This window comes from Leucopleurus acutus, assembly GCF_964270905.1.
Source record: "Leucopleurus acutus genome assembly, chromosome: 1".
Taxonomy (NCBI): Eukaryota; Metazoa; Chordata; class Mammalia; order Artiodactyla; family Delphinidae; genus Leucopleurus; species Leucopleurus acutus.
Window position 1 is genome coordinate 103,408,739 of NC_139142.1, and position 72,089 is coordinate 103,480,827.

Here is a 72,089-nt window from a genome sequence, read left to right on the forward strand (position 1 = left end):
TAGCCAAGTTTACATTCCGTGTAGTAGTGATATCTTATGATGTTTCTTTTTCTGTGTGACTTATTTCACTTAGAATCATCGTACCTGAATCCACTCATTATGCTGCTACGGGCCTGATGACATAGATTTCATTGCTGAGTGATATTGCATTGTACGTAAGTACCACAACTTCTTTATCCATTTTTCGCTTTTGTGATATTGAACTTGTACCGTAAACAAGATTCTTGTAAACAGAGCCGTCCCAAACTTTGGGGTGGCTGTGTCTCTTTGATTTTAATTGCCCTAAGCTATAGGACCATAAGTGGAAGTGCCCTAGGCTCTGTTCCTTAGTTTTTTAGATGTTTCATGAAACACCATACACTTCTCCAGAGTGGCTGTTGGCAATTTACATCCTGCCCATCAGCATAACAAGGCTCCCAGTTCTTCATGGCCTGTCCTGCCTTTCTGGATTTTACACTTTTTTCATATGTCCCTTTTGACCGGGGGGCAGTGAGACTTCATTGTAGTGCAGATTTCCTTTGCAAGCTTGCTTGGTTGGCCAAAAAGTGCGTATGCGTTTTTTCCTGAATATATTCAGGAAAAAACGCATACACCCTTTTTGGCCAAGTGCATCATTGTGGACGTTCTGCCTCTTTTCCTATGCTTTACATGCAATTCCCGTCTACCTCCTGAAATCGGTTTCCTGCAATTATGCCCCGCTTTCAAGTCCTCTTGGCAGCCTTACTTCAATATATTTTTGGACGATAGCTGTCATTTATAACTCTGCAGGTTTGTGAATTACAGTGCCCCTGAGCTCCTTTCTTCAACTCGCTTTCTTGTGAGCTGGCCGCAACACCGCAGGATTGCTTCAGGCCCTAGTGTAGTTCCGGCACGGCACGCTGAGCCTTTGGTTAATTCCTCTTCCTGGTGGGAAATGAGAGTTAAATTTGCCCGTCCAGACACCTCCAGCTAGTCTCTCTTTCGTTCTCCCTATTCCTGTTCATTTTCCACAGAAATTGCAAACTGGGCCAAACAGGAGGTTAAAGGCACTGACTCTCCAAGTGGGGAGAGTGTTAGTAAAGCATCTGGAATGTTGCACTCGAGTACCAGGGGACGAAAACGAGACACATTTGAACACGTTTCCCGATCACACGGTGGATCATACTCTGGGTTCCACATGCATGTTTTAGCTGAAGGAAGAATCCCTTAAACCTGGAGAGTTGAGACCCATGGAATGGGTACCATGCAATATGACTTCATAGGGTCTGCATTTGCTCACCGAACCTCACCAATCCTATCACTGCTGCGTTTATGTCGCTGTACACACGCTTGATTCTCTTTCGGAGACATATAAATCGGTAGGTTTTTAGATTATTTCTAGTCAGGTATATTCTTAGGCGTTTAATATGGGGTGTTGAGTCCACTTCGTTGAGCAAGGAGTAGCTCTTGTCTATTACATATTTGGCTTATGGAACGGTATCTGTGCTAATTTCAATCTCTGGTTTCATGCAGCACCCCAACTCACCTTTCCCCTTAAGCAAGCATAAGTTGGTTTTCTACATTTGAGACCCTGTTCTGTTTTGAAATTCAGTTCCTGTGTAGCCAAGTTTACATTCCGTGTAGTAGTGATATCTTATGATGTTTCTTTTTCTGTGTGATTTATTTCACTTAGAATCATCGTACCTGAATCCACTCATTATGCTGCTACGGGCCTGATGACATAGATTTCATTGCTGAGTGATATTGCATTGTACGTAAGTACCACAACTTCTTTATCCATTTTTCGCTTTCTGTGATATTGAACTTGTACCATAAACGAGGTTCTTGTAAACAGAGCCGTCCCAAACTTTGGGGTGGCTGTGTCTTTTTGATTTTAATTTCCCTAAGCTATAGGACCATAAGTGGAAGTGCCCTAGGGTCTGTTGCTTTGTTTTTTAGATGTTTCAGGAAACACCATACACTTCTCCAGAGTGGCTGTTGGCAATTTACATCCCGCCCATCAGCATAAAAAGGCTCCCAGTTCTCCATGGCCTGTCCTGCCTTTCTGGATTTTACACATTTTTCAGATGCCCCTTTTGACTGGGCAGCAGTGAGACTTCATTGTAGTGCAGATTTCCTTTGCAAGCTTTCTTGGTTGGCCAAAAAGTGCGTATGCGTTTTTTCCTGAATATATTCAAGAAAGAACACATATGCCCTTTTTGGCCAAGTGCATCATTGTGGACGTTCTGCCTCTTTTCCTATGCTTTACATGCAATTCCCGTCTACCTCCTGAAATCGGTTTCCTGCAATTCTGCCCCGCTTTCAAGTCCTCTTGGCAGCCTTACTTCAAAATATTTTTGGACGATAGCTGTCATTTATAACTCTGCAGGTTTGTGAATTACAGTGCCCCTGAGCTCCTTTCTTCAACTCGCTTTCTTGTGAGCTGGCCGCAACACCGCAGGATTGCTTCAGGCCCTAGTGTGGTTCCGGCACGGCATGCTGAGCCTTTGGTTAATTCCTCTTTCTGGTGGGAAATGAGAGTTAAATTTGCCCGTCCAGACACCTCCAGCTAGTTTCTCATTGGTTCTCCCTATTCCTGTACATTTTCCGCAGAAATTGCAAACTGGGCCATACAGGAGGTTAAAGGCACTGACTCTCCAAGTGGGGAGACTGTTAGTAAAGCGTCTGGAGTGTTGCACCCGAGTACCAGGGGACGAAAACTGAGACACATTTGAACACGTTTCCTGATAACACGTTGGATCATACTCTGTGTTCCACATGCATGTTTTAGCTGAAGGAAGAATCCCTTAAACTTGGAGAGTTGAGACCCATGGAATGGGTACCATGCAATATGACTTCAAAGGGTCTGCATTTGCTCACTGAACCTCACCAATCCTATAACTGCTGCGTTTATGCCGCTGTACACACGCTTGATTCTCTTTCGGAGACATATAAATCCGTAGTTTATAAGATTATTTCTAGTCAGGTGTATTTTTAAGCGTTTAATATGGGGTGTTGAGTCCACTTTGTTGAGCAAGGAGTAGCTCTTGTCTATTACATATTCGGCTTATGGAACGGTATCTGTGCTAATTTCAATCTCTGGTTTTATGCAGCACCCCAACTCACCTTTCCCCTTAAGCAAGCATAAGTTGGTTTTCTACATTTGAGACCCTGTTCTGTTTTGTAATTCAGTTCCTGTGTAGCCAAGTTTACATTCCGTGTCATAGTGATATCTTATGATGTTTCTTTTTCTGTGTGACTTATTTCACTTAGACTCATCATACCTGCATCCACTCATTATGCTGCTAGGGGTCTGATGACATAGATTTCATTGCTGAGTGATATTGCATTGTACGTAAGTACCACAACTTCTTTATCCATTTTTTGCTTTCTGTGATATTGAACTTGTACTGTAAACGAGGTTCTGTAAACAGAGCCGTCCCAAACTTTGGGGTGGCTGTGTCTTTTTGATTTTAATTTCCCTAAGCTCTAGGACCATAAGTGGAAGTGCCCTAGGCTCTGTTGGTTTGTTTTTTGGATGTTTCAGGAAACACCATACACTTCTCCAGAGTGGCTGTTGGCAATTTACATCCCGCCCATCAGCATAATAAGGCTCCCAGTTCTCCATGGCCTGTCCTGCCTTTCTGGATTTTACACTTTTTTCAGATGGCCCTTTTGACCGGGGGGCAGTGAGACTTCATTGTAGTGCAGATTTCCTTTGCAAGCTTGCTTGGTAGGCCAAGAAGTGCGTATGCGTTTTTTCCTGAATATATTCAGGAAAAAACGCATACGCCCTTTTTGGCCAAGTGCATCATTGTGGACGTTCTGCCTCTTTTCCTATGCTTTACATGCAATTCCTGTCTACCTCCTGAAATCGGTTTCCTGCAATTCTGCCCCGCTTTCAACTCCTCTTGGCAGCCTTACTTCAATATATTTTTGGAAGATAGCTGTCATTTATAACTCTGCAGGTTTGTGAATTACAGTGCCCCTGAGCTCCTTTCTTCAACTCGCTTTCTTGTGAGCTGGCCGCAACACCGCAGGATTGCTTCAGGCCCTAGTTTGGTTCCGGCACGGCATGCTGAGCCTTTGGTTAATTCCTCTTCCTGGTGGGAAATGAGAGTTAAATTTGCCCGTCCAGACACCTCCACCTAGTCTCTCATTGGTTCTCCCTATTCCTGTTCATTTTCCACAGAAATTGCAAACTGGGCCAAACAGGAGGTTAAAGGCACTGACTCTCCAAGTGGGGAGAGTGTTAGTAAAGCGTCTGGAATGTTGCAACTGAGTAGCAGGGGACGAAAACTGAGACACATTTGAACACGTTTTCCGATCACACGGTGGATCTTACTCTGGGTTCCACATGCATGTTTTAGCTGAAGGAAGAATCCCTTAAACATGGAGAGTTGAGACCCATGGAATGGGTACCATGCAATATGACTTCAAAGGGTCTGCATTTGCTCACCAAACCTCACCAATCCTATCACTGCTGCGTTTATGCCGCTGTACACACGCTTGATTCTCTTTCGGAGACATATAAATCCATAGGTTTTAGGATTCTTACTAGTCATATATATTGTTAGGCGTTTAATATGGGGTGTTGAGTCCACTTCGTTGAGCAAGTAGTAGCTCTTGTCTATTACATATTTGGCTTATGGCACGGTATCTGTGCTTATTTCAATATCTTGTTGTATGCAGCACCCCAACTCACATTTCGCCTTAAGCAAGCATAAGTTGGTTTTCTACATTTGACACCCTGTTCTGTTTAGTAATTCAGTTCCTGTGTAGCCAAGTTTACATTCCGTGTAGTAGTGATATCTTATGATGTTTCTTTTTCTGTGTGACTTATTTCACTTAGAATCATCGTACCTGAATCCACTCATTATGCTGCTACGGGCCTGATGACATAGATTTCATTGCTGAGTGATATTGCATTGTACGTAAGTACCACAACTTCTTTATCCATTTTTCGCTTTCTGTGATATTGAACTTGTACCGTAAACGAATTTCTTGTAAACAGAGCCGTCCCAAACTTTGGGGTGGCTGTGTCTTTTTGATTTTAATTTCCCTAAGTATAGGACCATAAGTGGAAGTGCCCTAGGCTCTGTTGCTTTGTTTTTTAGATGTTTCAGGAAACACCATACACTTCTCCAGAGTGGCTGTTGGCAATTTACATCCCGCCCTTCAGCATAACAAGGCTCCCAATTCTCCATGTCCTGTCTTGCCTTTCTGGATTTTACACTTTTTTCAGATGGCCCTTTTGACCGGGGGGCAGTGAGACTTCATTGTAGTGCAGATTTCCTTTGCAAGCTTGCTTGGTTGGCCAAAAAGGGCGTATGCGTTTTTTCCTGAATATATTCAGGAAAAAACGCATACGCCCTTTTTGGCCAAGTGCATCATTGTGGACGTTCTGCCTCTTTTCCTATGCTTTACATGCAATTCCAGTCTACCTCCTGAAATCGGTTTCCTGCAATTCTGCCCCGCTTTCAACTCCTCTTGGCAGCCTTACTTCAATATATTTTTGTAAGATAGCTGTCATTTATAACTCTGCAGGTTTGTGAATTACAGGGCCCCGAGCTCCTTTCTTCAACTCGCTTTCTTGTGAGCTGGCCGCAACAGCGCAGTATTGCTTCAGGCCTTAGTGTGCTTCTGGCATGGCACGCTGAGCCTTTGGATACTTCGTCTTCCTGGTGGGAAATGAGAGTTAAATTTGCCCGTCCAGACACCTCCAGCTAGTCTCTCATTGGTTCTCCCTATTCCTGTTCATCTTACGCAGAAATTGCAAACTGGGCCAAACAGGATGTTAAAGACACTGACTCTCCAAGTGGGGAGAGTGTTAGTAAAGCGTCTTGAATGTTGCACCCGAGTACCAGGGGACGAAAACTGAGACACATTTGAACACGTTTCCCGATCACACGGTGGATCGTACTCTGGGTTCCACATGCATGTTTTAGCTGAAGGAAGAATCCCTTAAACCTGGAGAGTTGAGACCCATGGAATGGGTACCATGCAATATGACTTCAAAGGGTCTGCATTTGCTCACCGAACCTCACCACTCCTATCACTGCTGCGTTTATGCCGCTGTACACACGCTTGACTCTCTTTCGGAGACATATAAATCCATAGGTTTTAAGATTCTTACTAGTCAGGTATATTCTTAGGCGTTTAATATGGGGTGTTGAGTCCACTTCGTTGAGCAAGGAGTAGCTCTTGTCTATTACATATTTGGCTTATGGAGCGGTATCTGTGCTAATTTCAATCTCTGCTTTTATGCAGCACCCCAACTCACCTTTCCACTTAAGCAAGCATAAGTTGGTTTTCTACTTTGAGACCCTGTTCTGTTTTGTAATTCAGTTCCTGTGTAGCCAAGTTTACATTCCGTGTATTAGTGATACCTTATTATGTTTCTTTTTCTGTGTGACTTATTTCACTTAGAATCATCGTACCTGAATCCACTCATTATGCTGGTACGGGCCTGATGACATAGATTTCATTGCTGAGTGATATTGCATTGTACGTAAGTACCACAACTTCTTTATCCATTTTTCGCTTTCTGTTATATTGAACTTGTACATTAAACGAGGTTCTTGTAAACAGAGCCGTCCCAAGCTTTGGGGTGGCTGTGCCTTTTTGATTTTAATTTCCCTAAGCTATAGGACCATAAGTGGAAGTGCCCTGGGCTCTGTTGCTTTGTTTTTTGAATGTTTCAGGAAACACCATACACTTCTCCAGAGTGGCTGTTGGCAATTTACATCCCACCCATCAGAATAACAAGGCTCCCAGTTCTCCATGGCCTGTCCTGCCTTTCTGGATTTTACAGTTTTTTCAGATAGCCTTTTGACCGGGGAGCAGTGAGACTTCATTGTAGTGCAGGTATCCTTTGCAAGCTTGCTTGGTTGGCCAAAAAGGGCGTATGCGTTTTTTCCTGAATATATTCAGGAAAAAACGCATACGCCCTTTTTGGCCAAGTGCATCATTGTGGACGTTCTGCCTCTTTTCCTATGCTTTACATGCAATTCCAGTCTACCTCCTGAAATCGGTTTCCTGCAATTCTGCCCCGCTTTCAACTCCTCTTGGCAGCATTACTTCAATATATTTTTGGAAGATAGCTGTCATTTATCTCTGCAGGTTTGTGAATTACAGTGCCCCTGAGCTCCTTTCTTCAGCTCGCTTTCTTGTGAGCTGGCCGCAACACCGCAGGATTGCTTCAGGCCCTAGTGTGCTTCCGGCATGGCATGCTGAGCCTTTGGTTAATTCTTCTTCTTGGTGGGAAATGAGAGTTAAATTTGCCCGTCCAGACACCTCCAGCTAGTTTCTCATTGGTTCTCCCTATTCCTGTTCATTTTCCACAGAAATTGCAAACTGGGCCAAACAGGAGGTTAAAGGCACTGACTCTCCAAGTGGGGAGAGTGTTAGTAAAGCGTCTGGAATGTTGCATCCGAGTACCAGGGGACGAAAACTGAGACACATTTGAACACGTTTCCCAATCACACGGTGGATCATAATCTGTGTTCCACATGCATGTTTTAGCTGAAGGAAGAATCCCTTAAACCTGGAGAGTTGAGACCCATGGAATGGGTACCATTCAATATGACTTCAAAGGGTCTGCATTTGCTCACTGAACCTCACCAATCCTATCACTGCTGCGTTTATGCCGCTGTACACACGCTTGATTCTCTTTCGGAGACATATAAATCCATAGGTTTTAAGATTCTTACTAGTCAGGTATATTCTTAGGCGTTTAATATGGGGTGTTGAGTCCACTTCGTTGAGCAAGGAGTAGCTCTTGTCTATTACATATTTGGCTTATGGAACGGTATCTGTGCTAATTTCAATCTCTGGTTTCATGCAGCACCCCAACTCACCTTTCCTCTTAAGCAAGCGTAAGTTGGTTTTCTACATTTGAGACCCTGTTCTGTTTTGTAATTCAGTTCTTGTGTAGCCAAGTTTACCTTCCGTGTAGTAGTGATATCTTATGGTGTTTCTTTTTCTGTGTGACTTATTTCACTTAGAATCATCATACCTGAATCCACTCATTATGCTGCTACGGGCCTGATGACATAGATTTCATTGCTGAGTGATATTGCATTGTACGTAAGTACCACAACTACTTTATCCATTTTTCGCTTTCTGTGATATTGAACTTGTACCGTAAACGAGGTTCTTGTAAACAGAGCCGTCCCAAACTTTGGGGTGGCTGTGTCTTTTTGATTTTAATTTCCCTAAGCTATAGAACCATAAGTGGAAGTGCCCTAGGCTCTGTTGCTTTGTTTTATACATGTTTCAGGAAACACCATACACTTCTCCAGAGTGGCTGTTGGCAATTTACATCCCGCCCATCAGCATAACAGGGCTCCCAGTTCTCCATGGCCTGTCCTGCCTTTCTGGATTTTACACTTTTTTCAGATGGCCCTTTTGACCGGGGGGCAGTGAGACTTCATTGTAGTGCAGATATCCTCTGCAAGCTTGCTTGGTTGGCCAAAAAGGGCGTATGCGTTTTTTCCTGAATATATTCAGGAAAAAACGCATACGCACTTTTTGGCCAAGTGCATCATTGTGGACGTTCTGCCTCTTTTGCTATGCTTTACATGCAATTCCAGTGTACCTCCTGAAATCGATTTCCTGCAATTCTGCCCCGCTTTCAAGTCCTCTTGGCAGTCATTATTCAATATATTTTTGGACGATAGCTGTCATTTATAACTCTGCAGGTTTGTGAATTACAGTGCCCCTGAGCTCCTTTCTTCAACTCGCTTTCTTGTGAGCTGGCCGCAACACCGCAGGATTGCTTCAGGCCCTAGTGTGGTTCCGGAACGGCACGCTGAGCCTTTGGTTAATTCCTCTTCCTGGTGGGAAATGAGCGTTAAATTTGCCCGTCCAGACACCTCCAGCTAGTCTCTCATTGGTTCTCCCTATTCCTGTGCATCTTACGCAGAAATTGCAAACTGGGCCAAATAGAAAGTTTAAGGCACTGACTCTCCACGTGGCAGAGTGTTAATAAAGCGTCTGGAATGTTGCACCCGAGTACCAGGAGACGAAAAGTGAGACACATTTCAAAACGTTTCCCGATCACACGTTGGATCATACTCTGGGTTCCACATGCATATTTTAGCTGAAGGAAGAATCTCTTAAACCTGGAGAGTTGAGACCCATGGAATTGGTACCATGCAATATGACTTCAAAGGGTCTGCATTTGCTCACCGAACCTCACCAATCCTATCACTGCTGCGTTTATGCCGCTGTACACATGCTTGATTGTCTTTCGGAGACATATAAATCCGTAGGTTTTAAGATTATTTCTAGTCAGGTATATTCTTAGGCGTTTAATATGGGGTGTTGAGTCCACTTCGTTGATCAAGGAGTAGCTCTTGTCTATTACATATTTGGCTTATGGCACGGTGTCTGTGCTAATTTCAATCTCTGGTTTCATGCAGCACCCCAACTAACCTTTCCCTTTAAGCAAGCATAAGTAGGTTTTCTACATTTGAGACCCTGTTCTGTTTTGTAATTCAGTTCCTGTGTAGCCAAGTTTACATTGCGTGTATTAGTGATATCGTATGATGTTTCTTTTTCTGTGTGACTTATTTCACTTAGAATCATCGTACCTGAATCCACTCATTATGCTACTATGGGCCTGATGACATAGATTTCATTGCTGAGTGATATTGCATTGTTCGTAAGGACCACAACTTCTTTATCCATTTTTCGCTTTTGTGCTATTGAACTTGTACCGTAAAGAGATTCTTGTAAACAGAGCAGTCCCAAATTTTGGGGTGGCTGTGTCTTTTTGATTTTAATTTCCCTAAGCTATAGGACCATAAGTGGAAGTGCCCTAGGCTCTGTTGCTTGTTTTTTAGATGTTTCAGGAAACACCATACACTTCTCCAGAGTGGCTGTTGGCAATTTACATCCCGCCCATCAGCATAACAAGGCTCCCAGTTCTCCATGCCCTGTCCTGCCTTTCTGGATTTTACACTTTTTTCAGATGGCCCTTTTGACTGGGCGGCAGTGAGACTTCATTGTAGTGCAGATTTCCTTTGCAAGCTTGCTTGGTTTGCCAAAAAGGGCGTATGCGTTTTTTCCTGAATATATTCAGGAAAAAACGCACACGCCCTTTTTGGCCAAGTGCATCGTTGTGGACGTTCTGCGTCTTTTCCTATGCTTTACATGCAATTCCAGTCTACCTCCTGAAATCGATTTCGTGCAATTCTGCACCGCTTTCAAGTCCTCTTGGCAGCCTTACTTCAATATATTTTTGGACGATAGCTGTCATTTATAACTCTGCAGGTTTGTGAATTACAGTGCCCCTGAGCTCCTTTCTTCAACTCGCTTTCTTGTGAGATGGCCGCAACACCGCAGGATTGCTTCAGGCCCTTGTGTGCTTCTGGCATGGCATGCTGAGCCTTTGGTTAATTCTTCTTCTTGGTGGGAAATGAGAGTTAAATTTGCCCGTCCAGACACCTCCACCTAGTCTCTCATTGGTTCTCCCTATTCCTGTTCATTTTCCACAGAAATTGCAAACTGGGCCAAACAGGAGGTTAAAGGCACTGACTCTCCAAGTGGGGAGAGTGTTAGTAAAGCGTCTGGAATGTTGCAACTGAGTAGCAGGGGACGAAAACTGAGACACATTTGAACACGTTTTCCGATCACACGGTGGATCTTACTCTGGGTTCCACATGCATGTTTTAGCTGAAGGAAGAATCCCTTAAACATGGAGAGTTGAGACCCATGGAATGGGTACCATGCAATATGACTTCAAAGGGTCTGCATTTGCTCACCAAACCTCACCAATCCTATCACTGCTGCGTTTATGCCGCTGTACACACGCTTGATTCTCTTTCGGAGACATATAAATCCATAGGTTTTAGGATTCTTACTAGTCATATATATTGTTAGGCGTTTAATATGGGGTGTTGAGTCCACCTCGTTGAGCAAGGAGTAGCTCTTGTCTATTACATATTTGGCTTATGGCACGGTATCTGTGCTTATTTCAATATCTTGTTGTATGCAGCACCCCAACTCACCTTTCGCCTTAAGCAAGCATAAGTTGGTTTTCTACATTTGACACCCTGTTCTGTTTAGTAATTCAGTTCCTGTGTAGCCAAGTTTACATTCCGTGTAGTAGTGATATCTTATGATGTTTCTTTTTCTGTGTGACTTATTTCACTTAGAATCATCGTACCTGAATCCACTCATTATGCTGCTACGGGCCTGATGACATAGATTTCATTGCTGAGTGATATTGCATTGTACGTAAGTACCACAACTTCTTTATCCATTTTTCGCTTTCTGTGATATTGAACTTGTACCGTAAACGAATTTCTTGTAAACAGAGCCGTCCCAAACTTTGGGGTGGCTGTGTCTTTTTGATTTTAATTTCCCTAAGTATAGGACCATAAGTGGAAGTGCCCTAGGCTCTGTTGCTTTGTTTTTTAGATGTTTCAGGAAACAGCATACACTTCTCCAGAGTGGCTGTTGGCAATTTACATCCCGCCCTTCAGCATAACAAGGCTCCCAATTCTCCATGTCCTGTCTTGCCTTTCTGGATTTTACACTTTTTTCAGATGGCCCTTTTGACCGGGGGGCAGTGAGACTTCATTGTAGTGCAGATTTCCTTTGCAAGCTTGCTTGGTTGGCCAAAAAGGGCGTATGCGTTTTTTCCTGAATATATTCAGGAAAAAACGCATACGCCCTTTTTGGCCAAGTGCATCATTGTGGACGTTCTGCCTCTTTTCCTATGCTTTACATGCAATTCCAGTCTACCTCCTGAAATCGGTTTCCTGCAATTCTGCCCCGCTTTCAACTCCTCTTGGCAGCCTTACTTCAATATATTTTTGTAAGATAGCTGTCATTTATAACTCTGCAGGTTTGTGAATTACAGGGCCCCTGAGCTCCTTTCTTCAACTCGCTTTCTTGTGAGCTGGCCGCAACACCGCAGTATTGCTTCAGGCCTTAGTGTGCTTCTGGCATGGCACGCTGAGCCTTTGGATACTTCGTCTTCCTGGTGGGAAATGAGAGTTAAATTTGCCCGTCCAGACACCTCCAGCTAGTCTCTCATTGGTTCTCCCTATTCCTGTTCATCTTACGCAGAAATTGCAAACTGGGCCAAACAGGATGTTAAAGACACTGACTCTCCAAGTGGGGAGAGTGTTAGTAAAGCGTCTTGAATGTTGCACCCGAGTACCAGGGGACGAAAACTGAGAGACATTTGAACACGTTTCCCGATCACACGGTGGATCGTACTCTGGGTTCCACATGCATGTTTTAGCTGAAGGAAGAATCCCTTAAACCTGGAGAGTTGAGACCCATGGAATGGGTACCATGCAATATGACTTCAAAGGGTCTGCATTTGCTCACCGAACCTCACCACTCCTATCACTGCTGCGTTTATGCCGCTGTACACACGCCTGACTCTCTTTCGGAGACATATAAATCCATAGGTTTTAAGATTCTTACTAGTCAGGTATATTCTTAGGCGTTTAATATGGGGTGTTGAGTCCACTTCGTTGAGCAAGGAGTAGCTCTTGTCTATTACATATTTGGCTTATGGAGCGGTATCTGTGCTAATTTCAATCTCTGCTTTTATGTAGCACCCCAACTCACCTTTCCACTTAAGCAAGCATAAGTTGGTTTTCTACTTTGAGACCCTGTTCTGTTTTGTAATTCAGTTCCTGTGTAGCCAAGTTTACATTCCGTGTATTAGTGATACCTTATTATGTTTCTTTTTCTGTGTGACTTATTTCACTTAGAATCATCGTACCTGAATCCACTCATTATGCTGGTACGGGCCTGATGACATAGATTTCATTGCTGAGTGATATTGCATTGTACGTAAGTACCACAACTTCTTTATCCATTTTTCGCTTTCTGTTATATTGAACTTGTACATTAAACGAGGTTCTTGTAAACAGAGCCGTCCCAAGCTTTGGGGTGGCTGTGCCTTTTTGATTTTAATTTCCCTAAGCTATAGGACCATAAGTGGAAGTGCCCTGGGCTCTGTTGCTTTGTTTTTTGAATGTTTCAGGAAACACCATACACTTCTCCAGAGTGGCTGTTGGCAATTTACATCCCACCCATCAGAATAACAAGGCTCCCAGTTCTCCATGGCCTGTCCTGCCTTTCTGGATTTTACAGTTTTTTCAGATAGCCTTTTGACCGGGGAGCAGTGAGACTTCATTGTAGTGCAGGTATCCTTTGCAAGCTTGCTTGGTTGGCCAAAAAGGGCGTATGCGTTTTTTCCTGAATATATTCAGGAAAAAACGCATACGCCCTTTTTGGCCAAGTGCATCATTGTGGACGTTCTGCCTCTTTTCCTATGCTTTACATGCAATTCCAGTCTACCTCCTGAAATCGGTTTCCTGCAATTCTGCCCCGCTTTCAACTCCTCTTGGCAGCATTACTTCAATATATTTTTGGAAGATAGCTGTCATTTATCTCTGCAGGTTTGTGAATTACAGTGCCCCTGAGCTCCTTTCTTCAGCTCGCTTTCTTGTGAGCTGGCCGCAACACCGCAGGATTGCTTCAGGCCCTATTGTGCTTCCGGCATGGCATGCTGAGCCTTTGGTTAATTCTTCTTCTTGGTGGGAAATGAGAGTTAAATTTGCCCGTCCAGACACCTCCAGCTAGTTTCTCATTGGTTCTCCCTATTCCTGTTCATTTTCCACAGAAATTGCAAACTGGGCCAAACAGGAGGTTAAAGGCACTGACTCTCCAAGTGGGGAGAGTGTTAGTAAAGCATCTGGAATGTTGCATCCGAGTACCAGGGGACGAAAACTGAGACACATTTGAACACGTTTCCCAATCACACGGTGGATCATAATCTGTGTTCCACATGCATATTTTAGCTGAAGGAAGAATCCCTTAAACCTGGAGAGTTGAGAACCATGGAATGGGTACCATTCAATATGACTTCAAAGGGTCTGCATTTGCTCACTGAACCTCACCAATCCTATCACTGCTGCGTTTATGCCGCTGTACACACGCTTGATTCTCTTTCGGAGACATATAAATCCATAGGTTTTAAGATTCTTACTAGTCAGGTATATTCTTAGGCGTTTAATATGGGGTGTTGAGTCCACTTCGTTGAGCAAGGAGTAGCTCTTGTCTATTACATATTTGGCTTATGGAACGGTATCTGTGCTAATTTCAATCTCTGGTTTCATGCAGCACCCCAACTCACCTTTCCTCTTAAGCAAGCGTAAGTTGGTTTTCTACATTTGAGACCCTGTTCTGTTTTGAAATTCAGTTCTTGTGTAGCCAAGTTTACCTTCCGTGTAGTAGTGATACCTTATGATGTTTCTTTTTCTGTGTGACTTATTTCACTTAGAATCATCGTACCTACATCCACTCATTATGCTGATATGGGCCTGATGACATAGATTTCATTGCTGAGTGATATTGCATTGTACGTAAGTACCACAACTTCTTTATCCATTTTTCGCTTTCTGTGATATTGATCTTGTACCGTAAACGAGGTTCTTGTAAACAGAGCCAGCCCAAACTTTGGGGTGGCTGTGTCTTTTTGATTTTAATATTCCTAAGCTATAGGACCATAAGTGGAAGTGCCCTAGGCTCTGTTGCTTGCTTTTTAGATGTTTCAGGAAACACCATACACTTCTCCAGAGTGGCTGTTGGCAATTTACATCCCGCCCAGCAGCATAACAAGGCTCCTAGTTCTCCATGGCCTGTCCTGCCTTTCTGGATTTTACACTTTTTTCAGATGGCCCTTTTGACCGGGGGGCAGTGAGACTTCATTGTAGTGCAGATTTCCTTTGCAAGCTTGCTTGGTTGGCCAAAAAGGGCGTATGCGTTTTTTCCTGAATATATTCAGGAAAAAACGCATACGCCCTTTTTGGCCAAGTGCATCATTGTGGACGTTCTGCCTCTTTTCCTATGCTTTACATGCAATTCCCGTCTACCTCCTGAAATCGGTTTCCTGCAATTCTGCCCCGCTTTGAAGTCCTCTTGGCAGCCTTACTTCAATATATTTTTGGACGATAGCTGTCATTTATAACTCTGCAGGTTTGTGAATTACAGTGCCCCTGAGCTCCTTTCTTCAACTCGCTTTCTTGTGAGCTGGCTGCAACACCGCAGGATTGCTTCAGGCCCTAGTGTGGTTCCGGCACGGCACGCTGAGCCTTTGGTTAATTCCTCTTCCTGGTGGGAAATGAGAGTTAAATTTGCCCGTCCAGACACCTCCAGCTAGTCTCTCTTTGGTTCTCCCTATTCCTGTTCATTTTCCACAGAAATTGCAAACTGGGCCAAACAGGAGGTTAAAGGCACTGACTCTCCAAGTGGGGAGAGTGTTAGTAAAGCGTCTTGAATGTTGCACCCGAGTACCAGGGGACGAAAACTGAGACACATTTGAACACGTTTCCCGATCACACGGTGGATCATACTCTGGGTTCCACATGCATGTTTTAGCTGAAGGAAGAATCCCTTAAACCTGGAGAGTTGAGACCCATGGAATGGGTACCATACAATATGACTTCAAAGGGTCTGCATTTGCTCACCGAACTTCACCAATCCTATCACTGCTGCGTTTATGCCGCCGTACACACGCTGGATTCTCTTTCGGAGACATATAAATCGGTAGGTTTTAATATTCTTACTAGTCAGGTATATTCTTAGGCGTTTAATATGGGGTGTTGAGTCCACTTCGTTGAGCAAGGAGTAGCTCTTGTCTATTACATATTTGGCTTATGGAACGGTATCTGTGCTAATTTCAATCTCTGGTTTCATGCAGCACCCCAACTCACCTTTCCTCTTAAGCAAGCATAAGTTGGTTTTCTACATTTGAGACCCTGTTCTGTTTTGTAATTCAGTTCCTGTGTAGCCAAGTTTACATTACGTGTAGTAGTGATATCTTATGATGTTTCTTTTTCTGTGTGACTTATTTCACTTACAATCATCGTACCTTAATCCACTCATTATGCTGTTACGGGCCTGATTACATAGATTTCATTGCTGAGTGATATTGCATTGTACGTAAGTACCACAACTTCTTTATCCATTTTTCGCTTTCTCTGATATTGAACTTGTACTGTAAACAAAGTTCTTGTAAACAGAGCTGTCCCTAACTTTGGGGTGGCTGTGTCTTTTTGATTTTAATTTCCCTAAGCTATAGGACCATAAGTGGAAGTGCCCTAGGCTCTGTTGCTTTGTTTTTTAGATGTTTCAGGAAACACCATACACTTCTCCAGAGTGGCTGTTGGCAATTTACATCCCGCCCATCAGCATAACAAGGCTCCCAATTCTCCATGTCCTGTCTTGCCTTTCTGGATTTTACACTTTTTTCAGATGGCCCTTTTGACCGGGGGGCAGTGAGACTTCATTGTAGTGCAGATTTCCTTTGCAAGCTTGCTTGGTTGGCCAAAAAGGGCGTATGCGTTTTTTCCTGAATATATTCAGGAAAAAACGCATACGCCCTTTTTGGCCAAGTGCATCATTGTGGACGTTCTGCCTCTTTTCCTATGCTTTACATGCAATTCCCGTCTACCTCCGGAAATCGGTTTCCTGCAATTCTGCCCCGCTTTCAAGTCCTCTTGGCAGCCTTACTTCAATATATTTTTGGACAATAGCTGTCATTTATAACTCTGCAGTTTTGTGAATTACAGTGCCCCTGAGCTCCTTTCTTCAACTCGCTTTCTTGTGAGCTGGCCGCAACACCGCAGGATTGCTTCAGGCCCTAGTGTGGTTCCGGCACGGCATGCTGAACCTTTGTTTAATTCCTCTTCCTGGTGGGAAATGAGAGTTAAATTTGCCCGTCCAGACACCTCCAGCTAGTCTCTCATTGGTTCTCCTTATTCCTGTACATTTTCCGCAGAAATTGCAAACTGGGCCAAACAGGAGTTTAAAGGCACTGACTCTCCAAGTGGGGAGAGTGTTAGTAAACCGTCTTGAATGTTGCACCCGAGTACCAGGGGACGAAAACTGAGACACATTTGAACACGTTTCCCGATCACACGGTGGATCATACTCTGGGTTCCACATGCATGTTTTAGCTGAAGGAAGAATCCCTTAAACCTGGAGAGTTGAGACCCATGGAATGGGTACCATGCAATATGACTTCAAAGGGTCTGCATTTGCTCACCGAACCTCACCAATCCTATCACTGCTGCGTTTATGCCGCCGTACACACGCTTGATTCTCTTTCGGAGACATATAAACCCACAGGTTTTAAGATTCTTACTAGTCAGGTGTATTCTTAGGCGTTTAATATGGGGTGTTGAGTACACTTCGTTTAGCAAGGAGTAGCTCTTGTCTATTACATTTTTGGCTTATGGCACGGTATCTGTGCTAATTTCAATCTCTGGTTTCATGCAGCACCCCAACTCACCTTTCCCCTTAAGCAAGCATAAGTTGGTTTTCTACATTTGAGACCCTGTTCTGTTTTGTAATTCAGTTCCTGTGTAGCCAAGTTTACATTCCGTGTAGTAGTGATATCTTATGATGTTTCTTTTTCTGTGTGACTTATTTCACTTAGAATCATCGTACCTGAATCCACTCATTATGCTGCGACGGGCCTGATGACATAGATTTCATTGCTGAGTGATATTGCATTGTACGTAAGTACCACAACTTCTTTATCCATTTTTCGCTTTCTGTGATATTGAACTTGTACCGTAAACGAGGTTCTTGTAAACAGAGCCGTCCCAAACTTTGGGGTGGCTGTGTCTTTTTGATTTTAATTTCCCTAAGCTATAGGACCATAGGTGGAAGTGCCCTAGGCTCTGTTGCTTTGTTTTTTAGATGTTTCAGGAAACACCATACACTTCTCCAGAGTGGCTGTTGGCAATTTACATCCCACCCATCAGCATAACAAAGCTCCCAGTTCTCCATGGCCTGTCCTGCCTTTCTGGATTTTACACTTTTTTCAGATGGCCCTTTTGACCGGGGGGCAGTGAGACTTCTTTGTAGTGCAGATTTCCTTTGCAAGCTTGCTTGGTTGGCCAAAAAGGGCGTATGCGTTTTTTCCTGAATATATTCAGGAAAAAACGCATACGCCCTTTTTGGCCAAGTGCATCATTGTGGACGTTCTGCCTCTTTTCCTATGCTTTACATGCAATTCCCGTCTACCTCCTGAAATCGGTTTCCTGCAATTCTGCCCCGCTTTCAAGTCCTCTTGGCGGCCTTACTTCAATATATTTTTGGACGATAGCTGTCATTTATAACTCTGCATGTTTGTGAATTACAGTGCCCCTGAGCTCCTTTCTTCAACTCGCTTTCTTGTGAGCTGGCCGCAACACCACAGGATTGCTTCAGGCCCTAGTGTGGTTCCGGCACGGCACGCTGAACCTTTGGTTAATTCCTCTTCCTGGTGGGAAATGAGAGTTAAATTTGCCCGTCCAGACACCTCCAGCTAGTCTCTCATTGGTTCTCCCTATTCCTGTACATTTTCCACAGAAATTGCAAACTGGGCCAAATAGGAGTTTAAAGGCACTGACTCTCCAAGTTGGGAGAGTGTTAGTAAAGCGTCTTGAATGTTGCACCCGAGTACCAGGGGACGAAAACTGAGACACATTTGAACACGTTTCCCGATCACACGGTGGATCATACTCTGGGTTCCACATGCATGTTTTAGCTGAAGGAAGAATCCCTTAAACCTGGAGAGTTGAGACCCATGGAATGGGTACCATGCAATATGACTTCAAAGGGTCTGCATTTGCTCACCGAACCTCACCAATCCTATCACTGCTGCGTTTATGCCGCCGTACACACGCTTGATTCTCTTTCGGAGACATATAAATCCATAGGTTTTAAGATTCTTACAAGTCAGGTGTATTCTTAGGCGTTTAATATGGGGTGTTGAGTACACTTCGTTTAGCAAGGAGTAGCTCTTGTCTATTACATATTTGGCTTATGGCACGGTATCTGTGCTAATTTCAATCTCTGGTTTCATGCAGCACCCCAACTCACCTTTCCCCTTAAGCAAGCATAAGTTGGTTTTCTACATTTGAGACCCTGTTCTGTTTTGTAATTCAGTTCCTGTGTAGCCAAGTTTACATTCCGTGTAGTAGTGATATCTTATGATGTTTCTTTTTCTGTGTGACTTATTTCACTTAGAATCATCGTACCTGCATCCACTCATTATGCTGCGACGGGCCTGATGACATAGATTTCATTGCTGAGTGATATTGCATTGTACGTAAGTACCACAACTTCTTTATCCATTTTTCGCTTTCTGTGATATTGAACTTGTACCGTAAACGAGGTTCTTGTAAACAGAGCTGTCCCAAAATTTGGGGTGGCTGTGTCTTTTTGATTTTAATTTCCCTAAGCTATAGGACCATAAGTGGAAGTGCCCTAGGCTCTGTTGCTTTGTTTTTTAGATGTTTCAGGAAACACCATACACTTCTCCAGAGTGGCTGTTGGCAATTTACATCCCACCCATCAGCATAACAAAGCTCCCAGTTCTCCATGGCCTGTCCTGCCTTTCTGGATTTTACACTTTTTTCAGATGGCCCTTTTGACCGGGGGGCAGTGAGCCTTCATTGTAGTGCAGATTTCCTTTGCAAGCTTGCTTGGTTGGCCAAAAAGGGCGTATGCGTTTTTTCCTGAATATATTCAGGAAAAAACGCATACGCCCTTTTTGGCCAAGTGCATCATTGTGGACGTTCTGCCTCTTTTCCTATGCTTTACATGCAATTCCCGTCTACCTCCTGAAATCGGTTTCCTGCAATTCTGCCCCGCTTTCAAGTCCTCTTGGCGGCCTTACTTCAATATATTTTTGGACGATAGCTGTCATTTATAACTCTGCATGTTTGTGAATTACAGTGCCCCTGAGCTCCTTTCTTCAACTCGCTTTCTTGTGAGCTGGCCGCAACACCGCAGGATTGCTTCAGGCCCTAGTGTGGTTCCGGCATGGCACGCTGAGCCTTTGGTTAATTCCTCTTCCTGGTGGGAAATGAGAGTTAAATTTGCCCGTCCAGACACCCCCAGCTAGTCTCTCATTGGTTCTCCCTATTCCTGTACATTTTCCGCAGAAATTGCAAACTGGGCCAAACAGGAGGTTAAAGGCACTGACTCTCCAAGTGGGGAGAGTGTTAGTAAAGCGTCTGCAGTTTGCACCCGAGTACCAGGGGACGAAAACTGAGACACATTTGAACACGTTTCCCGATCACACGGTGGATCATACTCTGGGTTCCACATGCATGTTTTAGCTGAAGGAAGAATCCCTTAAACCTGGAGAGTTGAGACCCATGGAATGGGTACCATGCAATATGACTTCAAAGGGTCTGCATTTGCTCACCGAACCTCACCAATCCTATCACTGCTGCGTTTATGCCGCTGTACACACGCTTGATTGTCTTTCGGAGACATATAAATCCGTAGGTTTTAAGATTATTTCTAGTCAGGTATATTCTTAGGCGTTTAATATCGGGTGTTGAGTCCACTTCGTTGAGCAAGGAGTAGCTCTTGTCTATTACATATTTGGCTTATGGAACGGTATCTGTGCTAATTTCAATCTCTGGTTTCATGCAGCACCCCAACTCACCTTTCCCCTTAAGCAAGCATAAGTTGGTTTTCTACATTTGAGACCCTGTTCTGTTTTGAAATTCAGTTCCTGTGTAGCCAAGTTTACATTCCGTGTAGTAGTGATATCTTATGATGTTTCTTTTTCTGTGTGACTTATTTCACTTACAATCATCGTACCTTAATCCACTCATTATGCTGCTACGGGCCTGATGACATAGATTTCATTGCTGAGTGATATTGCGTTGTACGTAAGTACCACAACTTCTTTATCCATTTTTCGCTTTCTGTGATATTGAACTTGTACCGTAAACAAGGTTCTTGTAAACAGAGCAGTCCCAAACTTTGGGGTGGCTGTGTCTTTTTGATTTGAATTTCCCTAAGCTATAGGACCATAAGTGGAAGTGCCCTAGGCTCTGTTGCTTTGTTTTTTAGATGTTTCAGGAAACAGCATACACTTCTCCAGAGTGGCTGTTGGCAATTTACATCCCGCCCATCAGCATAACAAGGCTCCCAATTCTCCATGTCCTGTCTTGCCTTTCTGGATTTTACACTTTTTTCAGATGGCCCTTTTGACCGGGGGGCAGTGAGACTTCATTGTAGTGCAGATTTCCTTTGCAAGCTTGCTTGGTTGGCCAAAAAGGGCGTATGCGTTTTTTCCTGAATATATTCAGGAAAAAACGCATACGCCCTTTTTGGCCAAGTGCATCATTGTGGACGTTCTGCCTCTTTTCCTATGCTTTACATGCAATTCCCGTCTACCTCCTGAAATCGGTTTCCTGCAATTCTGCCCCGCTTTCAAGTCCTCTTGGCAGCCTTACTTCAATATATTTTTGGACGATAGCTGTCATTTATAACTCTGCAGGTTTGTGAATTACAGTGCCCCTGAGCTCCTTTCTTCAACTCGCTTTCTTGTGAGCTGGCCGCAACACCGCAGGATTGCTTCAGGCCCTAGTGTGGTTCCGGCACGGCACGCTGAACCTTTGGTTAATTCCTCTTCCTGGTGGGAAATGAGAGTTAAATTTGCCCGTCCAGACACCTGCAGCTAGTCTCTCATTGGTTCTCCCTATTCCTGTACATTTTCCGCAGAAATTGCAAACTGGGCCAAATAGGAGTTTAAAGGCACTGACTCTCCAAGTTGGGAGAGTGTTAGTAAAGCGTCTTGAATGTTGCACCCGAGTACCAGGGGACGAAAACTGAGACACATTTGAACACGTTTCCCGATCACACGGTGGATCATACTCTGGGTTCCACATGCATGTTTTAGCTGAAGGAAGAATCCCTTAAACCTGGAGAGTTGAGACCCATGGAATGGGTACCATGCAATATGACTTCAAAGGGTCTGCATTTGCTCACCGAACCTCACCAATCCTATCACTGCTGCGTTTATGCAGCCGTACACACGCTTGATTCTCTTTCGGAGACATATAAATCCATAGGTTTTAAGATTCTTACAAGTCAGGTGTATTCTTAGGCGTTTAATATGGGGTGTTGAGTACACTTCGTTTAGCAAGGAGTAGCTCTTGTCTATTACATATTTGGCTTATGGCACGGTATCTGTGCTAATTTCAATCTCTGGTTTCATGCAGCACCCCAACTCACCTTTCCCCTTAAGCAAGCATAAGTTGGTTTTCTACATTTGAGACCCTGTTCTGTTTTGTAATTCAGTTCCTGTGTAGCCAAGTTTACATTCCGTGTAGTAGTGATATCTTATGATGTTTCTTTTTCTGTGTGACTTATTTCACTTAGAATCATCGTACCTGCATCCACTCATTATGCTGCGACGGGCCTGATGACATAGATTTCATTGCTGAGTGATATTGCATTGTACGTAAGTACCACAACTTCTTTATCCATTTTTTGCTTTCTGTGATATTGAACTTGTACCGTAAACGAGGTTCTTGTAAACAGAGCTGTCCCAAAATTTGGGGTGGCTGTGTCTTTTTGATTTTAATTTCCCTAAGCTATAGGACCATAAGTGGAAGTGCCCTAGGCTCTGTTGCTTTGTTTTTTAGATGTTTCAGGAAACACCATACACGTCCCCAGAGTGGCTGTTGGCAGTTTACATCCCGCCCATTAGCATAATAAAGCTCCCAGTTCTCCATGGCCTGTCCTGCCTTTCTGGATGTTACACTTTTTTCAGATGGCCCTATTGACTGGGGGGCAGTGAGCCTTCATTGTAGTGCAGATTTCCTTTGCAAGCTTGCTTGGTTGGCCAAAAAGGGCGTATGCGTTTTTTCCTGAATATATTCAGGAAAAAACGCATACGCCCTTTTTGGCCAAGTGCATCATTGTGGACGTTCTGCCTCTTTTCCTATGCTTTACATGCAATTCCCGTCTACCTCCTGAAATCGGTTTCCTGCAATTCTGCCCCGCTTTCAAGTCCTCTTGGCAGCCTTACTTCAATATATTTTTGGACGATAGCTGTCATTTATAACTCTGCATGTTTGTGAATTACAGTGCCCCTGAGCTCCTTTCTTCAACTCGCTTTCTTGTGAGCTGGCCGCAACACCGCAGGATTGCTTCAGGCCCTAGTGTGGTTCCGGCACGGCACGCTGAGCCTTTGGTTAATTCCTCTTCCTGGTGGGAAATGATAGTTAAATTTGCCCGTCCAGACACCCCCAGCTAGTCTCTCATTGGTTCTCCCTATTCCTGTACATTTTCCACAGAAATTGCAAACTGGGCCAAACAGGAGGTTAAAGGCACTGACTCTCCAAGTGGGGAGAGTGTTAGTAAAGCGTCTTGAATGTTGCACCCGAGTACCAGGGGACGAAAACTGAGACACATTTGAACACGTTTCCCAATCACACGGTGGATCATACTCTGGGTTCCACATGCATGTTTTAGCTGAAGGAAGAATCCCTTAAACCTGGAGAGTTGAGACCCATGGAATGGGTACCATGCAATATGACTTCAAAGGGTCTGCATTTGCTCACCGAACCTCACCAATCCTATCACTGCTGCGTTTATGCCACTGTACACACGCTTGATTGTCTTTCGGAGACATATAAATCCGTAGGTTTTAAGATTATTTCTAGTCAGGTATATTCTTAGGCGTTTAATGTGGGGTGTTGAGTCCACTTCGTTGAGCAAGGAGTAGCTCTTGTCTATTACATATTTGGCTTATGGAACGGTATCTGTGCTAATTTCAATCTCTGGTTTCATGCAGCACCCCAACTCACCTTTCCCCTTAAGCTAGCGTAAGTTGGTTTTCTACATTTGAGACCCTGTTCTGTTTTGTAATTCAGTTCCTGTGTAGCCAAGTTTACATTCCGTGTAGTAGTGATATCTTATGATGTTTCTTTTTCTGTGTGACTTATTTCACTTACAATCATCGTACCTTAATCCACTCATTATGCTGCTACGGGCCTGATGACATAGATTTCATTGCTGAGTGATATTGCATTGTACGTAAGTACCACAACTTCTTTATCCATTTTTCGCTTTCTGTGATATTGAACTTGTACCGTAAACAAGGTTCTTGTAAACAGAGCCGTCCCAAACTTTGGGGTGGCTGTGTCTTTTTGATTTTAATTTCCCTAAGCTATAGGACCATAAGTGGAAGTGCCCTAGGCTCTGTTGCTTTGTTTTTTAGATGTTTCAGGAAACAGCATACACTTCTCCAGAGTGGCTGTTGGCAATTTACATCCCGCCCATCAGCATAACAAGGCTCCCAATTCTCCATGTCCTGTCTTGCCTTTCTGGATTTTACACTTTTTTCAGATGGCCCTTTTGACCGGGGGGCAGTGAGACTTCATTGTAGTGCAGATTTCCTTTGCAAGCTTGCTTGGTTGGCCAAAAAGGGCGTATGCGTTTTTTCCTGAATATATTCAGGAAAAAACGCATACGCCCTTTTTGGCCAAGTGCATCATTGTGGACGTTCTGCCTCTTTTCCTATGCTTTACATGCAATTCCCGTCTACCTCCTGAAATCGGTTTCCTGCAATTCTGCCCCGCTTTCAAGTCCTCTTGGCAGCCTTACTTCAATATATTTTTGGACGATAGCTGTCATTTATAACTCTGCAGGTTTGTGAATTACAGTGCCCCTGAGCTCCTTTCTTCAACTCGCTTTCTTGTGAGCTGGCCGCAACACCGCAGGATTGCTTCAGGCCCTAGTGTGGTTCCGGCACGGCACGCTGAGCCTTTGGTTAATTCCTCTTCCTGGTGGGAAATGAGAGTTAAATTTGCCCGTCCAGACACCCCCAGCTAGTCTCTTTGGTTCTCCCTATCCCTGTACATTTTCCACAGAAATTGCAAACTGGGCCAAACAGGAGGTTAAAGGCACTGACTCTCCAAGTGGGGAGAGTGTTAGTAACGCATCTGGAGTTTGCACCCGAGTACCAGGGGACGAAAACTGAGACACATTTGAACACGTTTCCCGATCACACGGTGGATCATACTCTGGGTTCCACATGCATGTTTTATCTGAAGGAAGAATCCCTTAAACCTGGAGAGTTGAGACCCATGGAATGGGTACCATGCAATATGACTTCAAAGGGTCTGCATTTGCTCACCGAACCTCACCAATCCTATCACTGCTGCGTTTATGCCACTGTACACACGCTTGATTGTCTTTCGGAGACATATAAATCCGTAGGTTTTAAGATTATTTCTAGTCAGGTATATTCTTAGGCGTTTAATATGGGGTGTTGAGTCCACTTCGTTGAGCAAGGAGTAGCTCTTGTCTATTACATATTTGGCTTATGGAACGGTATCTGTGCTAATTTCAATCTCTGGTTTCATGCAGCACCCCAACTCATCTTTCCTCTTAAGCAAGCATAAGTTGGTTTTCTACATTTGAGACCCTGTTCTGTTTTGTAATTCAGTTCCTGTGTAGCCAAGTTTACATTACGTGTAGTAGTGATATCTTATGATGTTTCTTTTTCTGTGTGACTTATTTCACTTACAATCATCGTACCTTAATCCACTCATTATGCTGTTATGGGCCTGATTACATAGATTTCATTGCTGAGTGATATTGCATTGTACGTAAGTACCACAACTTCTTTATCCATTTTTCGCTTTCTGTGATATTGAACTTGTACTGTAAACAAGGTTCTTGTAAACAGAGCCCTCCCTAACTTTGGGGTGGCTGTGTCTTTTTGATTTTAATTTCCCTAAGCTATAGGACCATAAGTGGAAGTGCCCTAGGCTCTGTTGCTTTGTTTTTTAGATGTTTCAGGAAACACCATACACTTCTCCAGAGTGGCTGTTGGCAATTTACATCCCGCCCATCAGCATAACAAGGCTCCCAATTCTCCATGTCCTGTCTTGCCTTTCTGGATTTTACACTTTTTTCAGATGGCCCTTTTGACTGGGGGGCAGTGAGACTTCATTGTAGTGCAGATTTCCTTTGCAAGCTTGCTTGGTTGGCCAAAAAGGGCGTATGCGTTTTTTCCTGAATATATTCAGGAAAAAACGCATACGCCCTTTTTGGCCAAGTGCATCATTGTGGACGTTCTGCCTCTTTTCCTATGCTTTACATGCAATTCCCGTCTACCTCCTGAAATCGGTTTCCTGCAATTCTGCCCCGCTTTCAAGTCCTCTTGGCAGCCTTACTTCAATATATTTTTGGACGATAGCTGTCATTTATAACTCTGCAGGTTTGTGAATTACAGTGCCCCTGAGCTCCTTTCTTCAACTCGCTTTCTTGTGAGCTGGCCGCAACACCGCAGGATTGCTTCAGGCCCTAGTGTGGTTCCGGCACGGCACGCTGAGCCTTTGGTTAATTCCTCTTCCTGGTGGGAAATGAGAGTTAAATTTGCCCGTCCAGACACCCCCAGCTAGTCTCTTTGGTTCTCCCTATTCCTGTACATTTTCCACAGAAATTGCAAACTGGGCCAAACAGGAGGTTAAAGGCACTGACTCTCCAAGTGGGGAGAGTGTTAGTAAAGCATCTGGAGTTTGCACCCGAGTACCAGGGGACGAAAACTGAGACACATTTGAACACGTTTCCCGATCACACGGTGGATCATACTCTGGGTTCCACATGCATGTTTTAGCTGAAGGAAGAATCCCTTAAACCTGGAGAGTTGAGACCCATGGAATGGGTACCATGCAATATGACTTCAAAGGGTCTGCATTTGCTCACCGAACCTCACCAATCCTATCACTGCTGCGTTTATGCCACTGTACACACGCTTGATTGTCTTTCGGAGACATATAAATCCGTAGGTTTTAAGATTATTTCTAGTCAGGTATATTCTTAGGCGTTTAATATGGGGTGTTGAGTCCACTTCGTTGAGCAAGGAGTAGCTCTTGTCTATTACATATTTGGCTTATGGAACGGTATCTGTGCTAATTTCAATCCCTGGTTTCATGCAGCACCCCAACTCACCTTTCCTCTTAAGCAAGCATAAGTTGGTTTTCTACATTTGAGACCCTGTTCTGTTTTGTAATTCAGTTCCTGTGTAGCCAAGTTTACATTCCGTGTAGTAGTGATATCTTATGATGTTTCTTTTTCTGTGTGACTTATTTCACTTAGACTCATCATACCTGCATCCACTCATTATGCTGCTACGGGCCTGATGACATACATTTCATTGCTGAGTGATATTGCATTGTACGTAAGTACCACAACTTCTTTATCCATTTTTTGCTTTCTGTGATATTGAACTTGTCTGTAAACGAGGTTCTGTAAACAGAGCCGTCCCAAACTTTGGGGTGACCGTGTCTTTTTGATTTTAATTTCCCTAAGCTATAGGACCATAAGTGGAAGTGCCCTAGGCTCTGTTGCTTTGTTTTTTAGATGTTTCAGGAAACACCATACACTTCTCCAGAGTGGCTGTTGGCAATTTACATCCCGCCCATCAGCATAACAAGGCTCCCAGTTCTCCATGGCCTGTCCTGCCTTTCTGGATTTTACACTTTTTTCAGATGGCCCTTTTGACCCGGGGACAGTGAGACTTCATTGTAGTGCAGATATCCTTTGCAAGCTTGCTTGGTTGGCCAAAAAGTGCGTATGCGTTTTTTCCTGAATATATTCAGGAAAAAACGCATACGCACTTTTTGGCCAAGTGCATCATTGTGGACGTTCTGCCTCTTTTCCTATGCTTTACATGCAATTCCAGTCTACCTCCTGAAATCGGTTTCCTGCAATTCTGCCCCACTTTCAAGTCCTCTTGGCAGCCTTACTTCAATATATTTTTGGACGACAGCTGTCATTTATAACTGTGCAGGTTTGTGAATTACAGTGCCCCTGAGCTCCTTTCTTCAACTCACTTTCTTGTGAGCTGGCCGCAACACCGCAGGATTGCTTCAGGCCCTAGTGTATTTCCGGCACGGCACGCTGAGCCTTTGGTTAATTCCTCTTCCTGGTGGGAAATGAGAGTTAAATTTGCCCGTCCAGACACCTCCAGCTAGTCTCTCTTTCGTTCTCCCTATTCCTGTTCATTTTCCACAGAAATTGCAAACTGGTCCAAACAGGAGGTTAAAGGCACTGACTCTCCAAGTGGGGAGAGTGTTAGTAAAGCATCTGGAATGTTGCACTCGAGTACCAGGGGACGAAAACGAGACACATTTGAACACGTTTCCCGATCACACGGTGGATCATACTCTGGGTTCCACATGCATGTTTTAGCTGAAGGAAGAATCCCTTAAACCTGGAGAGTTGAGACCCATGGAATGGGACCATGCAATATGACTTCAAAGGGTCTGCATTTGCTCACCGAACCTCACCAATCCTATCACTGCTGCGTTTATGCCGCTGTACACACGCTTGATTCTCTTTTGGAGACATATAAATCCGTAGGTTTTAAGATTATTTCTAGTCAGGTATATTCTTAGGCGTTTAATATGGGGTGTTGAGTCCACTTCGTTCAGCAAGGAGTAGCTCTTGTCTATTGCAAATTTGGCTTATGGAACGGTATATGTGCTAATTTTAATCTCTGGTTTCATGCAGCACCCCAACTCACCTTTCCCCTTAAGCAAGCATAAGTTGGTTTTCTACATTTGAGACCCTGTTCTGTTTTGTAATTCAGATCCTGTGTAGCCAAGTTTACATTCCGTGTAGTAGTGATATCTTATGATGTTTCTTTTTCTGTGTGACTTATTTCACTTAGAATCATCGTACCTGAATCCACTCATTATGCTGCTACGGGCCTGATGACATAGATTTCATTGCTGAGTGATATTGCATTGTACGTAAGTACCACAACTTCTTTATCCATTTTTCGCTTTTGTGATATTGAACTTGTACCGTAAACAAGATTCTTGTAAACAGAGCCGTCCCAAACTTTGGGGTGGCTGTGTCTCTTTGATTTTAATTGCCCTAAGCTATAGGACCATAAGTGGAAGTGCCCTAGGCTCTAATGCTTAGTTTTTTAGATGTTTCATGAAACACCATACACTTCTCCAGAGTGGCTGTTGGCAATTTACATCCTGCCCATCAGCATAACAAGGCTCCCAGTTCCTCATGGCCTGTCCTGCCTTTCTGGATTTTACACTTTTTTCATATGTCCCTTTTGACCGGGGGGCAGTGAGACTTCATTGTAGTGCAGATTTCCTTTGCAAGCTTGCTTGGTTGGCCAAAAAGTGCGTATGCGTTTTTTCCTGAATATATTCAGGAAAAAACGCATACACCCTTTTTGGCCAAGTGCATCATTGTGGACGTTCTGCCTCTTTTCCTATGCTTTACATGCAATTCCCGTCTACCTCCTGAAATCGGTTTCCTGCAATTCTGCCCTGCTTTCAAGTCCTCTTGGCAGCCTTACTTCAATATATTTTTGGACGATAGCTGTCATTTATAACTCTGCAGGTTTGTGAATTACAGTGCCCCTGAGCTCCTTTCTTCAACTCGCTTTCTTGTGAGCTGGCCGCAACACCGCAGGATTGCTTCAGGCCCTAGTGTAGTTCCGGCACGGCACGCTGAGCCTTTGGTTAATTCCTCTTCCTGGTGGGAAATGAGAGTTAAATTTGCCCGTCCAGACACCTCCAGCTAGTCTCTCTTTCGTTCTCCCTATTCCTGTTCATTTTCTACAGAAATTGCAAACTGGGCCAAACAGGAGGTTAAAGGCACTGACTCTCCAAGTGGGGAGAGTGTTAGTAAAGCATCTGGAATGTTGCACTCGAGTACCAGGGGACGAAAACGAGACACATTTGAACACGTTTCCCGATCACACGGTGGATCATACTCTGGGTTCCACATGCATGTTTTAGCTGAAGGAAGAATCCCTTAAACCTGGAGAGTTGAGACCCATGGAATGGGTACCATGCAATATGACTTCATAGGGTCTGCATTTGCTCACCGAACCTCACCAATCCTATCACTGCTGCGTTTATGTCGCTGTACACACGCTTGATTCTCTTTCGGAGACATATAAATCGGTAGGTTTTTAGATTATTTCTAGTCAGGTATATTCTTAGGCGTTTAATATGGGGTGTTGAGTCCACTTCGTTGAGCAAGGAGTAGCTCTTGTCTATTACATATTTGGCTTATGGAACGGTATCTGTGCTAATTTCAATCTCTGGTTTCATGCAGCACCCCAACTCACCTTTCCCCTTAAGCAAGCATAAGTTGGTTTTCTACATTTGAGACCCTGTTCTGTTTTGTAATTCAGATCCTGTGTAGCCAAGTTTACATTCCGTGTAGTAGTGATATCTTATGATGTTTCTTTTTCTGTGTGACTTATTTCACTTAGAGTCATCGTACCTGAATCCACTCATTATGCTGCTACGGGCCTGATGACATAGATTTCATTGCTGAGTGATATTCCATTGTACGTAATTACCACAACTTCTTTATCCATTTTTCGCTTTCTGTGATATTGAACTTGTACCATAAACGAGGTTCTTGTAAACAGAGCCGTCCCAAACTTTGGGGTGGCTGTGTCTTTTTGATTTTAATTTCCCTAAGCTATAGGACCATAAGTGGAAGTGCCCTAGGGTCTGTTGCTTTGTTTTTTAGATGTTTCAGGAAACACCATACACTTCTCCAGAGTGGCTGTTGGCAATTTACATCCCGCCCATCAGCATAAAAAGGCTCCCAGTTCTCCATGGCCTGTCCTGCCTTTCTGGATTTTACACATTTTTCAGATGCCCCTTTTGACTGGGCGGCAGTGAGACTTCATTGTAGTGCAGATTTCCTTTGCAAGCTTTCTTGGTTGGCCAAAAAGTGCGTATGCGTTTTTTCCTGAATATATTCAGGAAAAAACGCATACGCCCTTTTAGGCCAAGTGCATCGTTGTGGACGTTCTGCCTCTTTTCCTATGCTTTACATGCAATTCCAGTCTACCTCCTGAAATCGGTTTCGTGCAATTCTGCACCACTTTCAAGTCCTCTTGGCAGCCTTACTTCAATATATTTTTGGACGATAGCTGTCATTTATAACTCTGCAGGTTTGTGAATTACAGTGCCCCTGAGCTCCTTTCTTCAACTCGCTTTCTTGTGAGCTGGCCGCAACACCGCAGGATTGCTTCAGGCCCTAGTGTGGTTCCGGCATGGCACGCTGAGCCTTTGGTTAATTCCTCTTCCTGGTGGGAAATGAGAGTTAAATTTGCCCGTCCAGACACCTCCAGCTAGTTTATCATTGGTTCTCCCTATTCCTGTACATTTTCCGCAGAAATTGCAAACTGGGCCATACAGGAGGTTAAAGGCACTGACTCTCCAAGTGGAGAGAGTGTTAGTAAAGCGTCTGGAGTGTTGCACCCGAGTACCAGGGGACGAAAACTGAGACACATTTGAACACGTTTCCTGATCACACGGTGGATCATATTCTGTGTTCCACATGCATGTATTAGCTGAAGGAAGAATCCCTTAAACTTGGAGAGTTGAGACCCATGGAATGGGTACCATGCAATATGACTTCAAAGGGTCTGCATTTGCTCACCGAACCTCACCAATCCTATCACTGCTGCGTTTATGCCGCTGTACACACGCTTGATTCTATTTCGGAGACATATAAATCCGTAGGTTTTAATATTCTTACTAGTCAGGTATATTCTTAGGCGTTTAATATGGGGTGTTGAGTCCACTTCGTTGAGCAAGGAGTAGCTCTTGTCTATTACATATTTGGCTTATGGAACGGTATCTGTGCTAATTTCAATCTCTGGTTTCATGCAGCACCCCAACTCACCTTTCCCCTCAAGCAAGCATAAGTTGGTTTTCTACATTTGAGACCCTGTTCTGTTTTGTAATTCAGTTCCTGTGTAGCCAAATTTACATTCCGTGTAGTACTGATACCTTATGATGTTTCTTTTTCTGTGTGACTTATTTCACTTAGAATCATCATACCTGAATCCACTCATTATGCTTCTACGGGCCTGATGACATAGATTTCATTGCTGAGTGATATTGCATTGTACGTAAGTACCACAACTTCTGTATCCATTTTTCGCTTTCTGTGATATTGAACTTGTACCGTAAACGAGGTTCTTGTAAACAGAGCCGTCCCAAACTTTGGGGAGGCTGTGTCTTTTTGATTTTAATTTCCCTAAGCTATAGGACCATAAGTGGAAGTGCCCTAGGGTCTGTTGCTTTGTTTTTTAGATGTTTCAGGAAACACCATACACTTCTCCAGAGTGGCTGTTGGCAATTTACATCCCGCCCATCAGCATAACAAGGCTCCCAGTTCTCCATGGCCTGTCCTGCCTTTCTGGATATTACACTTTTTTCAGATGGCCCTTTTGACCGGGGGGCAGTGAGACTTCATTGTAGTGTAGATTTCCTTTGCAAGCCTGCTTGGTTGGCCAAAAAGGGCGTATGCGTTTTTTCCTGAATATATTCAAGAAAGAACACATATGCCCTTTTTGGCCAAGTGCATCATTGTGGACGTTCTGCCTCTTTTCCTATGCTTTACATGCAATTCCCGTCTACCTCCTGAAATCGGTTTCCTGCAATTCTGCCCCGCTTTCAAGTCCTCTTGGCAGCCTTACTTCAAAATATTTTTGGACGATAGCTGTCATTTATAAATCTGCAGGTTTGTGAATTACAGTGCCCCTGAGCTCCTTTCTTCAACTCGCTTTCTTGTGAGCTGGCCGCAACACCGCAGGATTGCTTCAGGCCCTAGTGTGGTTCCGGCACGGCATGCTGAGCCTTTGGTTAATTCCTCTTTCTGGTGGGAAATGAGAGTTAAATTTGCCCGTCCAGACACCTCCAGCTAGTTTCTCATTGGTTCTCCCTATTCCTGTACATTTTCCGCAGAAATTGCAAACTGGGCCATACAGGAGGTTAAAGGCACTGACTCTCCAAGTGGGGAGACTGTTAGTAAAGCGTCTGGAGTGTTGCACCCAAGTACCAGGGGACGAAAACTGAGACACATTTGAACACGTTTCCTGATAACACGTTGGATCATACTCTGTGTTCCACATGCATGTTTTAGCTGAAGGAAGAATCTCTTAAACCTGGAGAGTTGAGACCCATGGAATAGGTACCATTCAATATGACTACAAAGGGTCTGCATTTGCTCACCGAACCTCACCAATCCTATCACTGCTGCGTTTATGCCGCTGTACACACGCTTGATTCTCTTTCGGAGACATATAAATCCGTAGTTTATAAGATTATTTCTAGTCAGGTGTATTTTTAAGCGTTTAATATGGGGTGTTGAGTCCACTTTGTTGAGCAAGGAGTAGCTCTTGTCTATTACATATTCGGCTTATGGAACGGTATCTGTGCTAATTTCAATCTCTGGTTTTATGCAGCACCCCAACTCACCTTTCCCCTTAAGCAAGCATAAGTTGGTTTTCTACATTTGAGACCCTGTTCTGTTTTGTAATTCAGTTCCTGTGTAGCCAAGTTTACATTCCGTGTCATAGTGATATCTTATGATGTTTCTTTTTCTGTGTGACTTATTTCACTTAGACTCATCATACCTGCATCCACTCATTATGCTGCTAGGGGTCTGATGACATAGATTTCATTGCTGAGTGATATTGCATTGTACGTAAGTACCACAACTTCTTTATCCATTTTTTGCTTTCTGTGATATTGAACTTGTACTGTAAACGAGGTTCTGTAAACAGAGCCGTCCCAAACTTTGGGGTGACCGTGTCTTTTTGATTTTAATTTCCCTAAGCTATAGGACCATAAGTGGAAGTGCCCTAGGCTCTGTTGCTTTGTTTTTTAGATGTTTCAGGAAACACCATACACTTCTCCAGAGTGGCTGTTGGCAATTTACATCCCGCCTACCAGCATAACAAGGCTCCCAGTTCTCCATGGCCTGTCCTGCCTTTCTGGATTTTACACTTTTTTCAGATGGCCCTTTTGACCGGGGGGCAGTGAGACTTCATTGTAGTGCAGATATCCTTTGCAAGCTTGCTTGTTTGGCCAAAAAGGGCGTATGCGTTTTTTCCTGAATATATTCAGGAAAAAACGCATACGCCCTTTTTGGCCAAGTGCATCATTGTGGACGTTCTGCCTCTTTTCCTATGCTTTACATGCAATTCCTGTCTACCTCCTGAAATCGGTTTCCTGCAATTCTGCCCCGCTTTCAAGTCCTCTTGGCAGCCTTACTTCAATATATTTTTGGAGGATAGCTGTCATTTATAACTCTGCAGGTTTGTGAATTACAGTGCCCCTGAGCTCCTTTCTTCAACTCGCTTTCTTGTGAGCTGGCCGCAACACCGCAGGATTGCTTCAGGCCCTAGTGTGGTTCCGGCACGGCACGCTGAGCCTTTGGTTAATTCCTCTTCCTGGTGGGAAATGAGAGTTAAATTTGCCCGTCCAGACACCTCCAGCTAGTCTCTCTTTCGTTCTCCCTATTCCTGTTCATTTTCCACAGAAATTGCAAACTGGGCCAAACAGGAGGTTAAAGGCACTGACTCTCCAAGTGGGGAGAGTGTTAGTAAAGCATCTGGAATTTTGCACTCGAGTACCAGGGGATGAAAACGAGACACATTTGAACACGTTTCCCGATCACATGGTGGATCATACTCTGGGTTCCACATGCATGTTTTAGCTGAAGGAAGAATCCCTTAAACCTGGAGAGTTGAGACCCATGGAATGGGTACCATGCAATATGACTTCATAGGGTCTGCATTTGCTCACCGAACCTCACCAATCCTATCACTGCTGCGTTTATGCCGCTGTACACACGCTTGATTCTCTTTCGGAGACATATAAATCGGTAGGTTTTTAGATTATTTCTAGTCAGGTATATTGTTAGGCGTTTATATGGGGTGTTGAGTCCACTTCGTTGAGCAAGGAGTAGCTCTTGTCTATTACATATTTGGCTTATGGAACAGTACCTGTGCTAATTTTAATCTCTGGTTTCATGCAGCACCCCAACTCACCTTTCCCCTTAAGCAAGCATAAGTTGGTTTTCTACATTTGAGACCCTATTCTGTTTTGTAATTCAGATCCTGTGTAGCCAAGTTTACATTCCGTGTAGTAGTGATATCTTATGATGTTTCTTTTTCTGTGTGACTTATTTCACTTAGAATCATCGTACCTGAATCCACTCATTATGCTGCTATGGGCCTGATGACATAGATTTCATTGCTGAGTGATATTGCATTGTACGTAAGTACCACAACTTCTTTATCCATTTTTCGCTTTTGTGATATTGAACTTGTACCGTAAACAAGATTCTTGTAAACAGAGCTGTCCCAAACTTTGGGGTGGCTGTGTCTCTTTGATTTTAATTTCCCTAAGCTATAGGACCATAAGTGGAAGTGCCCTAGGCTCTGTTGCTTAGTTTTTTAGATGTTTCAGGAAACACCATAAACTTCTCCAGACTGGCTGTTGGAAATTTACATCCCGCCCATCAGCATAACAAGGCTCCCAGTTCTTCACGGCCTGTCCTGCCTTTCTGGATTTTACACTTTTTTCATATGTCCCTTTTGACCGGGGGGCAGCGAGACTTCATTGTAGTGCAGATTTCCTTTGCAAGCTTGCTTGGTTGGCCAAAAAGGGCGTATGCGTTTTTTCCTGAATATATTCAGGAAAAAACGCATACGCCCTTTTTGGCCAAGTGCATCATTGTGGACGTTCTGCCTCTTTTCCTATGCTTTACATGCAATTCCCGTCTACCTCCTGAAATCGGTTTCCTGCAATTCTGCCCCCCTTTCAACTCCTCTTGGCAGCCTGACTTCAATATATTTTTGGAAGATAGCTGTCCTTTATAACTCTGCAGGTTTGTGAATTACAGTGCCCCTGAGCTCCTTTCTTCAACTCGCTTTCTTGTGAGCTGGCCGCAACACCGCAGGATTGCTTCAGGCCCTAGTGTAGTTCCGGCACGGCACGCTGAGCCTTTGGTTAATTCCTCTTCCTGGTGGGAAATGAGAGTTAAATTTGCCCGTCCAGACACCTCCAGCTAGTTTATCATTGGTTCTCCCTATTCCTGTACATTTTCCGCAGAAACTGCAAACTGGGCCATACAGGAGGTTAAAGGCACAGACTCTCCAAGTGGGGAGAGTTTTAGTAAAGCGTCTGGAATGTTGCACCCGAGTACCAGGGGACGAAAACTGAGACACATTTGAACACGTTTCCCAATCACACGGTGGATCATACTCTGGGTTCCACATGCATGTTTTAGCTGAAGGAAGAATCCCTTAAACTTGGAGAGTTGAGACCCATGGAATGGGTACCATGCAATATGACTTCAAAGGGTCTGCATTTGCTCACCGAACCTCACCAATCCTATCGCTGCTGCGTTTATGCCGCTGTACACACGCTTGATTCTCTTTCGGAGACATATAAATCCATAGGTTTTAAGATTCTTACTAGTCAGGTATATTGTTAGGCGTTTAATATGGGGTGTTGAGTCCACTTCGTTGAGCAAGGAGTAGCACTTGTCCATTATATATTTGGCTTATGGAATGGTATCTGTGCTAACTTCAATCTCTTGCTGTATGCAGCACCCCAACTCACCTTTCCCCTTAAGCAAGCATAAATTGGTTTTCTACATTTGACACTCTGTTCTGTTTAGTAATTTAGTTCCTGTGTAGCCAAGTTTACATTACGTGTAGTAGTGATATCTTATGATGTTTCTTTTTCTGTGTGACTTATTTCACTTAGAATCATCGTACCTGAATCCACTCATTATGCTGCTATGGGCCTGATGACATAGAATTCATTGCTGAGTGATATTGCATTGTACGTAAGTACCACAACTTCTTTATCCATTTTTCGCTTTCTGTGATATTGAACTTGTACCGTAAATGAGGTTCTTTTAAACAGAGCCGTCCCAAACTTCGGGGTGGCTGTGTCTTTTTGATTTTAATTTCCCTAATCTATAGGACCATAAGTGGAAGTGCCCTAGGCTCTGTTGCTTTGTTTTTTGGATGTTTCAGGAAACACCATACACTTCTGCAGAGTGGCTGTTGGCAATTTACATCCCACCCATCAGAATAACAAGGCTCCCAGTTCTCCATGGCCTGTCCTGCCTTTCTGGATTTTACACTTTTTTCAGATAGCCTTTTGACCGGGGAGCAGTGAGACTTCATTGTAGTGCAGATTTCATTTGCAACCTTGCTTGGTTGGCCAAAAAGTGCGTATGCGTTTTTTCCTGAATATATTCAGGAAAAAACGCATACGCCCTTTTTGGCCAAGTGCATCATTGTGGACGTTCTGCCTCTTTTCCTATGCTTTACATGCAATTCCAGTCTACCTCCTGAAATCGGTTTCCTGCAATTCTGCCCCGCTTTCAAGTCCTCTTGGCAGCCTTACTTCAATATATTTTTGGACGATAGCTGTCATTTATAACTCTGCAGGTTTGTGAATTACAGTGCCTCTGAGTTCCTTTCTTCAACTTGCTTTCTTGTGAGCTCGCTGCAACACCACAGGATTGCTTCAGGCCCTAGTGTGGTTCCGGCATGGCACGCTGAGCCTTTGGTTAATTCCTCTTCGTGGTGGGAAATGAGAGTTAAATTTGCCCGTCCAGACACCTCCACCTAGTCTCTCATTGGTTCTCCCTATTCCTGTTCATCTTACGCAGAAATTGCAAACTGGGCCAACCAGGAGGTTAAAAGCACTGACTCTCCAAGTGGGGAGAGTGTTAGTAAAGCGTGTGGAATGTTGCACCCGAGTACCAGGGGACGAAAACTGAGACACATTTGAACATGTTTCCCGATCACACGGTGGATCACACTCTGGGTTCCACATGCATGTTTTAGCTGAAGGAAGAATCCCTTAAACCTGGAGAGTTGAGACCCATGGAATGGGTACCATGCAATATGACTTCAAAGGGCCTGCATTTGCTCACCGAACCTCACCAATCCTATCACTGCTGCGTTTATGCTGCTGTACACACGCTTGATTCTCTTTTGGAGACATATAAATCCAAAGGTTTTAAGATTCTTACTAGTCAGGTATATGCTTAGGCGTTTATTATGGGGTGTTGAGTCCACTTCTTTGAGCAAGGAGTAGCTCTTGTCTATTATATATTTGGCTTATGGAACGGTATCTGTGCTAATTTCAATCTCTGGTTTTATGCCGCACCCCAACTCACCTGTCCCCTTAAGCAAGCATAAGTTGGTTTTCTACATTTGAGACCCTGTTCTGTTTTGTAATTCAGTTCCTGTGTAGCCAAGTTTACATTCCGTGTAGTAGTGATACCTTATGATGTTTCTTTTTCTGTGTGACTTATTTCACTTAGAATCATCGTACCTACATCCACTCATTATGCTGATATGGGCCTGATGACATAGATTTCATTGCTGAGTGATATTGCATTGTACGTAAGTACCACAACTTCTTTATCCATTTTTCGCTTTCTGTGATATTGATCTTTTACCGTAAACGAGGTTCTTGTAAACAGAGCCAGCCCAAACTTTGGGGTGGCTGTGTCTTTTTGATTTTAATATTCCTAAGCTATAGGACCATAAGTGGAAGTGCCCTAGGCTCTGTTGCTTGCTTTTTAGATGTTTCAGGAAACACCATACACTTCTCCAGAGTGGCTGTTGGCAATTTACATCCCGCCCAGCAGCATAACAAGGCTCCCAGTTCTCCATGGCCTGTCCTGCCTTTCTGGATTTTACACTTTTTTCAGATGGCCCTTTTGACCGGGGGGCAGTGAGACTTCATTGTAGTGCAGATTTCCTTTGCAAGCTTGCTTGGTTGGCCAAAAAGGGCGTATGCGTTTTTTCCTGAATATATTCAGGAAAAAACGCATACGCCCTTTTTGGCCAAGTGCATCATTGTGGACGTTCTGCCTCTTTTCCTATGGTTTACATGCAATTCCAGTCTACCTCCTGAAATCTGTTTCGTGCAATTCTGCACCACTTTCAAGTCCTCTTGGCAGCCTTACTTCAATATATTTTTGGACGATAGCTGTCATTTATAACTCTGCAGGTTTGTGAATTACAGTGCCCCTGAGCTCCTTTCTTCAACTCGCTTTCTTGTGAGCTGGCCGCAACACCGCAGGATTGCTTCAGGCCCTAGTGTGGTTCCGGCACGGCACGCTGAGCCTTTGGTTAATTCCTCTTCCTGGTGGGAAATGAGAGTTAAATTTGCCCGTCCAGACACCTCCAGCTAGTCTCTCTTTGGTTCTCCCTATTCCTGTTCATTTTCCACAGAAATTGCAAACTGGGCCAAACAGGAGGTTAAAGGCACTGACTCTCCAAGTGGGGAGAGTGTTAGTAAAGCATCTGGAATGTTGCACCCGAGTTCCACGGGACGAAAACTGAGACACATTTGAACACGTTTCCCGATCACACGGTGGATCATACTCTGGGTTCCACATGCATGTTTTAGCTGAAGGAAGAATCCCTTAAACCTGGAGAGTTGAGACCCATGGAATGGGTACCATGCAATATGACTTCAAAGGGTCTGCATTTGCTCACCGAACCTCACCAATCCTATCACTGCTGCGTTTATGCCGCTGTACACACGCTTGATTGTCTTTCGGAGACATATAAATCCGTAGGTTTTAAGATTATTTCTAGTCAGGTATATTCTTAGGCGTTTAATATCGGGTGTTGAGTCCACTTCGTTGAGCAAGGAGTAGCTCTTGTCTATTACATATTTGGCTTATGGAACGGTATCTGTGCTAATTTCAATCTCTGGTTTCATGCAGCACCCCAACTCACCTTTCCCCTTAAGCAAGCATAAGTTGGTTTTCTACATTTGAGACCCTGTTCTGTTTTGAAATTCAGTTCCTGTGTAGCCAAGTTTACATTCCGTGTAGTAGTGATATCTTATGATGTTTCTTTTTCTGTGTGACTTATTTCACTTACAATCATCGTACCTTAATCCACTCATTATGCTGCTACGGGCCTGATGACATAGATTTCATTGCTGAGTGATATTGCATTGTACGTAAGTACCACAACTTCTTTATCCATTTTTCGCTTTCTGTGATATTGAACTTGTACCGTAAACAAGGTTCTTGTAAACAGAGCAGTCCCAAACATTGGGGTGGCTGTGTCTTTTTGATTTGAATTTCCCTAAGCTATAGGACCATAAGTGGAAGTGCCCTAGGCTCTGTTGCTTTGTTTTTTAGATGTTTCAGGAAACAGCATACACTTCTCCAGAGTGGCTGTTGGCAATTTACATCCCGCCCATCAGCATAACAAGGCTCCCAATTCTCCATGTCCTGTCTTGCCTTTCTGGATTTTACACTTTTTTCAGATGGCCCTTTTGACCGGGGGGCAGTGAGACTTCATTGTAGTGCAGATTTCCTTTGCAAGCTTTCTTGGTTGGCCAAAAAGGGCGTATGCGTTTTTTCCTGAATATATTCAGGAAAAAACGCATACGCCCTTTTTGGCCAAGTGCATCATTGTGGACGTTCTGCCTCTTTTCCTATGCTTTACATGCAATTCCCGTCTACCTCCTGAAATCGGTTTCCTGCAATTCTGCCCCGCTTTCAAGTCCTCTTGGCAGCCTTACTTCAATATATTTTTGGACGATAGCTGTCATTTATAACTCTGCAGGTTTGTGAATTACAGTGTCCCTGAGCTCCTTTCTTCAACTCGCTTTCTTGTGAGCTGGCCGCAACACCGCAGGATTGCTTCAGGCCCTAGTGTGGTTCCGGCACGGCACGCTGAACCTTTGGTTAATTCCTCTTCCTGGTGGGAAATGAGAGTTAAATTTGCCCGTCCAGACACCTCCAGCTAGTCTCTCATTGGTTCTCCCTATTCCTGTACATTTTCCGCAGAAATTGCAAACTGGGCCAAATAGGAGTTTAAAGGCACTGACTCTCCAAGTTGGGAGAGTGTTAGTAAAGCGTCTTGAATGTTGCACCCGAGTACCAGGGGACGAAAACTGAGACACATTTGAACACGTTTCCTGATCACACGGTGGATCATACTCTGGGTTCCACATGCATGTTTTAGCTGAAGGAAGAATCCCTTAAACCTGGAGAGTTGAGACCCATGGAATGGGTACCATGCAATATGACTTCAAAGGGTCTGCATTTGCTCACCGAACCTCACCAATCCTATCACTGCTGCGTTTATGCCGCCGTACACACGCTTGATTCTCTTTCGGAGACATATAAATCCATAGGTTTTAAGATTCTTACAAGTCAGGTGTATTCTTAGGCGTTTAATATGGGGTGTTGAGTACACTTCGTTTAACAAGGAGTAGCTCTTGTCTATTACATATTTGGCTTATGGCACGGTATCTGTGCTAATTTCAATCTCTGGTTTCATGCAGCACCCCAACTCACCTTTCCCCTTAAGCAAGCATAAGTTGGTTTTCTACATTTGAGACCCTGTTCTGTTTTGTAATTCAGTTCCTGTGTAGCCAAGTTTACATTCCGTGTAGTAGTGATATCTTATGATGTTTCTTTCTCTGTGTGACTTATTACACTTACAATCATCGTACCTTAATCCACTCATTATGCTGCTACGGGCCTGATGACATAGATTTCATTGCTGAGTGATATTGCATTGTACGTAAGTACCACAACTTCTTTATCCATTTTTCGCTTTCTGTGATATTGAACTTGTACCGTAAACAAGGTTCTTGTAAACAGAGCCGTCCCAAACTTTGGGGTGGCTGTGTCTTTTTGATTTTAATTTCCCTAAGCTATAGGACCATAAGTGGAAGTGCCCTAGGCTCTGTTGCTTTGTTTTTTAGATGTTTCAGGAAACAGCATACACTTCTCCAGAGTGGCTGTTGGCAATTTACATCCCGCCCATCAGCATAACAAGGCTCCCAATTCTCCATGTCCTGTCTTGCCTTTCTGGATTTTACACTTTTTTCAGATGACCCTTTTGACCGGGGGGCAGTGAGACTTCATTGTAGTGCAGATTTCCTTTGCAAGCTTGCTTGGTTGGCCAAAAAGGGCGTATGCGTTTTTTCCTGAATATATTCAGGAAAAAACGCATACGCCCTTTTTGGCCAAGTGCATCATTGTGGACGTTCTGCCTCTTTTCCTATGCTTTACATGCAATTCCCGTCTACCTCCTGAAATCGGTTTCCTGCAATTCTGCCCCGCTTTCAAGTCCTCTTGGCAGCCTTACTTCAATATATTTTTGGACGATAGCTGTCATTTATAACTCTGCAGGTTTGTGAATTACAGTGCCCCTGAGCTCCTTTCTTCAACTCGCTTTCTTGTGAGCTGGCCGCAACACCGCAGGATTGCTTCAGGCCCTAGTGTGGTTCCGGCACGGCACGCTGAGCCTTTGGTTAATTCCTCTTCCTGGTGGGAAATGAGAGTTAAATTTGTCCGTCCAGACACCCCCAGCTAGTCTCTTTGGTTCTCCCTATTCCTGTACATTTTCCACAGAAATTGCAAACTGGGCCAAACAGGAGGTTAAAGGCACTGACTCTCCAAGTGGGGAGAGTGTTAGTAAAGCATCTGGAGTTTGCACCCGAGTACCAGGGGACGAAAACTGAGACACATTTGAACACGTTTCCCGATCACACGGTGGATCATACTCTGGGTTCCACATGCATGTTTTAGCTGAAGGAAGAATCCCTTAAACCTGGAGAGTTGAGACCCATGGAATGGGTACCATGCAATATGACTTCAAAGGGTCTGCATTTGCTCACCGAACCTCACCAATCCTATCACTGCTGCGTTTATGCCGCTGTACACACGCTTGATTGTCTTTCGGAGACATATAAATCCGTAGGTTTTAAGATTATTTCTAGTCAGGTATATTCTTAGGCGTTTAATATCGGGTGTTGAGTCCACTTCGTTGAGCAAGGAGTAGCTCTTGTCTATTACATATTTGGCTTATGGAACGGTATCTGTGCTAATTTCAATCTCTGGTTTCATGCAGCACCCCAACTCACCTTTCCCCTTAAGCAAGCATAAGTTGGTTTTCTACATTTGAGACCCTGTTCTGTTTTGAAATTCAGTTCCTGTGTAGCCAAGTTTACATTCCGTGTAGTAGTGATAACTTATGATGTTTCTTTTTCTGTGTGACTTATTTCACTTACAATCATCGTACCTTAATCCACTCATTATGCTGCTACGGGCCTGATGACATAGATTTCATTGCTGAGTGATATTGCATTGTACGTAAGTACCACAACTTCTTTATCCATTTTTCGCTTTCTGTGATATTGAACTTGTACCGTAAACAAGGTTCTTGTAAACAGAGCAGTCCCAAACTTTGGGGTGGCTGTGTCTTTTTGATTTGAATTTCCCTAAGCTATAGGACCATAAGTGGAAGTGCCCTAGGCTCTGTTGCTTTGTTTTTTAGATGTTTCAGGAAACAGCATACACTTCTCCAGAGTGGCTGTTGGCAATTTACATCCCGCCCATCAGCATAACAAGGCTCCCAATTCTCCATGTCCTGTCTTGCCTTTCTGGATTTTACACTTTTTTCAGATGGCCCTTTTGACCGGGGGGCAGTGAGACTTCATTGTAGTGCAGATTTCCTTTGCAAGCTTGCTTGGTTGGCCAAAAAGGGCGTATGCGTTTTTTCCTGAATATATTCAGGAAAAAACGCATACGCCCTTTTTGGCCAAGTGCATCATTGTGGACGTTCTGCCTCTTTTCCTATGCTTTACATGCAATTCCCGTCTACCTCCTGAAATCGGTTTCCTGCAATTCTGCCCCGCTTTCAAGTCCTCTTGGCAGCCTTACTTCAATATATTTTTGGACGATAGCTGTCATTTATAACTCTGCAGGTTTGTGAATTACAGTGCCCCTGAGCTCCTTTCTTCAACTCGCTTTCTTGTGAGCTGGCCGCAACACCGCAGGATTGCTTCAGGCCCTAGTGTGGTTCCGGCACGGCACGCTGAACCTTTGGTTAATTCCTCTTCCTGGTGGGAAATGAGAGTTAAATTTGCCCGTCCAGACACCTCCAGCTAGTCTCTCATTGGTTCTCCCTATTCCTGTACATTTTCCGCAGAAATTGCAAACTGGGCCAAATAGGAGTTTAAAGGCACTGACTCTCCAAGTTGGGAGAGTGTTAGTAAAGCGTCTTGAATGTTGCACCCGAGTACCAGGGGACGAAAACTGAGACACATTTGAACACGTTTCCCGATCACACGGTGGATCATACTCTGGGTTCCACATGCATGTTTTAGCTGAAGGAAGAATCCCTTAAACCTGGAGAGTTGAGACCCATGGAATGGGTACCATGCAATATGACTTCAAAGGGTCTGCATTTGCTCACCGAACCTCAGCAATCCTATCACTGCTGCGTTTATGCCGCCGTACACACGCTTGATTCTCTTTCGGAGACATATAAATCCATAGGTTTTAAGATTCTTACAAGTCAGGTGTATTCTTAGGCGTTTAATATGGGGTGTTGAGTACACTTCGTTTAGCAAGGAGTAGCTCTTGTCTATTACATATTTGGCTTATGGCACGGTATCTGTGCTAATTTCAATCTCTGGTTTCATGCAGCACCCCAACTCACCTTTCCCCTTAAGCAAGCATAAGTTGGTTTTCTACATTTGAGACCCTGTTCTGTTTTGTAATTCAGTTCCTGTGTAGCCAAGTTTACATTCCGTGTAGTAGTGATATCTTATGATGTTTCTTTTTCTGTGTGACTTATTTCACTTAGAATCATCGTACCTGCATCCACTCATTATGCTGCGACGGGCCTGATGACATAGATTTCATTGCTGAGTGATATTGCATTGTACGTAAGTACCACAACTTCTTTATCCATTTTTCGCTTTCTGTGATATTGAACTTGTACTGTAAACAAGGTTCTTGTAAACAGAGCCCTCCCTAACTTTGGGGTGGCTGTGTCTTTTTGATTTTAATTTCCCTAAGCTATAGGACCATAAGTCGAAGTGCCCTAGGCTCTGTTGCTTTGTTTTTTAGATGTTTCAGGAAACAGCATACACTTCTCCAGAGTGGCTGTTGGCAATTTACATCCCGCCCATCAGCATAACAAGGCTCCCAATTCTCCATGTCCTGTCTTGCCTTTCTGGATTTTACACTTTTTTCAGATGGCCCTTTTGACTGGGGGGCAGTGAGACTTCATTGTAGTGCAGATTTCCTTTGCAAGCTTGCTTGGTTGGCCAAAAAGGGCGTATGCGTTTTTTCCTGAATATATTCAGGAAAAAACGCATACGCCCTTTTTGGCCAAGTGCATCATTGTGGACGTTCTGCCTCTTTTCCTATGCTTTACATGCAATTCCCGTCTACCTCCTGAAATCGGTTTCCTGCAATTCTGCCCCGCTTTCAAGTCCTCTTGGCAGCCTTACTTCAATATATTTTTGGACGATAGCTGTCATTTATAACTCTGCAGGTTTGTGAATTACAGTGCCCCTGAGCTCCTTTCTTCAACTCGCTTTCTTGTGAGCTGGCCGCAACACCGCAGGATTGCTTCAGGCCCTAGTGTGGTTCCGGCACGGCACGCTGAGCCTTTGGTTAATTCCTCTTCCTGGTGGGAAATGAGAGTTAAATTTGCCCGTCCAGACACCCCCAGCTAGTCTCTTTGGTTCTCCCTATTCCTGTACATTTTCCACAGAAATTGCAAACTGGGCCAAACAGGAGGTTAAAGGCACTGACTCTCCAAGTGGGGAGAGTGTTAGTAAAGCATCTGGAGTTTGCACCCGAGTACCAGGGGACGAAAACTGAGACACATTTGAACACGTTTCCCGATCACACGGTGGATCATACTCTGGGTTCCACATGCATGTTTTAGCTGAAGGAAGAATCCCTTAAACCTGGAGAGTTGAGACCCATGGAATGGGTACCATGCAATATGACTTCAAAGGGTCTGCATTTGCTCACCGAACCTCACCAATCCTATCACTGCTGCGTTTATGCCACTGTACACACGCTTGATTGTCTTTCGGAGACATATAAATCCGTAGGTTTTAAGATTATTTCTAGTCAGGTATATTCTTAGGCGTTTAATATGGGGTGTTGAGTCCACTTCGTTGAGCAAGGAGTAGCTCTTGTCTATTACATATTTGGCTTATGGAACGGTATCTGTGCTAATTTCAATCTCTGGTTTCATGCAGCACCCCAACTCACCTTTCCTCTTAAGCAAGCATAAGTTGGTTTTCTACATTTGAGACCCTGTTCTGTTTTGTAATTCAGTTCCTGTGTAGCCAAGTTTACATTCCGTGTAGTAGTGATATCTTATGATGTTTCTTTTTCTGTGTGACTTATTTCACTTAGACTCATCATACCTGCATCCACTCATTATGCTGCTACGGGCCTGATGACATAGATTTCATTGCTGAGTGATATTGCATTGTACGTAAGTACCACAACTTCTTTATCCATTTTTTGCTTTCTGTGATATTGAACTTGTCTGTAAACGAGGTTCTGTAAACAGAGCCGTCCCAAACTTTGGGGTGACCGTGTCTTTTTGATTTTAATTTCCCTAAGCTATAGGACCATAAGTGGAAGTGCCCTAGGCTCTGTTGCTTTGTTTTTTAGATGTTTCAGGAAACACCATACACTTCTCCAGAGTGGCTGTTGGCAATTTACATCCCGCCCATCAGCATAACAAGGCTCCCAGTTCTCCATGGCCTGTCCTGCCTTTCTGGATTTTACACTTTTTTCAGATGGCCCTTTTGACCCGGGGACAGTGAGACTTCATTGTAGTGCAGATATCCTTTGCAAGCTTGCTTGGTTGGCCAAAAAGTGCGTATGCGTTTTTTCCTGAATATATTCAGGAAAAAACGCATACGCACTTTTTGGCCAAGTGCATCATTGTGGACGTTCTGCCTCTTTTCCTATGCTTTACATGCAATTCCAGTCTACCTCCTGAAATCGGTTTCCTGCAATTCTGCCCCACTTTCAAGTCCTCTTGGCAGCCTTACTTCAATATATTTTTGGACGATAGCTGTCATTTATAACTGTGCAGGTTTGTGAATTACAGTGCCCCTGAGCTCCTTTCTTCAACTCACTTTCTTGTGAGCTGGCCGCAACACCGCAGGATTGCTTCAGGCCCTAGTGTAGTTCCGGCACGGCACGCTGAGCCTTTGGTTAATTCCTCTTCCTGGTGGGAAATGAGAGTTAAATTTGCCCGTCCAGACACCTCCAGCTAGTCTCTCTTTCGTTCTCCCTATTCCTGTTCATTTTCCACAGAAATTGCAAACTGGTCCAAACAGGAGGTTAAAGGCACTGACTCTCCAAGTGGGGAGAGTGTTAGTAAAGCATCTGGAATGTTGCACTCGAGTACCAGGGGACGAAAACGAGACACATTTGAACACGTTTCCCGATCACACGGTGGATCATACTCTGGGTTCCACATGCATGTTTTAGCTGAAGGAAGAATCCCTTAAACCTGGAGAGTTGAGACCCATGGAATGGGACCATGCAATATGAGTTCAAAGGGTCTGCATTTGCTCACCGAACCTCACCAATCCTATCACTGCTGCGTTTATGCCGCTGTACACACGCTTGATTCTCTTTTGGAGACATATAAATCCGTAGGTTTTAAGATTATTTCTAGTCAGGTATATTCTTAGGCGTTTAATATGGGGTGTTGAGTCCACTTCGTTCAGCAAGGAGTAGCTCTTGTCTATTGCAAATTTGGCTTATGGAACGGTATATGTGCTAATTTTAATCTCTGGTTTCATGCAGCACCCCAACTCACCTTTCCCCTTAAGCAAGCATAAGTTGGTTTTCTACATTTGAGACCCTGTTCTGTTTTGTAATTCAGATCCTGTGTAGCCAAGTTTACATTCCGTGTAGTAGTGATATCTTATGATGTTTCTTTTTCTGTGTGACTTATTTCACTTAGAATCATCGTACCTGAATCCACTCATTATGCTGTTACGGGCCTGATGACATAGATTTCATTGCTGAGTGATATTGCATTGTACGTAAGTACCACAACTTCTTTATCCATTTTTCGCTTTTGTGATATTGAACTTGTACCGTAAACAAGATTCTTGTAAACAGAGCCGTCCCAAACTTTGGGGTGGCTGTGTCTCTTTGATTTTAATTGCCCTAAGCTATAGGACCATAAGTGGAAGTGCCCTAGGCTCTGTTGCTTAGTTTTTTAGATGTTTCATGAAACACCATACACTTCTCCAGAGTGGCTGTTGGCAATTTACATCCTGCCCATCAGCATAACAAGGCTCCCAGTTCTTCATGGCCTGTCCTGCCTTTCTGGATTTTACACTTTTTTCATATGTCCCTTTTGACCGGGGGGCAGTGAGACTTCATTGTAGTGCAGATTTCCTTTGCAAGCTTGCTTGGTTGGCCAAAAAGTGCGTATGCGTTTTTTCCTGAATATATTCAGGAAAAAACGCATACACCCTTTTTGGCCAAGTGCATCATTGTGGACGTTCTGCCTCTTTTCCTATGCTTTACATGCAATTCCCGTCTACCTCCTGAAATCGGTTTCCTGCAATTCTGCCCCGCTTTCAAGTCCTCTTGGCAGCCTTACTTCAATATATTTTTGGACGATAGCTGTCATTTATAACTCTGCAGGTTTGTGAATTACAGTGCCCCTGAGCTCCTTTCTTCAACTCGCTTTCTTGTGAGCTGGCCGCAACACCGCAGGATTGCTTCAGGCCCTAGTGTAGTTCCGGCACGGCACGCTGAGCCTTTGGTTAATTCCTCTTCCTGGTGGGAAATGAGAGTTAAATTTGCCCGTCCAGACACCTCCAGCTAGTTTCTCTTTCGTTCTCCCTATTCCTGTTCATTTTCCACAGAAATTGCAAACTGGGCCAAACAGGAGGTTAAAGGCACTGACTCTCCAAGTGGGGAGAGTGTTAGTAAAGCATCTGGAATGTTGCACTCGAGTACCAGAGGACGAAAACGAGACACATTTGAACACGTTTCCCGATCACACGGTGGATCATACTCTGGGTTCCACATGCATGTTTTAGCTGAAGGAAGAATCCCTTAAACCTGGAGAGTTGAGACCCATGGAATGGGTACCATGCAATATGACTTCATAGGGTCTGCATTTGCTCACCGAACCTCACCAATCCTATCACTGCTGCGTTTATGTCGCTGTACACACGCTTGATTCTCTTTCGGAGACATATAAATCGGTAGGTTTTTAGATTATTTCTAGTCAGGTATATTCTTAGGCGTTTAATATGGGGTGTTGAGTCCACTTCGTTGAGCAAGGAGTAGCTCTTGTCTATTACATATTTGGCTTATGGAACGGTATCTGTGCTAATTTCAATCTCTGGTTTCATGCAGCACCCCAACTCACCTTTCCCCTCAAGCAAGCATAAGTTGGTTTTCTACATTTGAGACCCTGTTCTGTTTTGTAATTCAGTTCCTGTGTAGCCAAATTTACATTCCGTGTAGTACTGATACCTTATGATGTTTCTTTTTCTGTGTGACTTATTTCACTTAGAATCATCATACCTGAATCCACTCATTATGCTTCTACGGGCCTGATGACATAGATTTCATTGCTGAGTGATATTGCATTGTACGTAAGTACCACAACTTCTGTATCCATTTTTCGCTTTCTGTGATATTGAACTTGTACCGTAAACGAGGTTCTTGTAAACAGAGCCGTCCCAAACTTTGGGGAGGCTGTGTCTTTTTGATTTTAATTTCCCTAAGCTATAGGACCATAAGTGGAAGTGCCCTAGGCTCTGTTGCTTTGTTTTTTAGATGTTTCAGGAAACACCATACACTTCTCCAGAGTGGCTGTTGGCAATTTATATCCCGCCCATCAGCATAACAAGGCTCCCAGTTCTCCATGGCCTGTCCTGCCTTTCTGGATATTACACTTTTTTCAGATGGCCCTTTTGACCGGGGGGCAGTGAGACTTCATTGTAGTGTAGATTTCCTTTGCAAGCCTGCTTGGTTGGCCAAAAAGGGCGTATGCGTTTTTTCCTGAATATATTCAAGAAAGAACACATATGCCCTTTTTGGCCAAGTGCATCATTGTGGACGTTCTGCCTCTTTTCCTATGTTTTACATGCAATTCCCGTCTACCTCCTGAAATCGGTTTCCTGCAATTCTGCCCCGCTTTCAAGTCCTCTTGGCAGCCTTACTTCAAAATATTTTTGGACGATAGCTGTCATTTATAACTCTGCAGGTTTGTGAATTACAGTGCCCCTGAGCTCCTTTCTTCAACTCGCTTTCTTGTGAGCTGGCCGCAACACCGCAGGATTGCTTCAGGCCCTAGTGTGGTTCCGGCACGGCATGCTGAGCCTTTGGTTAATTCCTCTTTCTGGTGGGAAATGAGAGTTAAATTTGCCCGTCCAGACACCTCCAGCTAGTTTCTCATTGGTTCTCCCTATTACTGTACATTTTCCGCAGAAATTGCAAACTGGGCCATACAGGAGGTTAAAGGCACTGACTCTCCAAGTGGGGAGACTGTTAGTAAAGCGTCTGGAGTGTTGCACCCGAGTACCAGGGGACGAAAACTGAGACACATTTGAACACATTTCCTGATAAAACGTTGGATCATACTCTGTGTTCCACATGCATGTTTTAGCTGAAGGAAGAATCCCTTAAACTTGGAGAGTTGAGACCCATGGAATGGGTACCATGCAATATGACTTCAAAGGGTCTGCATTTGCTCACTGAACCTCACCAATCCTATAACTGCTGCGTTTATGCCGCTGTACACACGCTTGATTCTCTTTCGGAGACATATAAATCCGTAGTTTATAAGATTATTTCTAGTCAGGTGTATTTTTAAGCGTTTAATATGGGGTGTTGAGTCCACTTTGTTGAGCAAGGAGTAGCTTTTGTCTATTACATATTTGGCTTATGGAACGGTATCTGTGCTAATTTCAATCTCTGGTTTTATGCAGCACCCCAACTCACCTTTCCCCTTAAGCAAGCATAAGTTGGTTTTCTACATTTGAGACCCTGTTCTGTTTTGTAATTCAGTTCCTGTGTAGCCAAGTTTACATTCCGTGTCGTAGTGATATCTTATGATGTTTCTTTTTCTGTGTGACTTATTTCACTTAGACTCATCATACCTGCATCCACTCATTATGCTGCTAGGGGTCTGATGACATAGATTTCATTGCTGAGTGATATTGCATTGTACGTAAGTACCACAACTTCTTTATCCATTTTTTGCTTTCTGTGATATTGAACTTGTACTGTAAACGAGGTTCTGTAAACAGAGCCGTCCCAAACTTTGGGGTGACCGTGTCTTTTTGATTTTAATTTCCCTAAGCTATAGGACCATAAGTGGAAGTGCCCTAGGCTCTGTTGCTTTGTTTTTTAGATGTTTCAGGAAACACCATACACTTCTCCAGAGTGGCTGTTGGCAATTTACATCCCGCCTACCAGCATAACAAGGCTCCCAGTTCTCCATGGCCTGTCCTGCCTTTCTGGATTTTACACTTTTTTCAGATGGCCCTTTTGACCGGGGGGCAGTGAGACTTCATTGTAGTGCAGATATCCTTTGCAAGCTTGCTTGTTTGGCCAAAAAGGGCGTATGCGTTTTTTCCTGAATATATTCAGGAAAAAACGCATACGCCCTTTTTGGCCAAGTGCATCATTGTGGACGTTCTGCCTCTTTTCCTATGCTTTACATGCAATTCCTGTCTACCTCCTGAAATCGGTTTCCTGCAATTCTGCCCCGCTTTCAAGTCCTCTTGGCAGCCTTACTTCAATATATTTTTGGAGGATAGCTGTCATTTATAACTCTGCAGGTTTGTGAATTACAGTGCCCCTGAGCTCCTTTCTTCAACTCGCTTTCTTGTGAGCTGGCCGCAACACCGCAGGATTGCTTCAGGCCCTAGTGTGGTTCCGGCACGGCACGCTGAGCCTTTGGTTAATTCCTCTTCCTGGTGGGAAATGAGAGTTAAATTTGCCCGTCCAGACACCTCCAGCTAGTCTCTCTTTCGTTCTCCCTATTCCTGTTCATTTTCCACAGAAATTGCAAACTGGGCCAAACAGGAGGTTAAAGGCACTGACTCTCCAAGTGGGGAGAGTGTTAGTAAAGCATCTGGAATTTTGCACTCGAGTACCAGGGGATGAAAACGAGACACATTTGAACACGTTTCCCGATCACACGGTGGATCATACTCTGGGTTCCACATGCATGTTTTAGCTGAAGGAAGAATCCCTTAAACCTGGAGAGTTGAGACCCATGGAATGGGTACCATGCAATATGACTTCATAGGGTCTGCATTTGCTCACCGAACCTCACCAATCCTATCACTGCTGCGTTTATGCCGCTGTACACACGCTTGATTCTCTTTCGGAGACATATAAATCGGTAGGTTTTTAGATTATTTCTAGTCAGGTATATTGTTAGGCGTTTATATGGGGTGTTGAGTACACTTCGTTGAGCAAGGAGTAGCTCTTGTCTATTACATATTTGGCTTATGGAACAGTACCTGTGCTAATTTTAATCTCTGGTTTCATGTAGCACCCCAACTCACCTTTCCCCTTAAGCAAGCATAAGTTGGTTTTCTACATTTGAGACCCTATTCTGTTTTGTAATTCAGATCCTGTGTAGCCAAGTTTACATTCCGTGTAGTAGTGATATCTTATGATGTTTCTTTTTCTGTGTGACTTATTTCACTTAGAATCATCGTACCTGAATCCACTCATTATGCTGCTATGGGCCTGATGACATAGATTTCATTGCTGAGTGATATTGCATTGTACGTAAGTACCACAACTTCTTTATCCATTTTTCGCTTTTGTGATATTGAACTTGTACCGTAAATAAGATTCTTGTAAACAGAGCCGTCCCAAACTTTGGGGTGGCTGTGTCTCTTTGATTTTAATTTCCCTAAGCTATAGGACCATAAGTGGAAGTGCCCTAGGCTCTGTTGCTTAGTTTTTTAGATGTTTCAGGAAACACCATAAACTTCTCCAGACTGGCTGTTGGAAATTTACATCCCGCCCATCAGCATAACAAGGCTCCCAGTTCTTCACGGCCTGTCCTGCCTTTCTGGATTTTACACTTTTTTCATATGTCCCTTTTGACCGGGGGGCAGCGAGACTTCATTGTAGTGCAGATTTCCTTTGCAAGCTTGCTTGGTTGGCCAAAAAGGGCGTATGCGTTTTTTCCTGAATATATTCAGGAAAAAACGCATACGCCCTTTTTGGCCAAGTGCATCATTGTGGACGTTCTGCCTCTTTTCCTATGCTTTACATGCAATTCCCGTCTACCTCCTGAAATCGGTTTCCTGCAATTCTGCCCCCCTTTCAACTCCTCTTGGCAGCCTGACTTCAATATATTTTTGGAAGATAGCTGTCCTTTATAACTCTGCAGGTTTGTGAATTACAGTGCCCCTGAGCTCCTTTCTTCAACTCGCTTTCTTGTGAGCTGGCCGCAACACCGCAGGATTGCTTCAGGCCCTAGTGTAGTTCCGGCACGGCACGCTGAGCCTTTGGTTAATTCCTCTTCCTGGTGGGAAATGAGAGTTAAATTTGCCCGTCCAGACACCTCCAGCTAGTTTATCATTGGTTCTCCCTATTCCTGTACATTTTCCGCAGAAACTGCAAACTGGGCCATACAGGAGGTTAAAGGCACTGACTCTCCAAGTGGGGAGAGTGTTAGTAAAGCGTCTGGAATGTTGCACCCGAGTACCAGGGGACGAAAACTGAGACACATTTGAACACGTTTCCCAATCACACGGTGGATCATACTCTGGGTTCCACATGCATGTTTTAGCTGAAGGAAGAATCCCTTAAACTTGGAGAGTTGAGACCCATGGAATGGGTACCATGCAATATGACTTCAAAGGGTCTGCATTTGCTCACCGAACCTCACCAATCCTATCGCTGCTGCGTTTATGCCGCTGTACACACGCTTGATTCTCTTTCGGAGACATATAAATCCATAGGTTTTAAGATTCTTACTAGTCAGGTATATTGTTAGGCGTTTAATATGGGGTGTTGAGTCCACTTCGTTGAGCAAGGAGTAGCACTTGTCCATTATATATTTGGCTTATGGAATGGTATCTGTGCTAACTTCAATCTCTTGCTGTATGCAGCACCCCAACTCACCTTTCCCCTTAAGCAAGCATAAATTGGTTTTCTACATTTGACACTCTGTTCTGTTTAGTAATTTAGTTCCTGTGTAGCCAAGTTTACATTACGTGTAGTAGTGATATCTTATGATGTTTCTTTTTCTGTGTGACTTATTTCACTTAGAATCATCGTACCTGAATCCACTCATTATGCTGCTATGGGCCTGATGACATAGAATTCATTGCTGAGTGATATTGCATTGTACGTAAGTACCACAACTTCTTTATCCATTTTTCGCTTTCTGTGATATTGAACTTGTACCGTAAATGAGGTTCTTTTAAACAGAGCCGTCCCAAACTTCGGGGTGGCTGTGTCTTTTTGATTTTAATTTCCCTAATCTATAGGACCATAAGTGGAAGTGCCCTAGGCTCTGTTGCTTTGTTTTTTGGATGTTTCAGGAAACACCATACACTTCTGCAGAGTGGCTGTTGGCAATTTACATCCCACCCATCAGAATAACAAGGCTCCCAGTTCTCCATGGCCTGTCCTGCCTTTCTGGATTTTACACTTTTTTCAGATAGCCTTTTGACCGGGGAGCAGTGAGACTTCATTGTAGTGCAGATTTCATTTGCAACCTTGCTTGGTTGGCCAAAAAGGGCGTATGCGTTTTTTCCTGAATATATTCAGGAAAAAACGCATACGCCCTTTTTGGCCAAGTGCATCATTGTGGACGTTCTGCCTCTTTTCCTATGCTTTACATGCAATTCCAGTCTACCTCCTGAAATCGGTTTCCTGCAATTCTGCCCCGCTTTCAAGTCCTCTTGGCAGCCTTACTTCAATATATTTTTGGACGATAGCTGTCATTTATAACTCTGCAGGTTTGTGAATTACAGTGCCTCTGAGTTCCTTTCTTCAACTTGCTTTCTTGTGAGCTCGCTGCAACACCACAGGATTGCTTCAGGCCCTAGTGTGGTTCCGGCATGGCACGCTGAGCCTTTGGTTAATTCCTCTTCGTGGTGGGAAATGAGAGTTAAATTTGCCCGTCCAGACACCTCCACCTAGTCTCTCATTGGTTCTCCCTATTCCTGTTCATCTTACGCAGAAATTGCAAACTGGGCCAACCAGGAGCTTAAAGTCACTGACTCTCCAAGTGGGGAGAGTGTTAGTAAAGCGTGTGGAATGTTGCACCCAAGTACCAGGGGACGAAAACTGAGACACATTTGAACACGTTTCCCGATCACACGGTGGATCACACTCTGGGTTCCACATGCATGTTTTAGCTGAAGGAAGAATCCCTTAAACCTGGAGAGTTGAGACCCATGGAATGGGTACCATGCAATATGACTTCAAAGGGTCTGCATTTGCTCACCGAACCTCACCAATCCTATCACTGCTGCGTTTATGCTGCTGTACACACGCTTGATTCTCTTTTGGAGACATATAAATCCAAAGGTTTTAAGATTCTTACTAGTCAGGTATATGCTTAGGCGTTTATTATGGGGTGTTGAGTCCACTTCTTTGAGCAAGGAGTAGCTCTTGTCTATTATATATTTGGCTTATGGAACGGTATCTGTGCTAATTTCAATCTCTGGTTTTATGCCGCACCCCAACTCACCTGTCCCCTTAAGCAAGCATAAGTTGGTTTTCTACATTTGAGACCCTGTTCTGTTTTGTAATTCAGTTCCTGTGTAGCCAAGTTTACATTCCGTGTAGTAGTGATACCTTATGATGTTTCTTTTTCTGTGTGACTTATTTCACTTAGAATCATCGTACCTACATCCACTCATTATGCTGATATGGGCCTGATGACATAGATTTCATTGCTGAGTGATATTGCATTGTACGTAAGTACCACAACTTCTTTATCCATTTTTCGCTTTCTGTGATATTGATCTTGTACCGTAAACGAGGTTCTTGTAAACAGAGCCAGCCCAAACTTTGGGGTGGCTGTGTCTTTTTGATTTTAATATTCCTAAGCTATAGGACCATAAGTGGAAGTGCCCTAGGCTCTGTTGCTTGCTTTTTAGATGTTTCAGGAAACACCATACACTTCTCCAGAGTGGCTGTTGGCAATTTACATCCCGCCCAGCAGCATAACAAGGCTCCCAGTTCTCCATGGCCTGTCCTGCCTTTCTGGATTTTACACTTTTTTCAGATGGCCCTTTTGACCGGGGGGCAGTGAGACTTCATTGTAGTGCAGATTTCCTTTGCAAGCTTGCTTGGTTGGCCAAAAAGGGCGTATGCGTTTTTTCCTGAATATATTCAGGAAAAAATGCATACGCCCTTTTTGGCCAAGTGCATCGTTGTGGACGTTCTGCCTCTTTTCCTATGGTTTACATGCAATTCCAGTCTACCTCCTGAAATCTGTTTCGTGCAATTCTGCACCACTTTCAAGTCCTCTTGGCAGCCTTACTTCAATATATTTTTGGACGATAGCTGTCATTTATAACTCTGCAGGTTTGTGAATTACAGTGCCCCTGAGCTCCTTTCTTCAACTCGCTTTCTTGTGAGCTGGCCGCAACACCGCAGGATTGCTTCAGGCCCTAGTGTGGTTCCGGCACGGCACGCTGAGCCTTTGGTTAATTCCTCTTCCTGGTGGGAAATGAGAGTTAAATTTGCCCGTCCAGACACCTCCAGCTAGTCTCTCTTTGGTTCTCCCTATTCCTGTTCATTTTCCACAGAAATTGCAAACTGGGCCAAACAGGAGGTTAAAGGCACTGACTCTCCAAGTGGGGAGAGTGTTAGTAAAGCATCTGGAATGTTGCACCCGAGTTCCACGGGACGAAAACTGAGACACATTTGAACACGTTTCCCGATCACACGGTGGATCATACTCTGGGTTCCACATGCATGTTTTAGCTGAAGGAAGAATCCCTTAAACCTGGGTAGTTGAGACCCATGGAATGGGTACCATGCAATATGACTTCAAAGGGTCTGCATTTGCTCACCGAACTTCACCAATCCTATCACTGCTGCGTTTATGCCGCCGTACACACGCTGGATTCTCTTTCGGAGACATATAAATCGGTAGGTTTTAATATTCTTACTAGTCAGGTATATTCTTAGGCTTTTAATATGGGGTGTTGAGTCCACTTCGTTGAGCAAGGAGTAGCTCTTGTCTATTACATATTTGGCTTATGGAACGGTATCTGTGCTAATTTCAATCTCTGGTTTCATGCAGCACCCCAACTCACCATTCCTCTTAAGCAAGCATAAGTTGGTTTTCTACATTTGAGACCCTGTTCTGTTTTGTAATTCAGTTCCTGTGTAGCCAAGTTTACATTACGTGTAGTAGTGATATCTTATGATGTTTCTTTTTCTGTGTGACTTATTTCACTTACAATCATCGTACCTTAATCCACTCATTATGCTGTTACGGGCCTGATTACATAGATTTCATTGCTGAGTGATATTGCATTGTACGTAAGTACCACAACTTCTTTATCCATTTTTCGCTTTCTGTGATATTGAACTTGTACTGTAAACAAGGTTCTTGTAAACAGAGCCGTCCCTAACTTTGGGGTGGCTGTGTCTTTTTGATTTTAATTTCCCTAAGCTATAGGACCATAAGTGGAAGTGCCCTAGGCTCTGTTGCTTTGTTTTTTAGATGTTTCAGGAAACACCATACACTTCTCCAGAGTGGCTGTTGGCAATTTACATCCCGCCCATCAGCATAACAAGGCTCCCAATTCTCCATGTCCTGTCTTGCCTTTCTGGATTTTACACTTTTTTCAGATGGCCCTTTTGACCGGGGGGGCAGTGAGACTTCATTGTAGTGCAGATTTCCTTTGCAAGCTTGCTTGGTTGGCCAAAAAGGGCGTATGCGTTTTTTCCTGAATATATTCAGGAAAAAACGCATATGCCCTTTTTGGCCAAGGGCATCATTGTGGACGTTCTGCCTCTTTTCCTATGCTTTACATGCAATTCCCGTCTACCTCCTGAAATCGGTTTCCTGCAATTCTGCCCCGCTTTCAAGTCCTCTTGGCAGCCTTACTTCAATATATTTTTGGACGATAGCTGTCATTTATAACTCTGCAGGTTTGTGAATTACAGTGCCCCTGAGCTCCTTTCTTCAACTCGCTTTCTTGTGAGCTGGCCGCAACACCGCAGGATTGCTTCAGGCCCTAGTGTGGTTCCGGCACGGCATGCTGACCCTTTGATTAATTCCTCTTCCTGGTGGGAAATGAGAGTTAAATTTGCCCGTCCAGACACCTCCAGCTAGTCTCTCATTGGTTCTCCCTATTCCTGTACATTTTCCGCAGATATTGCAAACTGGGCCAAACAGGAGTTTAAAGGCACTGACTCTCCAAGTGGGGAGAGTGTTAGTAAAGCGTCTTGAATGTTGCACCCGAGTACCAGGGGACGAAAACTGAGACACATTTGAACACGTTTCCCGATCACACGGTGGATCATACTCTGGGTTCCACATGCATGTTTTAGCTGAAGGAAGAATCCCTTAAACCTGGAGAGTTGAGACCCATGGAATGGGTACCATGCAATATGACTTCAAAGGGTCTGCATTTGCTCACCGAACCTCACCAATCCTATCACTGCTGCGTTTATGCCGCCGTACACACGCTTGATTCTCTTTCGGAGACATATAAACCCACAGGTTTTAAGATTCTTACTAGTCAGGTGTATTCTTAGGCGTTTAATATGGGGTGTTGAGTACACTTCGTTTAGCAAGGAGTAGCTCTTGTCTATTACATTTTTGGCTTATGGCACGGTATCTGTGCTAATTTCAATCTCTGGTTTCATGCAGCACCCCAACTCACCTTTCCCCTTAAGCAAGCATAAGTTGGTTTTCTACATTTGAGACCCTGTTCTGTTTTGTAATTCAGTTCCTGTGTAGCCAAGTTTACATTCCGTGTAGTAGTGATATCTTATGATGTTTCTTTTTCTGTGTGACTTATTTCACTTAGAATCATCGTACCTGAATCCACTCATTATGCTGCGACGGGCCTGATGACATAGATTTCATTGCTGAGTGATATTGCATTGTACGTAAGTACCACAACTTCTTTATCCATTTTTCGCTTTCTGTGATATTGAACTTGTACCGTAAACAAGGTTCTTGTAAACAGAGCAGTCCCAAACTTTGGGGTGGCTGTGTCTTTTTGATTTTAATTTCCCTAAGCTATAGGACCATAAGTGGAAGTGCCCTAGGCTCTGTTGCTTTGTTTTTTAGATGTTTCAGGAAACAGCATACACTTCTCCAGAGTGGCTGTTCGCAATTTACATCCCGCCCATCAGCATAACAAGGCTCCCAATTCTCCATGTCCTGACTTGCCTTTCTGGATTTTACACTTTTTTCAGATGGCCCTTTTGACCGGGGGGCAGTGAAACTTCATTGTAGTGCAGATTTCCTTTGCAAGCTTGCTTGGATGCAAGTGCATCATTGTGGACGTTCTGCCTCTTTTCCTATGCTTTACATGCAATTCCCGTCTACCTCCTGAAATCGGTTTCCTGCAATTCTGCCCCGCTTTCAAGTCCTCTTGGCAGCCTTACTTCAATATATTTTTGGACGATAGCTGTCATTTATAACTCTGCAGGTTTGTGAATTACAGTACCCCTGAGCTCCTTTCTTCAACTCGCTTTCTTGTGAGCTGGCCGCAACACCGCAGGATTGCTTCAGGCCCTAGTGTGGTTCCGGCACGGCACGCTGAACCTTTGGTTAATTCCTCTTCCTGGTGGGAAATGAGAGTTAAATTTGCCCGTCCAGACACCTCCAGCTAGTCTCTCATTGGTTCTCCCTATTCCTGTACATTTTCCGCAGAAATTTCAAACTGGGCCAAATAGGAGTTTAAAGGCACTGACTCTCCAAGTTGGGAGAGTGTTAGTAAAGCGTCTTTAATTTTGCACCCGAGTACCAGGGGACGAAAACTGAGACACATTTGAACACGTTTCCCGATCACACGGTGGATCATACTCTGGGTTCCACATGCATGTTTTAGCTGAAGGAAGAATCCCTTAAACCTGGAGAGTTGAGACCCATGGAATGGGTACCATGCAATATGACTTCAAAGGGTCTGCATTTGCCTACCGAACCTCACCAATCCTATCACTGCTGCGTATATGCCGCCGTACACACGCTTGATTTTCTTTCGGAGACATATAAATCCATAGGTTTTAAGATTCTTACTAGTCAGGTGTATTCTTAGGCGTTTAATATGGGGTGTTGAGTACACTTCGTTTAGCAAGGAGTAGCTCTTGTCTATTACATATTTGGCTTATGGCACGGTATCTGTGCTAATTTCAATCTCTGGTTTCATGCAGCACCCCAACTCACCTTTCCCCTTAAGCAAGCATAAGTTGGTTTTCTACATTTGAGACCCTGTTCTGTTTTGTAATTCAGTTCCTGTGTAGCCAAGTTTACATTCCGTGTAGTAGTGATATCTTATGATGTTTCTTTTTCTGTGTGATTTATTTCACTTAGAATCATCGTACCTGCATCCACTCATTATGCTGTGACGGGCCTGATGACATAGATTTCATTGCTGAGTGATATTGCATTGTACGTAAGTACCACAACTTCTTTATCCATTTTCGCTTTCTGTGATATTGAACTTGTACCGTAAACGAGGTTCTTGTAAACAAAGCTGTCCCAAAATTTGGGGTGGCTGTGTCTTTTTGATTTTAATTTCCCTAAGCTATAGGACCATAAGTGGAAGTGCCCTAGGCTCTGTTGCTTTGTTTTTTAGATGTTTCAGGAAACACCATACACTTCCCCAGAGTGGCTGTTGGCAGTTTACATCCCGCCCATCAGCATAATAAAGCTCCCAGTTCTCCATGGCCTGTCCTGCCTTTCTGGATGTTACACTTTTTTCAGATGGCCCTTTTGACTGGGGGGCAGTGAGCCTTCATTGTAGTGCAGATTTCCTTTGCAAGCTTGCTTGGTTGGCCAAAAAGGGCGTATGCGTTTTTTCCTGAATATATTCAGGAAAAAACGCATACGCCCTTTTTGGCCAAGTGCATCATTGTGGACGTTCTGCCTCTTTTCCTATGCTTTACATGCAATTCCCGTCTACCTCCTGAAATCGGTTTCCTGCAATTCTGCCCCGCTTTCAAGTCCTCTTGGCAGCCTTACTTCAATATATTTTTGGACGATAGCTGTCATTTATAACTCTGCAGGTTTGTGAATTACAGTGCCCCTGAGCTCCTTTCTTCAACTCGCTTTCTTGTGAGCTGGCCGCAACACCGCAGGATTGCTTCAGGCCTTAGTGTGGTTCCGGCACGGCACGCTGAACCTTTGGTTAATTCCTCTTCCTGGTGGGAAATGAGAGTTAAATTTGCCCGTCCAGACACCTCCAGCTAGTCTCTCATTGGTTCTCCCTATTCCTGTACATTTTCCACAGAAATTGCAAACTGGGCCAAATAGGAGTTTAAGGGCACTGACTCTCCAAGTGGGGAGAGTGTTAGTAAAGCGTCTTGAATGTTGCACCCGAGTACCAGGGGACGAAAACTGAGACACATTTGAACACGTTTCCCGATCACACGGTGGATCATACTCTGGGTTCCACATGCATGTTTTAGCTGAAGGAAGAATCCCTTAAACCTGGAGAGTTGAGACCCATGGAATGGGTACCATGCAATATGACTTCAAAGGGTCTGCATTTGCTCACCGAACCTCACCATTCCTATCACTGCTGCGTTTATGCCGCTGTACACACGCTTGATTGTCTTTCGGAGACATATAAATCCGTAGGTTTTAAGATTATTTCTAGTCAGGTATATTCTTAGGTGTTTAATATGGGGTGTTGAGTCCACTACGTTTAGCAAGGAGTAGCTCTTGTCTATTACATATTTGGCTTATGGAACGGTATCTGTGCTAATTTCAATCTCTGGTTTCATGCAGCACCCCAACTCACCTTTCCCCTTAAGCTAGCGTAAGTTGGTTTTCTACATTTGAGACCCTGTTCTGTTTTGTAATTCAGTTCCTGTGTAGCCAAGTTTACATTCCGTGTAGTAGTGATACCTTATGATGTTTCTTTTTCTGTGTGACTTATTTCACTTAGAATCATCATACCTACATCCACTCATTATGCTGATATGGGCCTGATGACATAGATTTCATTGCTGAGTGATATTGCATTGTACGTAAGTACCACAACTTCTTTATCCATTTTTCGCTTTCTGTGATATTGATCTTGTACCGTAAACGAGGTTCTTGTAAACAGAGCCAGCCCAAACTTTGGGGTGGCTGTGTCTTTTTGATTTTAATATTCCTAAGCTATAGGACCATAAGTGGAAGTGCCCTAGGCTCTGTTGCTTGCTTTTTAGATGTTTCAGGAAACACCATACACTTCTCCAGAGTGGCTGTTGGCAATTTACATCCCGCCCAGCAGCATAACAAGGCTCCCAGTTCTCCATGGCCTGTCCTGCCTTTCTGGATTTTACACTTTTTTCAGATGGCCCTTTTGACCGGGGGGCAGTGAGACTTCATTGTAGTGCAGATTTCCTTTGCAAGCTTGCTTGGTTGGCCAAAAAGGGCGTATGCGTTTTTTCCTGAATATATTCAGGAAAAAACGCATACGCCCTTTTTGGCCAAGTGCATCATTGTGGACGTTCTGCCTCTTTTCCTATGCTTTACATGCAATTCCCGTCTACCTCCTGAAATCGGTTTCCTGCAATTCTGCCCCGCTTTCAAGTCCTCTTGGCAGCCTTACTTCAATATATTTTTGGACGATAGCTGTCATTTATAACTCTGCAGGTTTGTGAATTACAGTGCCCCTGAGCTCCTTTCTTCAACTCGCTTTCTTGTGAGCTGGCCGCAACACCGCAGGATTGCTTCAGGCCCTAGTGTCGTTCCGGCACGGCACGCTGAACCTTTGGTTAATTCCTCTTCCTGGTGGGAAATGAGAGTTAAATTTGCCCGTCCGGACACCTCCAGCTAGTCTCTCATTGGTTCTCCCTATTCCTGTACATTTTCCGCAGAAATTGCAAACTGGGCCAAACAGGAGTTTAAAGGCACTGACTCTCCAAGTGGGGAGAGTGTTAGTAAAGCGTCTTGAATGTTGCAGCCGAGTACCAGGGGACGAAAACTGAGACACATTTGAACACGTTTCCCGATCACACGGTGGATCATACTCTGGGTTCCACATGCATGTTTTAGCTGAAGGAAGAATCCCTTAAACCTGGAGAGTTGAGACCCATGGAATGGGTACCATGCAATATGACTTCAAAGGGTCTGCATTTGCTCACCGAACCTCACCAATCCTATCACTGCTGCGTTTATGCCGCCGTACACACGCTTGATTCTCTTTCGGAGACATATAAATCCACAGGTTTTAAGATTCTTACTAGTCAGGTGTATTCTTAGGCGTTTAATATTGGGTGTTGAGTACACTTCGTTTAGCAAGGAGTAGCTCTTGTCTATTACATATTTGGCTTATGGCACGGTATCTGTGCTAATTTCAATCTCTGGTTTCATGCAGCACCCCAACTCACCTTTCCCCTTAAGCAAGCATAAGTTGGTTTTCTACATTTGAGACCCTGTTCTGTTTTGTAATTCAGTTCCTGTGTAGCCAAGTTTACATTCCGTGTAGTAGTGATATCTTATGATGTTTCTTTTTCTGTGTGACTTATTTCACTTAGAATCATCGTACCTGAATCCACTCATTATGCTGCGACGGGCCTGATGACATAGATTTCATTGCTGAGTGATATTGCATTGTACGTAAGTACCACAACTTCTTTATCCATTTTTCGCTTTCTGTGATATTGAACTTGTACCGTAAACGAGGTTCTTGTAAACAGAGCCGTCCCAAACTTTGGGGTGGCTGTGTCTTTTTGATTTTAATTTCCCTAAGCTATAGGACCATAAGTGGAAGTGCCCTAGGCTCTGTTGATTTGTTTTTTAGATGTTTCAGGAAACACCATACACTTCTCCAGAGTGGCTCTTGGCAATTTACATCCCGCCCATCAGCATAACAAAGCTCCCAGTTCTCCATGGCCTGTCCTGCCTTTCTGGATTTTACACTTTTTTCAGATGGCCCTTTTGACCGGGGGGCAGTGAGACTTCATTTTAGTGCAGATTTCCTTTGCAAGCTTGCTTGGTTGGCCAAAAAGGGCGTATGCGTTTTTTCCTGAATATATTCAGGAATAAACGCATACGCCCTTTTTGGCCAAGTGCATCATTGTGGACGTTCTGCCTCTTTTCCTATGCTTTACATGCAATTCCCGTCTACCTCCTGAAATCGGTTTCCTGCAATTCTGCCCCGCTTTCAAGTCCTCTTGGCAGCCTTACTTCAATATATTTTTGGACGATAGCTGTCATTTATAACTCTGCAGGTTTGTGAATTACAGTGCCCCTGAGCTCCTTTCCTCAACTCGCTTTCTTGTGAGCTGGCCGCAACACCGCAGGATTGCTTCAGGCCCTAGTGTGGTTCCGGCACGGCACGCTGAGCCTTTGGTTAATTCCTCTTCCTGGTGGGAAATGAGAGTTAAATTTGCCCGTCCAGACACCCCCAGCTAGTCTCTCATTGGTTCTCCCTATTCCTGTACATTTTCCACAGAAATTGCAAACTGGGCCAAACAGGAGGTTAAAGGCACTGACTCTCCAAGTGGGGAGAGTGTTAGTAAAGCATCTGGAGTTTGCACCCGAGTACCAGGGGACGAAAACTGAGACACATTTGAACACGTTTCCCGATCACACGGTGGATCATACTCTGGGTTCCACATGCATGTTTTAGCTGAAGGAAGAATCCCTTAAACCTGGAGAGTTGAGACCCATGGAATGGGTACCATGCAATATGACTTCAAAGGGTCTGCATTTGCTCACCGAACCTCACCAATCCTATCACTGCTGCGTTTATGCCGCTGTACACACGCTTCATTGTCTTTCGGAGACATATAAATCCGTAGGTTTAAAGATTATTTCTAGTCAGGTATATTCTTAGGCGTTTAATATGGGGTGTTGAGTCCACTTCGTTGAGCAAGGAGTAGCTCTTGTCTATTACATATTTGGCTTATGGAACGGTATCTGTGCTAATTTCAATCTCTGGTTTCATGCAGCACCCCAACTCACCTTTCCCCTTAAGCTAGCGTAAGTTGGTTCTCTACATTTGAGACCCTGTTCTGTTTTGTAATTCAGTTCCTGTGTAGCCAAGTTTACATTCCGTGTAGTAGTGATATCTTATGATGTTTCTTTTTCTGTGTGACTTATTTCACTTAGAATCATCGTACCTGAATCCACTCATTATACTGCTATGGGCCTGATGACATAGATTTCATTGCTGAGTGATATTGCATTGTACGTAAGTACCACAACTTCTTTATCCATTTTTCGCTTTCTGTGATATTGAACTTGTACCGTAAAGGAGGTTCTTGTAAACAGAGCCGTCCCAAACTTTGGGGTGGCTGTGTCTTTTTGATTTTAATTTCCCTAAGCTATAGGACCATAAGTGGAAGTGCCCTAGGCTCTGTTGCTTTGTTTTTTAGATGTTTCAGGAAACAGCATACACTTCTCCAGAGTGGCTGTTGGCAATTTACATCCCGCCCATCAGCATAACAAGGCTCCCAATTCTCCATGTCCTGTCCTGCCTTTCTGGATTTTACACTTTTTTCAGATGGCCCTTTTGACCGGGGGGCAGTGAGACTTCATTGTAGTGCAGATTTCCTTTGCAAGCTTGCTTGGTTGGCCAAAAAGTGCGTATGCGTTTTTTCCTGAATATATTCAGGAAAAAACGCATACGCCCTTTTTGGCCAAGTGCATCATTGTGCACGTTCTGCCTCTTTTCCTATGCTTTACATGCAATTCCCGTCTACCTCCTGAAATCGGTTTCCTGCAATTCTGCCCCGCTTTCAAGTCCTCTTGGCAGCCTTACTTCAATATATTGTTGGACGATAGCTGTCATTTATAACTCTGCAGGTATGTGAATTACAGTGCCCCTGAGCTCCTTTCTTCAACTCGCTTTCTTGTGAGCTGGCCACAACACCGCAGGATTGCTTCAGGCCCTAGTGTGGTTCCGGCATGGCACGCTGAGCCTTTGGTTAATTCCTCTTCCTGGTGGGAAATGAGAGTTAAATTTGCCCGTCCAGACACCCCCAGCTAGTCTCTCATTGGTTCTCCCTATTCCTGTACATTTTCCGCAGAAATTGCAAACTGGGCCAAACAGGAGGTTAAAGGCACTGACTCTCCAAGTGGGGAGAGTGTTAGTAAAGCGTCTGGAGTTTGCACCCGAGTACCAGGGGACGAAAACTGAGACACATTTGAACACGTTTCCCGATCACACGGTGGATCATACTCTGGGTTCCACATGCATGTTTTAGCTGAAGGAAGAATCCCTTAAACCTGGAGAGTTGAGACCCATGGAATGGGTACCATGCAATATGACTTCAAAGGGTCTGCATTTGCTCACCGAACCTCACCAATCCTATCACTGCTGCGTTTATGCCGCCGTACACACGCTTGATTCTCTTTCGGAGACATATAAATCCACAGGTTTTAAGATTCTTACTAGTCAGGTGTATTCTTAGGCGTTTAATATGGGGTGTTGAGTACACTTCGTTTAGCAAGGAGTAGCTCTTGTCTATTACATATTTGGCTTATGGAACGGTATCTGTGCTAATTTCAATCTCTTGTTGTATGCAGCACCCCAACTCACCTTTCCCCTCAAGCAAGCATAAGTTGGTTTTCTACATTTGAGACCCTGTTCTGTTTTGTAATTCAGTTCTTGTGTAGCCAAGTTTACCTTCCGTGTAGTACTGATATCTTATGGTGTTTCCTTTTCTGTGTGACTTATTTCACTTAGAATCATCATACCTGAATCCACTCATTATGCTGCGACGGGCCTGATGACATAGATTTCATTGCTGAGTGATATTGCATTGTACGTAAGTACCACAACTTCTTTATCCATTTTTCGCTTTCTGTGATATTGAACTTGTACCGTAAACGAGGTTCTTGTAAACAGAGCCGTCCCAAACTTTGGGGTGGCTGTGTCTTTTTGATTTTAATTTCCCTAAGCTATAGGACCATAAGTGGAAGTGCCCTAGGCTCTGTTGCTTAGTTTTTTAGATGTTTCAGGAAACAGCATACACTTCTCCAGAGTGGCTGTTGGCAATTTACATCCCGCCCATCAGCATAACAAGGCTCCCTGTTCTCCATGGCCTGTCCTGTCTTTCTGGATTTTACACATTTTTCAGATGGCCCTTTTGACCGGGGGACAGTGAGACTTCATTGTAGTGCAGATTTCCTTTGCAAACTTGCTTGGTTGGCCAAAAAGTGCGTATGCGTTTTTTCCTGAATATATTCAGGAAAAAACGCATACGCCCTTTTTGGCCAAGTGCATCATTGTGGACGTTCTGCCTCTTTTCCTATGCTTTACATGCAATTCCCGTCTACCTCCTGAAATCGGTTTCCTGCAATTCTGCCCCGCTTTCAAGTCCTCTTGGCAGCCTTACTTCAATATATTTTTGGACGATAGCTGTCATTTATAACTCTGCAGGTTTGTGAATTACAGTGCCCCTGAGCTCCTTTCTTCAACTCGCTTTCTTGTGAGCTGGCCGCAACACCGCAGGATTGCTTCAGGCCCTAGTGTGGTTCCGGCACGGCACGCTGAGCCTTTGGTTAATTCCTCTTCCTGGTGGGAAATGAGAGTTAAATTTGCCCGTCCAGACACCCCCAGCTAGTCTCTCATTGGTTCTCCCTATTCCTGTACATTTTCCACAGAAATTGCAAACTGGGCCAAACAGGAGGTTAAAGGCACTGACTCTCCAAGTGGGGAGAGTGTTAGTAAAGCATCTGGAGTTTGCACCCGAGTACCAGGGGACGAAAACTGAGACACATTTGAACACGTTTCCCGATCACACGGTGTATCATACTCTGGGTTCCACATGCATGTTTTAGCTGAAGGAAGAATCCCTTAAACCTGGAGAGTTGAGACCCATGGAATGGGTACCATGCAATATGACTTCAAAGGGTCTGCATTTGCTCACCGAACCTCACCAATCCTATCACTGCTGCGTTTATGCCGCTGTACACACGCTTGATTGTCTTTCGGAGACATATAAATCCGTAGGATTTAAGATTATTTCTAGTCAGGTATATTCTTAGGCGTTTAATATGGGGTGTTGAGTCCACTTCGTTGAGCAAGGAGTAGCTCTTGTCTATTACATATTTGGCTTATGGAACGGTATCTGTGCTAATTTCAATCTCTGGTTTCATGCAGCACCCCAACTCACCTTTCCCCTTAAGTAAGCATAAGTTGGTTTTCTACATTTGAGACCCTGTTCTGTTTTGTAATTCAGTTCCTGTGTAGCCAAGTTTACATTCCGTGTAGTAGTGATATCTTATGATGTTTCTTTTTCTGTGTGACTTATTTCACTTAGAATCATCGTACCTGAATCCACTCATTATGCTGCAACTGGCCTGATGACATAGATTTCATTGCTGAGTGATATTGCATTGTACGTAAGTACCACAACTTCTTTATCTATTTTTCGCTTTCTGTGATATTGAACTTGTACCGTAAACGAGGTTCTTGTAAACAGAGCCGTCCCAAACTTTGGGGTGGCTGTGTCTTTTTGATTTTAATTTCCCTAAGCTATAGGACCATAAGTGGAAGTGCCCTAGGCTCTGTTGCTTTGTTTTTTAGATGTTTCAGGAAACACCATACACTTCTCCAGAGTGGCTGTTGGCAATTTACATCCCGGCCATCAGCATAACAAAGCTCCCAGTTCTCCATGGCCTGTCCTGCCTTTCTGGATTTTACACTTTTTTCAGATGGCCCTTTTGACCGGGGGGCAGTGAGACTTCATTGTAGTGCAGATTTCCTTTGCAAGCTTGCTTGGTTGGCCAAAAAGGGCGTATGCGTTTTTTCCTGAATATATTCAGGAAAAAACGCATACGCCCTTTTTGGCCAAGTGCATCATTGTGGACGTTCTGCCTCTTTTCCTATGCTTTACATGCAATTCCCGTCTACCTCCTGAAATCGGTTTCCTGCAATTCTGCCCCGCTTTCAAGTCCTCTTGGCAGCCTTACTTCAGTATATTTTTGGACAATAGCTGTCATTTATAACTCTGCAGGTTTGTGAATTACAGTGCCCCTGAGCTCCTTTCTTCAACTCGCTTTCTTGTGAGCTGGCCGCAACACCGCAGGATTGCTTCAGGCCCTGGTGTGGTTCCGGCATGGCACGCTGAACCTTTGGTTAATTCCTCTTCCTGGTGGGAAATGAGAGTTAAATTTGCCCGTCCAGACACCTCCAGCTAGTCTCTCATTGGTTCTCCCTATTCCTGTACATTTTCCGCAGAAATTGCAAACTGGGCCAAACAGGAGTTTAAAGGCACTGACTCTCCAAGTGGGGAGAGTGTTAGTAAAGCGTCTTGAATGTTGCACCCGAGTACCAGGGGACGAAAACTGAGACACATTTGAACACGTTTCCCGATCACACGGTGGATCATACTCTGGGTTCCACATGCATGTTTTAGCTGAAGGAAGAATCCCTTAAACCTGGAGAGTTGAGACCCATGGAATGGGTACCATGCAATATGACTTCAAAGGGTCTGCATTTGCTCACCGAACCTCACCAATCCTATCACTGCTGCGTTTATGCCGCCGTACACACGCTTGATTCTCTTTCGGAGACATATAAATCCACAGGTTTTAAGATTCTTACTAGTCAGGTGTATTCTTAGGCGTTTAATATGGGGTGTTGAGTACACTTCGTTTAGCAAGGAGTAGCTCTTGTCTATTACATATTTGGCTTATGGAACGGTATCTGTGCTAATTTCAATCTCTTGTTGTATGCAGCACCCCAACTCACCTTTCCCCTCAAGCAAGCATAAGTTGGTTTTCTACATTTGAGACCCTGTTCTGTTTTGTAATTCAGTTCTTGTGTAGCCAAGTTTACCTTCCGTGTAGTACTGATATCTTATGGTGTTTCCTTTTCTGTGTGACTTATTTCACTTAGAATCATCATACCTGAATCCACTCATTATGCTGCTACGGGCCTGATGACATAGATTTCATTGCTGAGTGATATTGCATTGTACGTAAGTACCACAACTTCTTTATCCATTTTTCGCTTTCTGTGATATTGAACTTGTACCGTAAACGAGGTTCTTGCAAACAGAGCCGTCCCAAACTTTGGGGTGGCTGTGTCTTTTTGATTTTAATTTCCCTAAGCTATAGGACCATAAGTGGAAGTGCCCTAGGCTCTGTTGCTTAGTTTTTTAGATGTTTCAGGAAACAGCATACACTTCTCCAGAGTGGCTGTTGGCAATTTACATCCCGCCCATCAGCATAACAAGGCTCCCTGTTCTCCATGGCCTGTCCTGTCTTTCTGGATTTTACACATTTTTCAGATGGCCCTTTTGACCGGGGGACAGTGAGACTTCATTGTAGTGCAGATTTCCTTTGCAAGCTTGCTTGGTTGGCCAAAAAGGGCGTATGCGTTTTTTCCTGAATATATTCAGGAAACAACGCATACGCCCTTTTTGGCCAAGTGCATCATTGTGGACGTTCTGCCTCTTTTCCTATGCTTTACATGCAATTCCCGTCTACCTCCTGAAATCGGTTTCCTGCAATTCTGCCCCGCTTTCAAGTCCTCTTGGCAGCCTTACTTCAATATATTTTTGGACGATAGCTGTCATTTATAACTCTGCAGGTTTGTGAATTACAGTGCCCCTGAGCTCCTTTCTTCAACTCGCTTTCTTGTGAGCTGGCCGCAACACCGCAGGATTGCTTCAGGCCCTAGTGTGGTTCCGGCACGGCACGCTGAGCCTTTGGTTAATTCCTCTTCCTGGTGGGAAATGAGAGTTAAATTTGCCCGTCCAGACACCCCCAGCTAGTCTCTCATTGGTTCTCCCTATTCCTCTACATTTTCCACAGAAATTGCAAACTGGGCCAAACAGGAGGTTAAAGGCACTGACTCTCCAAGTGGGGAGAGTGTTAGTAAAGCATCTGGAGTTTGCACCCGAGTACCAGGGGACGAAAACTGAGACACATTTGAACACGTTTCCCGATCACACGGTGGATCATACTCTGGGTTCCACATGCATGTTTTAGCTGAAGGAAGAATCCCTTAAACCTGGAGAGTTGAGACCCATGGAATGGGTACCATGCAATATGACTTCAAAGGGTCTGCATTTGTTCACCGAACTTCACCAATCCTATCACTGCTGCGTTTATGCCGCCGTACACACGCTTGATTCTCTTTTGGAGACATATAAATCGGTAGGTTTTAATATTCTTACTAGTCAGGTATATTCTTAGGCGTTTAATATGGGGTGTTGAGTCCACTTCGTTGAGCAAGGAGTAGCTCTTGTCTATTACATATTTGGCTTATGGAACGGTATCTGTGCTAATTTCAATCTCTTGTTGTATGCAGCACCCCAACTCACCTTTCCCCTCAAGCAAGCATAAGTTGGTTTTCTACATTTGAGACCCTGTTCTGTTTTGTAATTCAGTTCTTGTGTAGCCAAGTTTACCTTCCGTGTAGTACTGATATCTTATGGTGTTTCCTTTTCTGTGTGACTTATTTCACTTAGAATCATCATACCTGAATCCACTCATTATGCTGCTACGGGCCTGATGACATAGATTTCATTGCTGAGTGATATTGCATTGTACGTAAGTACCACAACTTCTTTATCCTTTTTTCGCTTTCTGTGATATTGAACTTGTACCGTAAACGAGGTTCTTGTAAACAGAGCCGTCCCAAACTTTGGGGTGGCTGTGTCTTTTTGATTTTAATTTCCCTAAGCTATAGGACCATAAGTGGAAGTGCCCTAGGCTCTGTTGCTTAGTTTTTTAGATGTTTCAGGAAACAGCATACACTTCTCCAGAGTGGCTGTTGGCAATTTACATCCCGCCCATCAGCATAACAAGGCTCCCAGTTCTCCATGGCCTGTCCTGTCTTTCTGGATTTTACACATTTTTCAGATGGCCCTTTTGACCGGGGGACAGTGAGACTTCATTGTAGTGCAGATTTCCTTTGCAAGCTTGCTTGGTTGGCCAAAAAGGGCGTATGCGTTTTTTCCTGAATATATTCAGGAAAAAACGCATACGCCCTTTTTGGCCAAGTGCATCATTGTGGACGTTCTGCCTCTTTTCCTATGCTTTACATGCAATTCCCGTCTACCTCCTGAAATCGGTTTCCTGCAATTCTGCCCCGCTTTCAAGTCCTCTTGGCAGCCTTACTTCAATATATTTTTGGACGATAGCTGTCATTTATAACTCTGCAGGTTTGTGAATTACAGTGCCCCTGAGCTCCTTTCTTCAACTCGCTTTCTTGTGAGCTGGCCGCAACACCGCAGGATTGCTTCAGGCCCTAGTGTGGTTCCGGCACGGCACGCTGAGCCTTTGGTTAATTCCTCTTCCTGGTGGGAAATGAGAGTTAAATTTGCCCGTCCAGACACCCCCAGCTAGTCTCTCATTGGTTCTCCCTATTCCTCTACATTTTCCACAGAAATTGCAAACTGGGCCAAACAGGAGGTTAAAGGCACTGACTCTCCAAGTGGGGAGAGTGTTAGTAAAGCATCTGGAGTTTGCACCCGAGTACCAGGGGACGAAAACTGAGACACATTTGAAC